Raw genomic sequence first — 69,063 nt, forward strand, 5'->3', positions numbered from 1 at the left:
GAAAAATTAGTATTGCACAACCTGTTGTGTGTGGTTGCTGGCAGTCACTGTGAAACTGACTGCTAAGCCTCAGTCACTCACTAAGTCATAGCTTTCACTTTGAAGGACAACAGTCGGTGAGTCATTATCAAGTGTTTGCAGACAAATCAGCATCTTTCTTGAAAACTATGGCAGCTGTCATAATCTATGAACAAAGTAATCACATGATGGTTTTTGGCATAGCACTACATTTGAGAAAACCAGCAACCACTTTCAGCTGGTTAGGAAATACACAGATTTCCCTAGCAACTGGAAGTTGCTATGGCGTCGCCAAAGCCTCTCTCTTTCCAAAAGAATGTGCCTCTGTACACACATGTGGACAGACCACTAAAAGACAATCAGCTATAAATTAATTAACCATTAACTGCTAATCAATTCCATGTCACATTAAATGAAAAGAAATTTGCTTTTCTTTCACAAACAAGGACAGCTCCAAGTCGCTGCAAACGTTTGAGCACTACCTGATGTTCCTGCTGCTTGCTAAACAAGAATAAACATGATACTTCTGGGTTGAGCTAAAATGTAGTATTTCTGCTTTTTATTGCACTTTAAGTTCAAGCAATGCTAAATTTGTTGCTCTTCGCATCAGCCTGTTGACCTAGACTTTGTGCCAGTTTAAGTCTTCCTGTTATTCACCATTTACTCAGCTAAAAGCTTAATGGAATTAGTGGAAAGGTGAATACAATCACTCAACACTGATTAAATTCAAACTCAACTGAATTAAAACCCAAAATCCAACGTAATATATCATTTACAGGTTCTCTACCTGAAAAAAAGGCATGTGTAACAAGGATTCGCACCCCAGAAAACATGATTATGAATCACAAGGAGCAGCAAACGCTTGAATACACACAGTGATCTTATCCGTCCGTAGAGGTCAAAGGTAAAAAGCCACAATATGGTTCTCATTGCTTTCTCCAACACCTGGCACACACACTTCGCTACTATTGTTTAGAGCCCTATGTAGACAGAAGTGCAGCCTCTTTAAAACCCAAGTCACAGCCATGGGCCTCTAAGCTCGTCTGTAAACTTGTTTCAGTGCAAGATATAGCTAAATGTAACAACAAGCGCGCACGCACACACACACGCATATACACAAACACAGACTCACACGCACAAAAAACCAACAACAACAACAAAAAAAAAAAAAACCCACAGCAGATTATAAACATGCTGCTAAAAGCACTGGGGGGAACCCGAGCTGAGGTTTAGATAGGCTTGTAAAGCAGAGAAGTGACATATTTCTTCTTGTATCTGTGAGTCGCACTCAGCACCATTACTCCATCCTAACCAGGAGAGGAAAAAACAAACAAACAAACAAACAAAAACAGGCTGTCATTAAGTTGGATCCAAAGCATCAGAACAATGCAATATGCTCCAATTTGTGAAAGTACCAACTACGTACATATTGGATTACTGTTGAATACGCGATTTACCACAAACCTCACCACAGGTTTGGCTCACATTGAACCACCTAACTGATCAATTAGCTAATAACATAATAAAAATAATGCAAGAGAACTGTAGAAGTAAGTTCTGAATGTGGTCAGTGGTGTGAAACGATTCACACCACTGACCACTAGAGGTGGGAATCACCATACATCCCACGATACAATATTATCACAATACTTAACTCACGATACGATATTATTGCAATTTTTAAAAATATTTTGCAATATTCAGATTCTGTACATAAAGGTAAACTTTATCAATATTCATTTTATCTAATATCAAAGTCTCACACTCAGTCTTTCTCTCAGTTCAGTTTTATTGTTGACAAACTGAACGGTTTGTATTACAGTCTAGTCCAAGTTAACTGAAACCATCTGGTACAATTACAGCTATTCTGAACTATGCAATATGAAAACTATGCAGCCCATTCAGCAACTGAAGAATTTGAAAGTAAATTAAAACAAAATATAATTTTACATTAAATAAAAAAGTTTTAAACTTAATTAAAACAAAACATGTCTTAAATTAAAATAAGTAAACTGTCATGTTTATTGCTGCAATAAAAAAAGTTAAACACATTTGGACAGTGTCAGGATTCTTGCTCAGAAAAAGGATCAACATGCTCTGAAGTCAGAGCACAAAAACTTTTTTTGTAACAAAATATCGATTTCTGCTGTCCCTGTATCGATACATTATTAGCAAACAAAATATCACGATACTACACAGTATCGATTTTTCCCCCACCCCTACTGACCACCCCTACCAGCTTCCCCCTTTAAAGCAGAACATCTTCCCTTTGTCTGCACAAGGACTGAAAGAACTGATATAAAACTGATATGATTAAAAATCATGTTCATGTAAATGTGCTGGAACATTTAACAAAAAGAAAAAAAAGAGGGTGGGGGAGCAACTACTAACTTCCGTGAAAATGTGAGTCATGAGTCATTCTGCTGCAAGTAAACCTACCTTTATTGAAAGTGCATATAGGTGATTTAGCATGACATGGTTGGGTTCAGGCAGCAGGGCAGGGTCACACTAACAACAGACAGTAGGAGGAAAAGTCACAAAGAAAACAGTAACACGAAAAGATGAGTCACATCAGGGTCTAAAAAATTCTATCTGATTTGTAAACTGAGAGAAAGGTGCGAAAGGTGTAGATACTCACAGATATATTGGTGTCCTTGTTGAGAATGACTTGAAGGAGGTGAGGCGGGAGGATGGGCGGGGCTTTGAAGTGCTCCTCAGGTCTGAAGACATACTGCTCCTGTCCATATGGACCAGGAGGAGAGCTGGACAGGTCTAAAGATACAGCAATCACATTTATATGACATTTCACATACACACTTTACTCTACAGCTACTGACCAATTAAACACTAACAACAACAATAAAAAAGCTGTATTCTTTATTGTTGTATTTATTTTGGCATTTATTATTCAACTCCTTTCCTGGGAGCTGTATTAAGACTTAAATTGCTGGGACTGTAAGTGCCAGGTCAGGAAAGGCATGCTGCAATATGACAAGGCACTTTCCAGTTACTATTTACACATGCTGATTACCTTTAGTTGACTAAATAATTCAATAACGGAGCAGGCTGCTGACCTGACGTGTCGGAGCACTCCAAAGAGTCGACCTGAAGGGCGTCAAACACCTCAAAGTCAGACTTTTTCACATGGATCAAGTTGTTGATAGTTCCCATCTGGCTGGTTACCACCGGCTGCCGAAAAAGAGAGAGAAATCATCACAGAGGAAATGAGGAAGCATGTGTAAAATTAGCAGTTTCCTGCACAGTTTTCCCTAAGGCAAAAGAGCTATTTAGCAGCTTTCACCGAATAGAAGGGCTTTTCAAAGCTTTTCAGTCCCTCTGAGGTCTCAAAGTCCACATTTTGTGAGGATAACACAATACAAGATGGATGAAACTTAAATGCTAAATTTCCACAAAGGAATGTGTCCCTTCCTTTTTGAACTGTCAGAGGTCTCTGCACCATGCCAAAATGCAGTGTGCATGAATAAGTTAATGGGGGGGGGAAAAATGAAGCTACTGTACCTCTGATGGATCATGCACCCACTGTCCATCTACAAAAAACTTGTACTGGTGCTCTCCTTCGGGCAGGTCCAGAATTGCCACAAAATCATTATGGCTTAGGAGAAAGTAAGAGAATGTATTAGTGCAATATCCGAAACGTTTATCTACAAACTCTCAAGCTACAGCTTTACTTATAAAAGATAATGAATGTGATAACGTACCGTTATCCACTTCCTGTTTACCTTTTATTTAGCGGTATCTTTGTGTTCCAGTTATTAAAAGAACCAGCAATGTAGACCTCCTTCCCACCTCCGGCCCAGCGGATCACAGTGGGGCGAGCCTGAGGACCAGTTTTAACCAGATCATCTAAATCTGGGGTGAATTCTTTCTCTCCTGATGCCTGAAAGTAGTAAACATATAAATCTCAAATATAAGCTGTTTTGAGAAAATAAAGCTTTCAAATCTGAGGAAGTGGTGTGGAAGACAAATGTGTTTCAATATTATAATCTGCATACCTTCGATTCGGGTCCATGTGTGTTGAAGGTGTTGGGGTCATCTGTGCTGTCCACCATCTTGCTGCTGGGTTCTTGGTCTTTGGAACTGCTGCCACTGTCTGAGCGATGGGCCTTGGCACCATGCCGATCTCCGGCCACTCTGTCACTTGTGTTGCCCATGGTGCTTCACGTTTTTTTTGCAGTGCCACTGGAAATAAAGAACAATCCATTATGTGTTTAAGCATAAAGCAAGATCTTTCAGAAACAAGAAAAAGACTTGAAGAGACAAACAGACTGTAGGCAGAGATCAGCACTAGAAATCTTAATAGCTCATGGTAATCTCCTGTTTTTTTCCCCATTATAAATTTTATACATCTGATACGGATGAAACACAGTTTGTCTATGAAGCAGGAAGACCCCCCAGGTTTTCTGGTTCTTCAGTCAATAGAAGAACCAGAAAATGTTTTGTTTAATTTTTAAAATCCAGCCTTTAATGTCTTATAAACTTTTCATTTTTTGTGGTTTTCAGTGTGGAACTATCTGTTTTTTTATATATCTCCAATTTAACAGATCTACATCAGTACAAAACTTTTGATGCTGCTGACAACAAATTGAAAACAAAATATGAATATGAAGATCTCTTGAATAGACACCATAGTCGATCTCCAGTTATCCAAAAGACAATACATCACAGAAAGAAGCTGAGGCTGACCACAGGCTATTGTGACACATGTTTAAATACAAACTGAACCTGTTACATGAAACTATTTGTTCAGCATGACAAACACCATCTTAACACGATGAGCAGCAGCCTGACTCAGGCAAAAAAGCTAAACGCCTTTGCAGTGGGGCTAACCGGCTTACCGGTCGGTAGACGGATAAAAACATAAAGGTGAAACAGGGACTGTCTTCTGGCCGTGTGTTTGGACTTGAATCATAAACCGCCTAACGTAAATACAATCATGCTTTCAGACATAACGTAGTAAGAAAGCCTCCATTAGTTAACGCCCACTAGCTAAGCTACCGCCAAATCAACAAGTTTTCACCACAGAACTTAAAATAATACATACGCAATTTTGCCATTAGTAAATAATCATGAGTACTCGTACAGCTTGCCGACTGAAACCTACCGTAGTTTCCCCACCAGCTGTTCTGCTGTGTCCACCTCAGGTCACTTCGCAGGAGAATATTTTTAGCCCCTGTTGGGAGTTAGCTAACTGCTAGCTGTCACTGTCTACAAGCAAACGACCAAGCTGTTTGCTCTGTTTATCTGCGCCGCAACAAACACTTTCACCATTAAGTTGTGGCAGACGGGGAAAAAAAAAATCACCGACACTCTCCACCTATCTGCACATTGACTTTAGTTTGTGTTTTAGTGGAGGGCGGGCCCACCTCTCTACAACAACTGCAGAGAGCCCAGTGCTGCCCCGACTACGGAGAGCGGTTAGGACAAAAACTGTTCAAACAACCGAAAAAAAGGGCTGAAGGTCGCCAGGAAGGCAACATCTGTCACAAAAACGCCACAAAATGAAGAAGGTTAAGAGACACCCACAAGGAACTTAAGTAAAATAAATCGCATTTTACGACTGACTGCATAGTTAAACAAAAAAAATGTTTATTAATAAGCAAGTAATGTGATCCCAGTGAATATACAGCATTGTGCAAATCACCTCTCACCTATTTATATTTCCCTTCTAAGGAGCCAGACTTTACTGTAATGTTTTTAAGTGTTCTTCAGCAGCAGTTCTCCAGGATTTCTGAAGATCTGTCAGTTTTATGTTTTTGACATTGACTGCTTTTTCACTTATTTTCAGTCCAATCTTTTCAAAGGAATTTTTTTAAATTGTTTTATTATTATTATTACTTTTATTATTATTATTTATGATGCCTACTATCAAACGTTTAATTAAAAATGTGGTTTGTATAGTATGTCTATACCCCCTGAGGCCCCAGCTTCCAAAAATCCTGGGGTATTTAACTTGTCTATGTGGGCAGTTTCATTTGAGCTTGAAGATACGGATTATGGAGCAGGGGCTTCTCTCAGTCCTTGGTGATGTAAACTCACTTCAGTGTGGACATGACTGTGTTCTGACTGTGTTCCAGGAGTTTTAAGTTCGTGGCAGGATTGAGCCTTGATGGTTCCTGAACATCCTAACCATTTTCCTCTCATCTGACAGTGACAATTTGGGTCTTCTTCTAAACTTTGGCAAATGGATGACACATCCAAACAAGTTGTTCAAGGAACAAGATATCTGGACCTGCAATTGTTTAGAAAGAATTGTTTAGCTGTTTAGCAAGAATCCAAAATTCAACTGTACATGTTTTCCCTTCCCTCCTAATTTTGGAGGATTTAATTTGTTATGGAAAAAAATGCACCCAGAAATTTCAATCAAAAATACAAAGCTGATGCAAAAATATTCTCAGTTTTTGTATTTCTGTTTCATCTCCTTCATCATAGATGCTAACCGGATGGAAGTTCCTTACTGACACCAACACAAAGTTTATGTTCTGTGTGGAAACAAATCCACAGTTTTTGTCTTTATTGACCACTTGGCAAAGATTTCAACACATCAGACCGAGTTTCCAATCAGTGATCCTTACATTACTGAGGAGGCAATATCAGCATTCAAGCCTCCCTGGAAAGACCAAGTTTCAACAGCTAATAAATCAAGACTAGTTTCAAGCTCAGAAAATGTCACATAAACTAAACACAGAAGATTGTTATCATGCATGCTACATCTAAACTCCATCCACTTGGCTGTGTGAAAGAGTATGAAACAAATGAATGAATGTTAACTGTAGCAGGAATGTGTTGTGCGTATGTACTAGGTTGAAATGAGGATTGAAACATGACAAACATATGCTTCTTGCAAGTATTTTTCATCGTTAAATCCCATAAATAAGCATAACTGGAAACATATATACAGTAATTTGTATAGTTATAAAACACATCTTCTGATGTTATCATCAGACTTACACACACATAAGGCACATTTAAATCGTTATCAAACAGAGAGATCGGTGGTTTTCACATTGCACAAGATGTGTGTCTTCATTCACACACTGTTCCAGTGTTAACAAGTATTCGTTTGTCCAAGCCAGCTATTTTTGGTGGACAGCTGCTGATTGGAGAACAGTTTGTTTGGAACCGCTGTCACTTAGGGCAGGTGTTTACAAAATCATGTATACAGTGCATAGACATGTGAAAGGTTCAGCTGACATAGCGCCATTTTTCAAACAAAGGAAACGCACAACGCTATGTCGCGTATTTGTTTCATCACAGTTTAAAGGAATATCCGTGGCATAAATGAAATGAGCCATTATACTTAACACGTTTTAGTGTTTTTCCAGAACTGTCTTTTTGTGTGTAAATAACGCAAGTAAATGCAGGAAGAATGGTATGTTTTACAGTAAGAAAAAAAACATTTGAGCATGCATACCACAAATTATTAATGCTTTAACTACTGGCAGACGGCTCTTAAAACATGCACTGTATGCTTGATTGCCGTCTGTCTTTTTGGAGTTATTTCAGGCATTTTCAAGTCTGACATATTAAGTAAACCTTTTTTTGCAGTATCATTTGGAGATCCCTAAGCCACTCTTCATATACTCATAAACCACGTAGCTAATGCTGACTGCAGGAATGACTTTCATGAAGTTCGGCAGGATGCCCCGGTAGAGTCCAAAAACACCATCTTTGGCTACAATCTTCTTCATCAGAGAACTCATAGAGGGCTGGTTTGATGGTTCCAGAGATGCTGCAAAGAAATATTAGCTATGTTAGAGAACCAATTAAAAAGCAAAAAAATAAACTCACTGGCCACTTTGTTAGGTACATCTGCCCAACTGACTTAATGCAAATATGTAATTAGCCAGTCACATAACAGGCAGTCAACATATTTAGACATGTAGTCATGGTCAGGACGACCTGCTAAAGTTCAAACTGAGAATCGTTTAAGTGACTTTGATTGTGGATGGTTGTTTTTGTCAGACAGGCTGGTCTGACCATTTCAGAAACTATTGATCAGCTGGGATTTTCCCACACAGTCGTCTCTAGGGTTTATAGAGAATAGTTAGAAAGAGAAAACATCCAACGAGTGCCAGTTCTCTTGGTGAAAATGCCTTGTTGATGTTAGATAACATGTAAGCATGGATCCATCCTGTCTTGTATCAAACAGTTCAGGCTGCTGGCAGTGTAATGGTGGAAGAGATACTTTTTTTTTTTAGCACATGTGGGGTCCCTTATTACTAGGGATGGGTACCGATATCCGGTGCCATTATGGCACCGGTTCTGACATAAACGGTAGTAACCAGACCGAAAAGCAGCGCACATTTCGGTGCTTTTTTTTCTTCCTGAGATGTCATACACTTTGGATTCCAGCCAATCATTTTACCTTTCCAAGGATAGTAGGCGGGCCCAGGTACGTACGTTCTTTTAGAGCAGAGCTACAGATTAAAAATGTCCAAGGCGAAGCGGTCAAAAGTCTGACTGTACTTCACAGCAAAAGATGCAAACTCAGCAGCCTGCAACAAGTGCTTTAAGCTGATACTGTGATACTGTCAAAGGAGGTAACTCCTCGAATCTGATGAAACACCTGGTGACGCATAGTGTTTTTTTTAAAAGCCGAGAAATGCACCGTATTTGATAGCTTGCTGCGAGACCTTACACTGAGCACATCTACTGCGGATGTGGTAAATCTCCATTAGCGAGTTAGTGCAGATCGCCCCGTGCATGGGGCTGGACGGTGCTTATCATTTTGCAGAAGAAAAGAGACTGCTGAAAATAAAAACGTAAGAGGTTTTTGGACAAAGTTTGTGTTCTCCATTCTTAAGCACCGGTTCGAGCACCGGCACCGTTTCAAAAGTACCAATTTGGCACCTTACTTAGTACCAACTGAGCATTGTCCAAGCACAGCAGCCTACCTTAGTATTGTTGCTAATCACGCCCATCCCTCTATGACCACAGTGTACCATCTTCTGATGGTTAATTCCAACAGGATAAAACCTCATATCACAAAACTCAAACCATCTCAAACTGAGATTTTGAACATGACAATGAGTTCACTGTTCCTCAGATGGCCTCCACAATCACCAGATTTCAATCTAAGAGGAGAGTCACATTGTGGATGCCAGTATGAACCAAGGATTGTCTCTGGGGAATGTTTCCAGCACCTTGCTGAATCTATGCCAAGAAGAATCCAACCTGATAACAGCAACATGTAACTAATAAAATGGCCAATAACAGCCAACATTTTTGTCTATTCGTTTCTTTACTCATATACCACTGATTTGTCAGTTTGTGAGACCATGACCCTGTCTAAATGTTACACTCAAAAAACAACTTTCATCTCAAAGTGAACAACATTAAAGAGGAATGCCCTTTTTCAGATGGAGCCCCCTTTACATTACGTGGGCTGTAACACAAGTATATATTTACAGAAAACATGGATCAGAACCTTTACACCATCAAATGCAACCCGCCCACCTTGAAAAATATTGTGCTATTATTATGTTACGAAGGGGCTACCTAGTTATGTCATTACTATTTTCAAATATCAGGCTGTGTTTACCTTGTGCTTGCATCCGAGTGCGCACAAGTGCGAGTGGATAGCTTGCCAGCTGGCCACAGGTACTAGAGATGGTCCCACAGCCCAGCAACACCAGCACTCCAGGGTTGGCTGACTCAGTGGCGTAATGTGCCAACCAAGTGTTCTTTAGAGTCTAGAGAGTTATGATAAGAGAAAGGAAAATTCAGCTAATGTGCAAAATCAGCATAACACATAAATTTCTCTCATTTAATTTAATGCAACTCTGCACGATGGATTGGTTTAGTGTGCATATAAATGATCTAATTAACTAAAGTGCAATCCATTGTGAAATATGTCTGTGAAGGTTCTCAATCCATTGTGAAATATCCATGCATCACAAAGCCAGCATACCTCATAAACAGCCAGGTCTATCCCAGCGTAGGGAAGGATGCCCAGTGAGTTTGGTACGTAGCCCTTGTAGAAAGCTTTGACGCCCTCCTTCCTCAGGATCTTCTTGGCACAATCAAACATTCCTGCATACTGGCCAGTTTTCCTAAGCGTCAACCGCGTCTTTAATACCTAAGAGAGAAGCAATGCATAAAAAATACAAAGGAGGTCAGATTCGGTTGGTTTGCGTGGAGAGGAGGTGTTACCACGTCCAGTGAGGCAGCATCACAGATCTTGTTACCTCCATTGGGTAGATTGTTGTCTGTGCTGTGGCCCCAGCCAGAGAGCCAGCCAGAAACCTCTGGTGGGTCTCAATCTTCGCTCCTTCTGATGATAACAACCTCTTATACTGTAGCAGAAAACGTAAAATGCCACAATATTTGTTACTACATTTAATAGCTGCAAACAGAAGTATTTAAAAAAAAAAAATTCACATTTCAGCGGTATGGTTCCTTACTTGTTCATAAGCCATGAACTTAATCGCCGTCTCGGGTGCAATCTTTAAAACATTTATTCCATTTCCCCTCCACAGCGAAGTCACACCTCCTTCTGCAATCATTTGCTTAAAGCCCCCTAGCAGACTTATCCGGTTGGCCTTTGAAGAATGAACCTGCAGTGCAAATATATGCTTTAAGTAAAACACGGTCACAGACATCTATTTATCCATCTATTTGTTCCACTTCTGTCATATTTGTCACCTGCATGAAGACTTTCACTCGGTCCAGTGGGGCAGTACCGGTACGAGAAACAGCCCCTGCCACAGCACCTGCAACAAGCTGCTTCCACCAGCCACCTGTGCTCTTCTCTTCCTCTGTGAATTCATCTGGGATTGCAAGACTGTCACCTATGTCCAGAACCTAGTGATTACATAAGCAGATTTACTCAGCGAGACCAAATCCATGAACCCTGGCACATCTGATTTACAGTCATGGGAAAAAGAAAGCTCTCACAGGACTCTAAGCAGTCCAGAACCATCTTTAGCAACAATAACGTTAAGTATGATCATTTTTATCAGTCTTTTGCGTCAATGTGGATGAATTCTTATTTAAAACATTGCTTCACTTCATTGAGGTTTGCAGGCACAGCTCTTTTAAGGTCCCACCCCAGGATTTCAGGTTGAAACCTTGATTCTTTTCTTTTTCAGCCATTCTGTTCATTCTGCAAGACAGATGGCCTCATATTTGACTCTAGAATACTTAATTATACAGAGGGGTTCGTACTCAGTGGCTGCATGGTACTTCCTCCTCTGTGCTGGCAGCTGTTATGAGGCGTTTGTGCTGATATGCTGAGTTTGGTTTTCACAGCTTTAAATATATTGATGTGCATTATGGCCAAACATCTCCAGCTTGGTCTCATCTGTCCAAATGACGTTGTTTTCACAAGACTGCATAGAGTCCTGTGAAACCCTTATTTTTCTTCTGACTGCATGTCTGTGAGCAGACGGGATAATACTGTAGGTACAAACACAGACTCTTATTAGTATTTCTCTTTCTGTATAATACACATTATAAAATGCCTTATAGGTGAATTTCTTTGCCTTTGATAATGACTCTTTCACTGAAGGGTTGTGCCACTTAAGGGTTTCTTTGTGTGGTTTCAAATGTACAAGGTCAACAACAACAACTTCCCCTTTTTGAGGTCAGTGATGCAGAAGCAGTTATATTGTAACTAGAAGGCAACATCTACAAAATCTTCAACACGAGCTGTCAGCCAAAAGATAAAAACATTATAAAAACAACAACAACCACCACTATTTTAGATGTGTAAATCATTTAAAAGGGTTGTAAAAAAGGATATGCAGTGAGGAAAAGCTGAAACCATTTGAGCCAAAGAATGATTTGAGCTTCTTGTCCTTTCACTAGAATAACTACTGAGCTGAATAAACCCTTATCTAGTATATGCAGCGTTTTCCCCAAAGCATAAAGCACTACTGTGAGCTCTATTTGAAGCTGAAAGTCAAACTTAGAGTGCCCAGTGGGAATTTTCAACTGTAACGCCGCCTCAAGTTGGACTTACAACTCAAGATGTCAGTGCAGCCCCACCAAACCTGAATTAACAATCCAACATGGCAGCAGTATACGAAAACACAGTAAAGCTGTACAACTTGTAACCTGTACTATCAATGTTGTATAGCTCCCTAAATGAGCCACTCACAGAGCACTGACCAGACTCCATCCATGAATGTCCTGCAGCACGGTTTATAAGTATTGCCAGTGATGGATACATGGCTCTACCTTGCTAAGAAGCACAACAAATCCTGTTTTCCCTCTTTTCCTACTTTAATACTGGAGCACGCTCAGTTCGGTAGAGACACCCAGCTCTGATATCTGACTTCTGAGATAAATGGAACACATCATTAGTTAAAAACACACTCTACTGGCAGGGGAAAGGCAAAGGTTCTTGGACTTGCTGCGGTCATCTGTAGGGCACGTTTCCTGTATGACAATGCAGTTCTGCCTGAAAAAGACTTCTGAAAATTCAGATACAAGCTCTGTGAAGGACAGGCACTGTTTGGCTTGTGGCTAAAATCTTGCGCTGAACAAGTAATAGAGCAATCAAAGATGTCTTTCTTAGCACTAGCAAGAGGTGGAGGAGTGAGCTGGGGGGGGGGGGCAGAGTGTGCTGCTATGACCTAATTATCTTGCCCAGGTCACCACTTCCAAAGCTGCTGCCTTGTGTGAACTGCAGAGGAAATCTATAAAGCTAGCACGAGAGGACTACACAGCATGTGATTCACTTCACAGCAGCTGCCTCTGTGTGTGTACGTCCACTAAAAGCACTTGTCTGTGATACAGACAGTATATGTGAGTGATTTTATATGATACATACTGAGGAGTGTTTCCAGTAGCGTATAATCTCTTCCAGGTTGTGAGCAGGGCATAACAGGAAGTGTTCCCTCCACTCGTTCCAGTCAACCATCATGGTTCCATCTATATCCATACTGAGGAAACACAAGTTTTTATCCTATGAAATGTATGATTATTGTATGGAAGTACACTATCCGATCACATATACTTCACATAATCTTAAATTTTATTCTTCAGACACATTGTAACCAGACACATGTCACAGTGCGTAAAAAGTGGAGGTCAAACCTCTGTAAGATTTTTAGGGCATCCTCTCCGCTGACACCTATGCCCAGCTCTGCAAGAGACTGCTGGATCTCTGAGGAATCGATGCGCCCTGACACATAAACACTCCAGTGAAACAAGCTGCAGTATGTGACTGTGTAAACATTCACTGGAAAGCCATGTGACTAAAGCAGAGCATTCATTTATTTCTTGCAACCTCCCTCCTCTCCCTACCATCATCATTTTTGTCCAGGCTCTTAAACGTCAGCCACAGCTTCTTCTCGTGCTCCTTCAGATACTTGGTAAACTCGTTGAAGTCCAGGCACCCGTCTTTATTTTGGTCACCAGATGACACTATTTTCTGTAAGGTAGAGATATAGTGTAAGTGTCTCTTCATTTATATTCACAGTGCAAGAGACTGCACTCTCTGTTTCTAAAACACACACACACACACACACACACACAAATGCTGTTAAGTGTCACATTACTATGGAAATGCATGCAAAACGAGCAGGCCAGGACTTGAAACTCATATCTCTGTGTGAGTCCTCTCCCTCAGCAGACTGATATTTACCTGTGCAGCACCCTGGCGGAATATGCCCATTGCCTTGAGGCCCTCTCGTAATTCAGCAACATCCACCTTCCCATCTTTGTTGGTATCGAGCCTTTCAAACAGGTCCTGGTACGACCTCTGACTGTCGGTATCCCAGCACCGGGCATTTGACAGTAACGTCCGTAACGTCTGATACATTGTAGAGCTAATGTGCAAACTGGGTCCAGACCTGAGCCGTCCTGCAGTCGGAGTCAAATTAGCAAGCCATACTGAAAATCACCCATAAATCCAATGCAAAATCCACATGCGAACTCGTCGTCGGCAGTGACAAATCGGGCTTTTACTCGGGTTATTCTGCAGCCTGCCCTATGCAAAGGTGCGCTCCGGAGCGTTTCGGGGGAACTGCAGTGATCTGTGGGCGGAGCAGTGTAGGCTACGTAACTACACAGAGTTTTTTACGGAAAAGCGGGAAACATGGCAGCATATGAAAGCGGTGGAGAAAAAAATATATAAAACTCACGGAGGGACCATATGCATAATCCGGCTTATGATTTTAAAACCGAAGTTAATCATCGTTTGCCCATGTGACATGTGAGAGTGCATAACAGAGGACATTTAATCTTTTCATGTAACAGGACGTGTGAGTACAGCGCAGCACCGCTCCTCTCCAGCAGAGGGCGACGTTTCACTGCACAGAAACAGCAACGGGGTAATACTAAACTGTATGCATAACACACTGAGGTTATTATAGGTAACTAAACCAGATTTCAGTCAACTTGAATTACCCCCCACAAACAACAACACAAAAAACAACAAAAAAACAAAACAAAACAAAAACAAAAGAAACCCCCAACTTTATAAAAAAAAGCAAAAACGAACTGAACAATCAAGCAGTCCCTGACACGACAGCCTTTGTGTTGTAATATTTGTTCTACACCTTTATATTCGTACCCTTGATAAATGTTTCTGTACTATAGCAAACAAAAAGACAGGCAAACTAAGCTTAAATATGAACAATCAAATCCACTTTGGAAAATAACTGAAAGTAAATTGGACTGAAAACCAAAGCATTTTAAAAAGTAAATAAAAAGGCAAAACTATAATGTCTCTGAAAGGTGCACATTCTCAGAAAAATGATAGTTTTTAAATGTTCTTCAAAGAACCATTTTAAAAAAGGTTCTTTGAGAAACCATTTAAACCATTTCTTAATGGTTCTTTGGGGCACCTTTAAAGGTTCTTCAGTGAACTACTGAAAGAAATGGTTCTTCAAAGAACTATTGCTTGAAAGGTTCTTTGTGGTATTAAAAAGGTTCTTCTATGGTATCAGTCTAAAGAACCACTTTTGGTTCCAGTTGACACCTTTATTTTTCTGAGTGTAGAGTAGCCTATACTATATGTGCTGATAACTGCTGTTTCAGCCTGTTGACTGGTTATGCATCAGCTCAGGATTGCTTAAATTTGAGCGACTTCTGGTTTATTTTGTGAACGGTATAAAAGTCACGTCTAACCACAAGTTGGATACTTCCTGCCATTCCCATGGATGACACCCAAAAGTGTCCGCACGTCTACATTACTGACAAATGAGGCTATGTTTTAGATAAAGAAAAACAACTTTTATCCATCAGTCTTTTAGTAGATTCAAACATCTCCACCATAAGCTAGAAGATTAAAGCTGCTCACAGCCATAATGTGCTATCTGGTACTTTTCCCATGTGTTGTTTTTATATATTTTTATTTTTCAGTAAAGCAACTGAACGCATTCAATTTAAATTTTATTAAGATAATTCTTTCATCTCTCATATCACATCCTGTTTGCACGTTGTTCTATTTTATCTTGTTGAGGTACTCTACTTTATTTAGCTGATTTTATTATAGAATGTAAAGTCATGTGAAAAACAAAGATTTCACCGGACTGCATGTAGTCATGCGAAAAACAAAGTAAATCCTTCCTTATTTCAGGGTAATTAAGGGATTAAGTAACAACCAGGTTTATTAATTGATCAGGAAGTATGAGCACCTCTTTAAAAGCAGGGACTTTGGCAGTTTGCTGATTTGAAGCGTTCAGTCTTCCCAGGAGTGGATGCCCAAGCAAATTCAGCCCAAAGCCACAACATGTGATGCTTAAAGAAATAAGAAGAACATCACACCACAGTTTAGGTTTGCAAAACTGCCTCAGAGCAAACCACGCGATATCTGGACTAATATCCTTTGGACAGATGAGAACAAATTGGGGATGTATAGCCATAATGAACAGCACCACATCTGTAAAAACTTTTTCGCATAACTTTATTCAGGTTTTCCAAACCTTTTTTGTGAAAGTAAATGTTATCATTTTTTATTATTATTTTTGTCCTCAGCTAGCAATTACGTCTGTAATGATCACTTTGTTCACTACTGATAGAAAGATAAGATAAGATAAAGGTCAGGTCAGGTCAGGTTAAACCGTATACAGTCTGAGATCACATTGTTCCATGCATTTATTAACAACGTTTACATTTTAATAGTGCTAACTGCGGACAACTCAACTTTAAACCATCTTGTTTTGCATTTCCTCCTTTTGTCACATGCCACCTTCTGTTTTGTCTTTTATGGTCAGTGCTGACCCCCCACAAGAGGTGTTGCTGGTGTTGCCCCAGTGAGTTTCAGCCACACTGTAACAACTGTACCAATACCCACCTACACACGTTAAATTCGGGCTGTCGGCATTTCTTTTTTTTCCCTTTAACCTAGCTGTCCAATCACACCGCGGAATTTCCCTGGCGTCATTAATATTGTGTTTCAGTGGGTGGGAAGGAAGAGATTTGAACTTTGAGTCGTGTCTGCAGAGCAGCGACAGCTGAGTGAGCAGCAGAGACAGCTCGGAGAAAGTGTTCGGCTGTCTACCACCTCCACAGTTTCACCCGGATACTTGCGCTGCACAGTCTCACATCATGTCGTTTATTCTTATGAAGAAAAAGAGATTTAAATTTAAGGTGGACTTCGACTTGGAGGAATTGTCGTCGGTTCCCATTGTCAACGGAGTTTTATTTTGTAAAGTCAGACTACTGGATGGAGGTTTTGCTGAAGAGTCCTCCCGGTAAGATTTTTCTTATAATTTAATTTAGCTATTTATAGCAACAGGTCACTAGTTGTTTGGGAAAACTTTCATCAGTCAGGCCCAAATTCAGCTTATTTTTGACACCTGTTTGCATTTATTGCGTCGTGGTTGCTTCTTCGGTGCCTACAGCATTCCGCTGTATTCGTAGCTGACGTTTAGCTAACTCAACACCAGCTGTTCGCTAACTTAAACAACTTAAACTTACCTCAACGACAGTTGAAGACCTGTATGTAAGGAGGCAACAGAAAAGACCAGCAGAGTGATTTAACGCATTAAAACGAACACAGAGACTCTCGTTCGTCGTTTCAAGAGACAGATACTTTTTTTAAAATCTAACCCATATTTGTAAAGTTTATCTAAGCAGTTGCTAAGCAACAACTGCTGTTAATTGAGTAGTGGAACAGTGAGACCACCGGTTGGGATATTAACAATAATGGTTAACATTGGGATGTTTGTTTGATTGTTTAATATAACACTGACTCTGGTTGAAACAATTAATTAAAGTTATACTTTCATTCATTGTTTTTCTAATGATTAAAAGAACAAAAACAAATCTACAGTAATCACGTGTCCCTAATTTATGGCAGTGAGAAGCCCCAGAACAGATTGTTGTTTTTTCAATTCAAAGGCGCATGCTAGGTCATAGTCTCCTGGGACGCTGTTTTTTACTGTACGTTACTTTAATGAGTCACTCTGGAAAAACGGAGTCGGAAGCGCTGGCCCTCATTACTTTGCTATGGTAACTCTCCCTAAACTATTGTGTAAACACGGTATTCTTAAGTTTATCCTGCCTCAACCACTGCTTTTTATTTCCTGCTTCCTTTGCAAATAACCTGCAAACACTCTATCTATCTATCTATCTATCTATCTATCTATCTATCTATCTATCTATCTATCTATCTATCTATCTATCTATCTATCTATCTATCTATCTATCTATCTATCTATCTATCTATCTATCTATCTATCTATCTATCTATCTATCTATCTATCTATCTATCTATCTATCTATCTATCTATCTATCTCACCTTAAAAAAAACAACAACAATAAAACAACTTTGTTCCCAAAGTCAGGAAAGTTTGTAAAAGTTTTAGCTATCATTCATTTATTTGGCTGATTTTTCAGGTTTTGACTGGTGATCCTGTGCATGGAGCTTTTGTGTCTCAGTGATTGTAGATGGAATTGCTCGATAATAACTTGTCCAAACCATAACTTTCCTTTTTGGAAGATAGATAGATAGATAGATAGATAGATAGATAGATAGATAGATAGATAGTCTGCAATGATAGGATTGCATTCAGTTTCATTGCACATGTGGAACAACAATAAAGATGTGTTCTGTTTTATTCTACTGCTCAAAAAACTGCCTGGCTACTTTTGTGGTTTTGAGAGCTGCTTTTAGAAGGACAGTATAAAAACTATTTAGAAGCATCTCATTATACTTCTTGAAAACCTGCATACAAAAATAAAACTGTGACATTTCCTAACATAAAAGAATGTGCTAAATTGATACGCATGTTTGTTACTCAATATCAGACTATTGCAGTTAAATATTTGCTGAGGATGAGTTATCTCAAGACATCATCTGATAGACAACGAGGGACAAGGGTTGGAAATTAGCAATAGCTATAAACTTTATATGTAGCACACCAGTTTGAGAATTGCTGAAGCATAAAAGGAGCTTGTTTACTGCTTGAATAAATGCTAATCCTTTCTTCTCCACACATTTGGAAGCTATTAAGATACTGTGATATATCTGTATGTCCACTAGTGATTAAATCCACTTGTCTTACAGGGAGCCCGTCCAAGCCAACTGTGTGTGCTGGAAGAAGAAATTCTCTTTCATGTGTAAGATGAGTGCCAACGCTGGGACGGGTGTGCTAGACCCCTGTGTGTGCCGTGTGTCGGTGCGCAAGGTACAAAACCCTTTGTTTCTGTTTTGCTGACACAATTTAGAATGCACAGTGTGAGTTATTCCATAGCCATAGTTCATGCAGTGAACAGAGACTTGAGTGTCTATTTACATAAGGTTAGAAGAACTGTTGTAACTTCAACACAGCAGTTCATTGTTGTTCACGGACTTTAGTTGTCCTGCAAAAACTTATAGAGGCAAGGAATAGTAAATAAACAGGCAAATGATGTGATATCACTTTTTTGTCATTTCAGGAATTGAAGGGTGGAAAAACATACGCAAAGGTAACACTTTTCTTCTAAAGTGTGTAGAATTGTTGTGGTGGAAAAAAATCTGCTTAATAACAAGTCTTATCAAACCTTTCTAAGATAACGATGATAACGAGGCGTCCTTCAGATGCCCTGAGAATTTTTTATTTTTTTTTAATAGCTTGCAGTTTCCGGCTTTGGTCACTGATTGGGGGAAAAAAAGACTGACATGTTAACCAATAACTCCAATGAGGAGTTAAAGAATTAAGCAATCTTATTTCTCAAGTTTCCAAGATCCCAACTCATGCATGTTACATTGTTTCCCATAACTAGACCTGCATTGAATTTCTGTGTTTGTAGGACTTAAATCTCATGATCCTTTGTAAAAAAATAAATAAATAAAATAAAAATCTATATTTAAGGTATGTCAGCTGACTTCTAATCAGTTCAAACTTGTTGAGTTGTCACTTTTCACTCTGCACAGCTGGGCTTTGCTGACTTGAACCTGTCTGAGTTTGCTGGGTCTGGCAGCACAGTACGACGCTGTCTCCTTGAGGGATATGACACAAAGAACACCAGACAAGATAACTCAATTCTCAAGGTATGACAATGATGCAAGACACACAGCTTTAAAACAACAATAAATAAGATGGAAAGGGACCTTAAGAGTATCTATCACACTGGTCATGTGTTGTCACAGCTCAGTAGTTCACTCTTGTTTGTCTGTTCACATTAAGAAAACTAAGTGAATTTCTCAATAGACAAGAACACATATATATGTGAGGAAGCTGAATGTGTGACATACATTGGGAAAAAGTGAGCGCCCTGAAAGCTGAGACAAGACATGTTTGAGCTTGTGACTTATAAACTACCTGCACTGTGGGAATGAGGTTAAAATATATGTGTTCCTCCAGGGCAAAAAGAAAGACATGCAATCAACTTTCTCAGAAAATCTTATTATATTAACCACACTTAAAAGATACCGTGTGAAACCAAACTAGAAAGCAGAAAGCTGTATGCCTTTGTATTCCTTTCTAAAGCTGCCAATCCTCTTGCTCTTGTCTCTGTCACAGGTTGTCATCACCACACAGCTTATGTCTGGAGATCCCTGTTTTAAAACGTAAGAGTGCTTCTTCAACCTAACATCTCACACGTGCAACTAAGAAATTCTTAAATTATCTTTTTTATATATATATAAAATTAAATATATATATATATATATATATATATATATATATTATATATATATATATATATATATATATATATTATAAATATATAATATATATATATATTATATATATATTAGAGAGAGAGATATAATTTTGATAAATACTCAATTTGGTTTGCATGCCTAACTACAAAGCTTTACATTTGTGGTTGAAACGAAAGTCTGCTCCTGAGGTATAAACGTCTGCTTCTAACCTCAGAGGAAGTGCTTTCTTGACTTCCTGTCTGTCCTAAAGTGACACCCTTACACATGTTATCAGTAATGAGATCCAGAGAAGTAATGGCAAAGTACTTTGTAGGTAAGGCCTTATTGTTGTCTTATCTGAGAGCTAATGATGCCTCACCCAAAACATTGAGCTGCCCAACCTTAAGAGTGACCAATGGCTGATATGTGATCAGAAGCTTTACGTAGAACAGGTTTGTCGCAAATGATGTGATGTAACGTCGCACTCCTGGCAAAGACTGTACCATGTGCAAACAGTAAGCTGCCTTTCTTGATATTTCTTTCCTGTTTCAGCTCATGCTTAGTGTAATAACACACAAGCTGTTGCCCTGGAGATGTCTAGAGCTTAGTCACCCACCCACAGAGTGTTACTCATTGTGTGTGTGTGTGTGTGTGTGTGTGTGTGTGGGATTTACAAAGCGGAGGAGAAAGGATGCTCTTTTTTCACACTTTGTAGAACTCACGTTACTGTGCCTTTTGTTGTTTGTCAAACTAGAGGTTGCTCATAACTTGCTTATAACTAATACTAACCAGTGTGATCAAACAGCCAGTTGTTAATGAGTAAATGTGTTTGAATATTATCGTCAAAGCTACACAGAAAGTGTGTTTACATGGATGGTTGATATTTTGACTTGGCAGTAAAAGCACCAGCTGATTCCAGTAGGGACACACCAGCTGTGAAGCCAACATGCTTTCTGGCTGCATGTGTTTTTGAATTTGCCCTTCATTTTAATGTCATCTACATACGTAAAACATGCACTTTATACAGTTGTGGCAGAATATCTGCCCACCTCAGACACACTTGCATAGAAACGCTTACCCAAAAGTATTCAGAAACCACTTATGTGTTATTTCCAGCTATAGTAGGTGTCTATGATAGCACAAACATAGATGAAGTCTTACTCACAACACCAGCGACAGCTGTTCCAGCTGTAGCAAAAGGTGTCACAGTTGAATTAGTGAGCAACCCGGCAAGCTCACCTAGTCGTGAATTATCAATTCAGTAACCAGCTGTGCCACAATAAGCCAAAAGGTCTGATGTAGGGAAGCTTTGTTTACATAAGTTTTAATGAAGTTAACCAAAACCTGTGTTCCCTTTAGTCCCCCATCTACAGCCATGACTCTGGGGATCCCACAGGCAAATGCAGAGGGTCTACTTGAGGGGAGGAAAGGAGGAGACATGCACATATCACACTCAGTCTCTGGTACGTATATGTAGCTTATGGCAAATACCCTTTAATATTACTGGTCAGTTTCTTACAGAAACACAGATATTTTTTGGGAGACTGTAATGGGGTCGACTATGAAATCAATATTCCTTAATCATGACACTGGATAGCAGTAGCTGCATTTACGTTTTATCATGTTTTGTTATGTTTTGTCAATTATGATAGCAAAGCTATAAAAAAATGTCTGATTTCTATTTAATTTACTGCAATTTATTATAATTTACTGAATACATCACTTTTTTTTAACAGGGACTCCAGGAAAGTCTGTATCAGTGCCAGAGGAGCTGGTAACGTTTGGTCACTCTCGAACACCCAGCTATGCAAGTCAGCTGTCAAAAATTTCAGGTAGAAATACTGTCACACACATTTATTCACTTTAATCATTGGAAATGTTCTCATATTTATTTACTATATGGGTTTCCCCCCCTCACATGCTGTAGGTTACAGCTCAAACAACTCCAGTTTAACAGATCTGAGCCATCGGCGGAGCGGGTCAGGAGGTTCTGCCTCTACGGGCATCGGCAGCATCCTTGAACACAGTGATCAGCAGGTGGAGAGAGGAGAGAAGGAGAATAAGACTACTCCCCCAGTCCCAGCAACTTATCATTATACGTTTGACAGCCCTGCAATACATTTAAAGGCTCAAAGGTGATACAGACAGTTACTCTGACCTTGGAATAGTATGCTATTGATAAGATGGTGGTCTTTTGACCACTATTACATTATTTCCATGCTCTATTTAACCTGATGACAATGTATAGTATTTCCTAATTTATAAATGACATTTTTTTTCTTGGTGTTTGAACCCTGTATTTGCAATACTGACCCATGTTTCTCTTCCCTTGTTAGACACCCAGTCAAGCAGAACTCTGTGGAGAATCAGCTGAAAAGAGTTGATGCGACCAGAGTGGATGCAGATGATATAATTGAGAAAATCCTCCAGAGCCAGGATTTCAGCCACGGATTCTTGGACTCCAGTGCAGAGGGTGTGTACTCCTGATCTTGGTGTGGAACATTTCCCACCATGTTGCAGATGGGATCAAGTTACTTTGAGGTGTCGCAACAGTGTAATGTCTCTAGGGGTTAATCAAAGTCCTTAAACCAATCTTGCCAAAGATGATTCATCTTTCATGAAGAATTGCATAACTTATCACAGTAATTCCATGAGGTGTGGTTTAAACTCACATCTGGATAGCTACCCTATTACAAAGTCTTAGAGAGAGAAGAGTTGTTTGTTGTGTTGAGATTAAGAAAGGATGAGTCTCCCTGTTTATTGAGACAAATGTTGCACACATTTTTGTGTGGAAATGCATCCTCAAGTATAAACTACCTACCTCTGTTCCTGAAAAGATCTTGCTTGCCTAAAACTCATTTATTGGTTGATTTAACCTTAAAATAAGTGGGGCATTTTTTTAAGCCCCGACTGTAGGAGCTGATTTTCGTTTTTCTTATTTCTAATGTGTATTTGTGTTTGTGTTGCTGCAGAGGAGGGGCTCAGCTTGTTTGTTGGTCCTGGAGGAAGTACAGCTTTGGGAAGCCAACACATGAGGTGGGTTTGATTATGTAACCATGGGTTGGGGGTGCAAGACACCAGACACCAAACATTTACTATAAATATGGGCAATTAGAAGAAGGCTAAATAAGGGTTCTGATAAGGACTCTATGTATCTGCTTTATACTCTGTGTAACTGGTCTTCATGTTCTATACTTAAGGGGCATATTTTCATGATAAAAATCAGATCTGCCAGATCAGATGGCGATCCTTATATTGTGTGTGTTTTCCTGTCCTGTAACAAACTGCGGCATTCTCTTTCAGGGTCGCAATTGGAGCCTTTGAGCAGGTGGTCATCAAGCGCTAGGCTTTGGAAAGCACGTGTCCCCACAAAGGGTGCTGTATTATTCTGATGCAGAGGCCAAAGGACTGAACAGTGGCTTTACCATCAGAACTTGCACCATCTCATTCCAAGGGAGATCTAATTTCTCTTATGCAATCACTCTCCAGCTGATGTGCAGCTTAGCCAGGACAGCCCCCTAGTGTTCAGGAAGTGGAGCTGAAGGCCACGTTGTTGAAACGTTTTGCGGACTGAGATAATTGGTGCACTGATCTTCTTGTCCTCTTTGGAAAAAGTAAGACATACTATAAGTCTTCTGCTTACCCCACTTAGTGGCATTTTCATGCTGGGGTTTTCATTTAAAAAAATGCTTAAAATAATTCCACATGTCCGTTAGATGTCTTTGGTACAGCTGTGATTTTTTTTTTTTTTTTTTTTTTGTAAATTCACTTGAAGTGACAAGCCAAAATGTCTGTCAGTGGGTTTGTTTTGGTTTTGGTATTTAAGCTGCAAAAACAAAAGAGGGTTGTGGAAGAAATATGGCATATGACTGTGGGTTAAAGAGGGTTTTTTTCCTCTCTCTCATTTTTTTTAACAGGTGTTTTCTGCAAGAAAGGTAAACTTTTGACATCTGTGAAAAGGATTTTATCTAAATGTAGATTCCAGGCAATTGCACACCTCTACCTATGTAAAAGCTAAGTATTATAAAACTGACAATGGTTATAGTTGGTTGGTTGGTTATTTATTGTGGTTATAGTAAGATTTTATTTTAATAATTCATGCTCAATACAAATGAACACCTTTCTTCATCTGGTTGTGATGAAGGGTTACAGCATTGAAAATATTGACATTAATACAGTTAATTGTGTGTGGATGTTAAGTTAATCAGAATCATAATAATAACAACAATAATAATGCTAGTAATATATTTTTTTTTTAGTCACAAATTTGTTTTACCAAATTAAAGATGTACAATGCTTAATGTATATTTTGCTGCCAAATATACATCTTTTTACAGCATCTGTATCAGTATGTCTTTCTGACAACCCGCTGGTTATCATCACATGCACATATCAGTTTATAGAGATTAACTGTATATACACTCAGTCAGTTTGTTGACATTTTCCTGCATTTATTGCATTTTTTAAATAAAAATTTTAATTCTGGAAAGTTTCTATCTAGTATTTGTGCTTCATTTCTAAATCCTAGTGCAGAAGAGTGTGAAAGACAGCCACATTTCAACAAAATAATTAAAAAGGAAAGTAAACACTGAAAGAGAAACCTCGATGTTTGGAATAACTGGGTTTTGTGTCTAAATTCTTGAAATGTGCACGCCAAAACCATAGATGTTTTAAAAAAGAAAAATATAAAAAAAAAATTGACGATGCTACTTCCGGTTTGGGGAAAGCCTTTTCAAAATAAGAATTCGCTAACGACATTCACACGAATACCAACAGAAAGCTTACGTGTTTTGAATTAGTTATACCTGGATATAATTGTAAAACCACATCTTTTAAAACCGCATTTGTTTGACCTGTCAAATATAACTTAAACCATTCCTGCGAGCTTGCATGCTTTTATTTTAAAAGTTAAACGCGCTGACGTATCAACGTCGCAGGACAGCAGCAGTGCGCCACAAACGTCACACTTCCGGTTCCACCTCGCAGTACTTTAGCTACACCGACGGCGGGAAGTTATTATCATCAATTTAACTACATTTCACCGAGGATTAAACAGGCAAATTTATTAACGGTCGATAGTTCACTACCTAATGTTGATGGATCTGTAGCCGGATATACGCAAAAATTAAAGAAAGCATAGCGGTGGTGGATTCAGCTAACATGGCTACCGTCGGAAACCAGCTACCAACGCAGGCCGTTAGCAAGCCTACATCTGGAAAACATGGAAACGTACTGCCCCTGTGGGGCAACGAAAAGACTATGAACCTTAACCCAATGATTCTTACCAACGTGCTGTCTTCGCCGTATTTCAAAGTACAGCTTTATGAGCTAAAGACCTACCATGAAGTTGTGGACGAAATCTATTTCAAGGTAACTATAACAATAACATCTGCTGATGCTAACCCGCATGCTAGGTTAGGTAACCACGTCCAGTTTAGCTAGCGGGGTTGTAGCAGTGTACAACTGTCGTAAAGTAATAAGCGCAGCGGGGAGGGCAGGGTTTATATAATAATTCCCAATGCAGGCGAGGGAAGCTGGTGTTGTCGTGTTGTACAGCACAGTATGCGTATAACTTTGAATTACTGTTAGTTAAAGAGATTATTAACATTATTATATCAATTAAAGTGACCTTAATTGCCTTCCGTCGTTAACGTTAGAACCACTCCACTTGAGTTTCAGACCCGTTGATTGGGCATATGTTAAAGAAATATTAGGAAAGTAAATCTCTGTCGTTGTTTTGATAATCCCTTGAAGTCATAGAGTTGATTGGTGTGTGTGGGGTTTTTTTTTTTTCAAGCGGTTTGTGTTTGTCTGTGTACCTGCAGGTGACTCACATTGAGCCCTGGGAAAAAGGAAGCAGAAAGACTGCAGGCCAGACTGGAATGTGCGGAGGGGTAAGTGAGAAGTACGTGCTTTTTGTACTCCCCACCTTTCCCTTTTTTCTGTGCCAGGATGAAGGATGGCAGCTTGATAAAGTCACTTAATCTGATCTGTAAACTGGTGAAATCAGTTGTACACCATTACATAAGCTATAATTCACTGCACTTCCACTGGTGAGTTTAATAGTTTTGTGGCAAGGTTGCAAATTAAAGTTTTCATTTAAACTTGTCTTCTTTCGCTAGGTACGCGGAGTAGGCACGGGTGGGATTGTTTCTACTGCTTTCTGTCTTCTATACAAACTGTTTACTCTCAAGCTGACTCGCAAACAGCTCATGGGCCTGATTACACACACAGACTCTCCGTACATCCGAGCCCTTGGTTTCATGTATATAAGGTATGTGTTATAACTCACTACAATTTTTTTTCTTATTTCAGAGGACAGATGAGTATGACTGAGATTTCGGACGACATAAAAAATCGAGCTCATTGTGAGATTAAAGTCGAAATGTAGACATTACAGTTGTGGTTTCAAGCCAAACAACTGCCCCAGCTCCCATGCCTTTTGTTTGGATGAGTTAGTGAGACAACTTGATCAGCTGTCTTATTGTGTCTTGTGATATAACATAACCATGGATATCCTTGCATCTTTGCACAAATCTGACCAACTTTTCCAAGTTTGTGTGTGTTGTTGCCTGCACCTTCTCCTCAGCATTCTTAAACTTATCAACACACTGTTTATGTGCCAAAAGATAATATTTTTCCTTGTAACTAAAACCATTTCACTAACTCATCAACATTAGACTTTAATCTCAAAAATAGTATTTCGGCTTTAATCTCAAAACTTTTTTTCCTTAACATGGCCCTAATGATCCGTAGATACATCATTGCAATTTAAATCATCATATTGTTTAGAAAAGTTTTCTTTGACCATCTCCAGTTTGCCTAAAAATAGTATAATCCAAAATATGGAAATATATAATTAAATGAAAATTATATTATACACATTTAAGTTATAATTAGAATAACAATATTCCAGTAATTTTTTGGTACAACTTGTAATAACAAGAGTCCTAAAAAGGAAAGTATATTTTAAGAATTTGATGTTATAAAGTATTCTGCAAGTTTCTTTTGCATTATTGTGAACTACAAGTGTATATAATACTCAAAAATTGTATTTTGCAGTGTGAATTTATTTATTAGTGTTTGCTGAAATATGGACAATCCTTTTTGAATTTTTCTCATAGGTAAACTGGACATTATTCAGATATGTTTCCATGTAGTTACAATTTATTTGTAAAAATATAATGCTTTTAACTGTAACAGTTTTTGAGGTTTACATGTTCACAAGTACACAAAACATGTTGGAAGTGGGATTATAGACTATTAATAAAAATAAAGATGTGCTTGTTTACACGAATAAAGCTAACAAAGGTTACTTTATATGCAAATCGGAGATGGTCGAGCAGAATGGCTGTGATGGTTTGAGATGGAGTGATGTAAAGTTTTTGTTTTGTTTTGTTTTTGTTTTAGACCATCATGAGCATCATGAGTAATTAAAATCTTAATTAAATTTTAAAATAAGTTAGTGAAGCAATATGACTAGGCAATGTTTTGTTTAAATAATTACCTCAAATGTGTAAAACATGTTGCTCCTGTAAAAGATTAGCTCAAAACGATAAACTTCTGTGCTTGTGCTCCCTTTCCTGTCTCAGATACACTCAGCCCCCAACAGATTTGTTTGAATGGTATGACGGCTTCCTGGATGATGAGGAGGTATGTCACCTCGGGTAATAATTTCATGTTTCTTTCTCCTTCTCCTTGAAATGCACAGTTGAACGTCACTCATAAAAAGCTGTACTCCCCCACCCACCCCCTTGTGATGCTCATAGCTGATTTTTCACCTTTGCCTTCATTTGGCTTAATTGTCCCCAGTTTTTGTCCTCTAAACCTGAGTAGCTAGGTTACTTTTGCTCACTGCTCTGCTGCTGATTTTTATCGGGGTAAGTACCACACGTGATGCCGAGTAAATCTTTTAGTCACTGTAATTTTAAGGCATGCCCTCTGTTTTCTGACAAGCTTTTGTAAGGACTTGTTGCACAAAACTACATTTGGGATAAACCGCAATTGGAACACTGGCAAGAAATAAACACTGTGTTATTTAATGCATGTAAAATATTTGCTTATGTTAATTATTTTCATATTTAGGTGAAATCTAATTTTATCCCAGGCTGTGCAACCAGGCCTCCTCTGATGTTCTTTTGCATTATATTTGAATTGAATAATTCTGAAATTCTACCCAACTGGTTAATTCCCCTGTTTTTTTCTTTAGATGCCCATTGTGCAGCAGGTGAATTGGATATTGTATCTCAGCACTGTTGGTTTGCGTGAGTGCAAAGTGGCTGTTCTCTACCATATAAAATTGATAACTATTCAAATGGTGTGCACTTACCTACCTGCTCCAATCTGTGCTTACACTGTGGGCAATTTTTATTCTCTTTGAGCGTTCATTATGCTTTTGGGAGATTGAAGAAGGAAGCTAAAGCTTCTTTCTCTTTTTCCCTTTAGCACAATGACAGTGTGCCCCAATGTTTCACTCTTTCTTTCCTTCATATTTAAGTTAAAGTTATAGTTTATAGTTAAACATTAGCACTTTTTTGAAGATGCTGTCAAGGATATGAAGGATGGGCATTGCGTCGTATAAATGTAGTGACTTTTGCTGCATAATTAAAGCTCACTCTGTAAATACAGACACTAGGAAATAACAGACAGGTTAGGTGAGACCAGACTTTTAAGATATTCAGAGCTGTGTTTCCACTATTAATAAGTAAGGCCAGGCACATTTGATTGGTTTTTGGTCTTTGATGAGAGATTAAGCTAGATGAACAGAGGTGAAGGTTCAGTGCTTGGTCATCACAAATTGCTTTTCGATGTGAGGCAAGATTGGAAAAAATATATATATTTGTCAATGTGCTAAATTTGTGTGCTAACTGAGTTTTTTTTTTTCTTTTTCTTGCTTTATTTCCCCCCACCATTTGGTTTTAGGAGCTCGACGTAAAAGCAGGAGGTGGTTGTGTGATGACCATTGGAGAGATGCTGCGCTCCTTCCTGACCAAACTGGAGTGGTTTTCCACACTGTTCCCCCGTATCCCAGTGCCTGTGCAAAAAGTTATTGACCAGCAAATAAAGGCAAGGCCACGGAAGGTACCTCAGAAGGAGACGCAAGAGGACGAGGACGGGTTTGCAGAGTCGGGAAGGCAAGGAGAACGCCGGCGCTCCAGGTAACGGCAGTGATTCAAACTGAGTGTTTCTACTGAGCTGTAGACTTCTCGACAGGTTATAGCTTTCATGGAGCAATAAACGGGACAGATTTGAGTCCTGCAGTGTGTGAGCTGTTGACTTGTTTTCATGTTAACTTATTTTTCTGCCCCTTAGGTTGTTTTTTTTTTTTTATAACTAAAGAAAAAGAAAAGGTCTTTCTTATTATTTCTCTCTTTAATGCCAATTACTAATAAAAGCATTTTAACAGTATAAATTGTCAAAATTAACTACATATAAAAATTGTAATGTTCACAAAGGAGGTTTTTGCTTTCCACAAGGACTTTGATCATGAAATGTTATATAAGCTCAAAATACACGAGACACGTTTGTTAATTAAATGGCTAAAAGTAACAGAAAACGTGCAAACCTCTGTTAAACAGGTAGAACAGTCTCTTACCTTTAACTTTGTATAGACCAGTCATGCAATGTGCATAATCAACAATAAAGGGACATTATTGGGTTATGAAAAAACCAAGGGATAGGTATTAAAGATGTTCATGGTATATTTGTAGTCTGAATGGACACATCAGATATAAATAAATTGCGGATTTAGAAGAAAGAGGGATTGCATAACTGAACTGCCACAGGACTGAAGGAGCTCCTTTGATATTTAGTGGAGCATTTAGATTTCATTAGTCTCTCCTTGTGTGTGTCTGACTTGCCAGAACAGTGTGTGTTGTGTGTTTTAAAGAATCCATGTTGCCAAAAAAAAAATCCGATATGCACAATAAAGTTAGAATAGGTCATATTATTTAAATCTTAAGAATATGTATACGGTATGTGGAGGGTATTTTGCTGGGGTCCAAGCAAAATATGTGTACTGGGAAATGGGGAGGTCTCCTTTGACACCCCATAATGATCTCACCATCTCAGATAACTTTGTTTACCACTACTGTCGGTGACATCAGCCTTTGCTAATACTGACATGCCCATGGAAACAGACACTGCACTATAAATAAGGCTACATGTTCTGCATATAAAACATCCTCATCTGTATATCTGTGCCGCAGTTTCAAATATCTGAACTCTGCCATGACTAAAAATACCACAGTCTTTTAAAAAAAAAAGTTGTGTGTCAGTTAAATGTTAAAACGTAAGAGTTTGGAATTGTGCTCGTGTGGTTTTGTTTTTGAAGTAAATTGTTCTAAGATGATTCTGTCGCTGTTTCCAGGACACCCAGGCGGACACCGAGCCCCCGTAGGTCGCCCAAACGGTCCAGGAGCAGGAGCCACCATCGCGAGAGAGAGCGCCACGGGCCCAGCTTTGATCGAGAGCTGGAGAGAGAGCGTGACCGGCAGAGGAAGGAGAGGGAAGGCAGGGACCGAGACAGGGAGAGGGGGGACAGAGGGGACAGGGAAAGGCGACGCTCCCGTAGCGCGGACAGAAACAGAGAGCGCAAGAGAAGCCGCAGCGGTAGCCGGGACCGTAGGAGCGAGCGCAAGGAGAAGGAAAGGGACGGCGGGGATGACAGGAGCAGGAGGAAGGACAGGGATCACCATAAAGACAGAGGCACTGAGAGGGAGAGGTCCAGGGATAAGAAGAGCAGGGGAGAGACTGACGACCGCAGGCACAAGGACGATAGGGAAAGGCACAGGGACGAGAGGAAGGCCAAAAGGTCCAGCCGGAGTCGAAGCAGAGAGAGGAGACACAAAAGTGGGGCAGAGGAGAAGAGCAGGAAACGGGAGCGCAGCCACAGCAGGGAGAGGGACAGGGAGAGAGATGGAGAACAGCGCTCTCACAAACGCAGTCGCAGCAAAGAGAGGAGCCACCATCAGCGAGAGTCCAGCAATGACCATAGTAGACATAGAAGCAGTCCGAGCATCGAGTAAATGCTGCCTTGCAGCAATATTACTTGTGTTTTTCCTCCTCTTTTTCTATATTCGGCTGTCTGCTCTGTCACTTGTGCTAAAAAGAAGGAACAGTTGCACATCGGACATTTGGATTTGTTGTCTATGGCTGATGTTGCTTTATGTTTTTCCGCTATTTCACTCCCCATTAGACCATCGTTAGTCTTCACTTGAATTCTGGAAAGTGGAAAAAAAAGGCATTTTAATTTTCTATTTTTTGTTTTGTTGTCCCAGAAAGATGGGGGTTTGTACATAATTTCTAAGGCTGTCTACACGCTGCACACGGGCAGAGTTGGACTTCCTGCTGGGCCGGATGCCTTCAGTGCTATACTATCGCCATGTAGATTACACGATTCATGAAAAATGACTGTAATTACTTTCAGCCTGTGCAAAAGACCACATGTGGTTACTCTTAAAATTTGTCTGATATGCCTCTGTACACAAATGGTTGAAGTTCAACACTTAACGTGAAGGCCATGTGGCTCAGCTAAAGCAGAACAGTTCTGTCCGTGATCACGTGTAGACGTCCTGAGAGCGTTTTAATCCTCTCAAATGCGGTCCGCAAAGGGTAATTTTTACAAAACACACTTGAGCCCTGCTTGTGTTGTTTCGGTTATTGCTCTGTTGCATTTTGTTTTCTAATAAAACACTTAAAAAAAAAAAAAAGCAACGGGTCATTTGTACAACTCACACGTACACATAAAGAAGCTGAAAGAAAATATTTTCATTATTTTATTAGAATGTAGTCTGAAAATTATTTGCATGTTAAATACACATTTAGCAATGATGATAATTTACAAAATGAGAATTAAAAAAGCAGGAGGAACATGCAACTTCAACCAGCAGTAGACATAAACCCATCTTTATAAAGAGTTTTTAATATAAGCATGAACTGGAGGACAGAGCCTTTTATTCTAAAGACAACTACTTTATTATCAGTGGTGAGGCTAATGCTGAATGCATCTCATGGTACACGAGCAGAGCAACCCACATTAATTCCCACAATCTAATGTGCTTGTGTATTGTGTGTTAAGGATTTGGCATCTAAAAGTGGAACCATTTTTAAAAGGAGAGGTGTGGAGGCCTCAGAAGTGCCTTTTCCGTTTACTGTGGAAGCCCGCTCTCTGTCCGCACACATACGGGCTCAGACTCTGGCCCACTAGCGTCTGCGTAAATGGCCAGCACAGAGATGCAGTAGGTGGCGTTTGGTCTCATATCAGTGAGCATGATGCTCTCCCCGTACACCGTCAGCTGCTGGTGCTCGTGGGACCTGCTTTGCTTTATAACCAGCAGGCTGTAATAAGAAGCACCCTCCACCTTAGACCATGTGATGGAAATGACTGTTGATGTTATGTGCGTGACGTCCAACACAGGAGCTGAGATGCTTCCTGATGGAGAGAGGGAAAAAAAGTTCTGAACAGAGTCCCGGAGGACTTAGAACTTCAGAGTGTGATGAAGCTGGTAGACGTGGAAGTTAATTCTTATAAAGCTCTAAAATCAAAACTAAATAGAATAAAATCCAATGAATGTAAACTCACCATTCAGTGACATCTGTTCTTGGAGATCTCTTCTCCTGCGTGCGTGCGTCACCACTAAATACAGAAGATCAGTTTAGATCTTAATTATTCGTTTTTAAACTTGTCTTAATTGTCACCACAAAGCTACTGAACCGTACTTTTTGTGACATTTATTGCTTCACTTTCTCCAGCGGCATTGCTGGCGGTGATCGCGAGATCGCTGGAAGCGATGTTGGACAGAGAGCAGGACAGCTGTGCAGTGCTGCACAGCTGGACCTTTGGCGTTATGCTGTTGTCATACACCGTGTAGTTGACGGCAAACACTGAGGCGTTCCACGAAACTGTGGCAAAGGAGCTGTTTCCAGTGTACACCACACCCGATGGTGGACAAGGAGCTGAGAGAGAGAAATGGGATTTAAAGAAGTTCATTCATTTTTTATTTAAAAAGAAAGAAAGAAAGAAATACAAATAGCTCATATGATTACTAGTTACACCAGATTTTGTGAGGACACATGAAGCACCTGTGTAACTGCAGTGAACAACAGCTCAAATCTGGGGTGTAATCTACCTGTTGTTCCATAAACAGGCATGGATGTGTCGCTCATCCCTGCAGCATTCCTGCTCTTCATTGTGGCGCTGTAATTCGAACTGCAGACGAGAGGAAACTCAAAGTATGTCACATTTGTCCAATAGGAAGAAAGCTCGAACAGGGCCTGGCTGTCTCCCAGCAGACTTCCTGTCAAAGTGAGCATGTAACCGGTGTCGCCACAGGTAATCTGTTTCCAGCTGAAACGCATCACCTGGATCTCGTCCTGCATTGGGAAAAGCTGCACCTCAGCAATAGCTGGTGGACAGGGAACTAAGAGAGGAGGAGTCAGTAACAGTAATGTGAAAAGTTACTCAGGGTTTGACGAATATGAAGCTCCTTTTTTACCTGCTTCAATCTGCGCAGGATCACTGAAGGAGCTGTTGCATGTCCCGTCTGAGGCCTGGACAGAGAAATTGTAAACAGTTCCGCAGTCGAGGCCATTGATAACACAGCTGGGGTTTGTGCTGTGACAGTAAAGCATGTCTTCATTTCCAGCCTGAGCACAGCCGTAGTAGTCTTTAGCTGGTCCACTGGGAGTCCACGTCAGCGTCGCGGACTGATTGCTACACTGGTACGTAACTGAGAGTCCACTTGGCTGGCAAGGGCCTGGGTAAAAGGAGCAATTAAGATGGTGTAAGTCTTAGAGTGCTAATATTAGTTATATTCTTCAGTCATTTTTGGTACTAACATCAAGTCCGAAAACAAATACCTGTGTTCAGTGTTACATTCTGACTGGCTTTGCTGGAGCAGTTCTCATGGCCAGCTGTCACAAACACAGTGTACTGCTCATCACAGTGGAGCTCTGATAAGCTGCAGTTTGTGGAGCTTGTGTTGCAGGTGTGCGTGTGTCCATCTGCAGCCTCAGCGACAACGTGGTAGGTTTCAGCACCCGGAGATGGAGTCCAGGACACCACCGCCCTGTGATGCTCACAGGCAGCGTTCACCCTCACGTCTGTGGGTGGACAGGGCTCTGTGGAAAAAGACGAGTCAACATAAATGCACAAAGGCCAGGTGATGGGTTTTTAGTTACTTAGATTTAGTAGCTTTTAATTATCTGTATCTGCTGTATTTAAGCTGTGATTTTGGCTGTATTACTAAACCACTTTGTTGGGGTTTTTTTCTTGCTAATTTATTTAAAAAAATACTTGTCTACTTCCAGTCTTTAAGCTGAGGTAAGCTGCATATCTGTTAACTTAGAACTTCCAAACTTGATGCACTTTTTGACAGAAAATAAACATGAAGACGTACCCATGCTAACTTTGGAGGGAGGACTTCTCATACTGCTGCAGGCGTCCGATGAAGCAGCTACGCTGATGGTGTACTGAAGGCCACACTGTGCTTCCTGGAGGGAGCAGCTGGTGCCGGTGTTATTGCAGGTCAACAACGTGTAATCACTGGCTTCTGCTGCAGCAGTGTACACAGTGTTTCTCTCACTACCCTCCATGAGATCCCACATAACAAGGATGGAGGAGTTGTGACACTGGGGGACAGCAGTGATAGCAGAGAGGGAGCAGGGGGCTGAGAATGAAGCAGATGTTGATAAGTTCAGACTGTGGCACGAGTAATTAACTGAAATGAGAAAACACAGCTCTTACTGAAGTACCTGTTTCCAAACTGATGGGGGCACTGGGCTGACTCTCACACTCGCTGTTTTTGGCCAATACGCTGAAGTTGTAAAGCACACCACAGGCCAGGTCTTTCATCTCACACGTCATGTTGGTAAAGGTGGTGCAGTTGGCTCTGTAGTCATTTCTACCTACAGCTACACCGGACACAGTGTAGCTGTCTGCCCCGGGAGCATCAAGCCATGATATCCAGGCAGAGTTGGTCACACAGTCAACGCTGCCCATGATCCCCTGGGGCTGGCAGGGAGCTAAAACACATAAAGTTGATTTGGTGATTGGTTGGAAGGATCCATGCAAGCCAGGGTAGTTTGTCAAGTGTTTTTTTTTTTCTTTGAAGCTTGAATTTAAAATCCTTCTCCTCTTATACAAGATCTTGAATAATTAGGCTCCATCTTATTTTGAAGACCTTATAGTTCCACAGAGCACTTCGCTCTCAGACTGCAGGTTCCTAGAGTATTTAGAAGTAAAATGAGAGGCAGAGCCTGGATTTAGGAGACAGACACCCTGTCTGTTTAATATTAGGCTTAAAACTTTCCTTTCTGGTAAAGCATATAGTTAGGGCTGGATCAGGTGGCCCTGAATCCTCCCTTAGTTATTAGACCTAAGCTGCTGGGGGGCCACTATATATATAAAGTGCCTCGAGGTGACTATTGTCATTTGGCGCTTTAGAAATATTGAATTGAACTGAAGTTGTCTAACCTGACTGGATGCTCTGGGTCTGACTGTGCACGCTGCGGCAGTGTTCTCTGACAGAGGTCACCTGGACTGTGAAGGTTTTTCCACATGTGGCATTGCTGCTGAAACATACAGTGTTTGTGGTGTTGCATAACTCGCTTTCGCCATTCTCAGCAGCTAGTGAAACCAAGAAGTGGTCAGCATCTCCGATGGCTTCCCAAGAAACTGTCAGATCATTTGACGAACAGTCGACCTGGGTGCTCACGTTCTGAGGCGGGCAGGGGACTGAAAACATGACAACAGTTTGAATACACAGCTGAATGCTTTAAATTGCAAACATTTGATCGCCTAAAAGTGCTTTAGGCTCTGGTCACTGGTGTTGTTTCTCTTACTTGAGTTAAATTTCAGAGGCCAGCTGGGGACGCTAGAGCAGCTGTCACCCATAGCTACAACGTGAACGGTGTAGAGGCTGCCACAGGTGAGGTTGTTGAGGCTACAGCTAAGGCCAGCGGTCTGACAGCTGTCATTATTAACATGGCCACTGTGGGCCATGACTGAGTACTTTACAGCACCCTGACTGGAAGCCCAGGACACAACAGCAGTGTTGTTAGCACAATCCATCGCCACTGAGACGTCAGTGGGAACACAAGGTACTGAAGATAAAGCAGACACAACAAACAGGATCAGTCACTCAGTGTGGAGAGCATCATGAGCAAAAACCTCAGTATACAGCAAAATGATTACTACTGCTACACAACACCTTAACTATGCTGACTTTACATATTTAAAAGCACAGACTGTAGAAATAATAAAGCTTGTGTCCATCCCCTCACATCATAACTAGACATTGTCACACTTTTTCCTTGTTCAGGCTTCCTATGATTGGACAGCCTCCCAACACTGACTAGATGCTTGGAGACCAGCAGAGGAAAAGTGGGAGTCTCAGAAAGGTTTGTTTGCCCAGTGACCACAAAAACATGTCACTTTCCTCACCTTTAAATTCTAACAGAGAAAAAAAAATCCTTTCAAATATGAAAACAGAATTAAGAAATGAAGTTTAAATATAGCAATGAAAGCCTGCGTTTCCTGCTCTAGTAGCCATGCAATCCTCACCTGATTGCAGACTTGTGGCTGGACCGGCGGTGACGTCACACTGCTGGTTGGAAGCTGTGACGGAGACAGAGAAGTTCTGTCCACACATCAGGTCAAGGAAGCTGCACTGATTAGTGTCTGACATGCACATTTTTGACACGCCGGTGTCAGTCTGCATGGTGGCTGTGTAGACATCTGACCCATTACTAGGCTGCCAGGTTACCACAGCAATACTAGTAAGACAGTCCTGGCTGGCAGAGACTCCGATGGGTTTGCATGGCCCTAGTATAAAAACATATAAACTCAGATTAGAGCTCACTTCTCCATTATGTGTGGTTGGTCAAAACTGTGTATCTGACCAGTACGCACAGGTCTGCACAGAGACTGAAGCGCTCGAGTTTCCAGGACAGTACCAACTGTGAGGTGTGATTTTGATGCTGTATTTTTGTCCGCAGGTAAATCCAGTGAAGCTGGCTGTGGTCATGTTAGTGTTGAGACTGACTGACTTGTTTCCCGCCTCAGCGTAAACCGTGTACATCTTTGCCCCACTGCTGGCATCCCAGCTCAGAGACACCACTTTCATATCACAGTTCACAGTGGCAGACAAATTCTGGGGAGCACAGGGGTCTGGAAAGAAACAATGATCTGATAATGTTTCTTTTACTTGTGCAAATTTCTAAGAAAAACTGTAGAAACTGCTGAACAATTACAGACATGAGATGATGTATTCTGACTTCATTTCACTTTGTTTTCATTCGTCAATATCATACCCATGTGGATGATTGAGCTGTTGCTCGGCAGACTGGTGCAGTTGTTGCTCTTTGCTCTCACTACAACACTGTACTCCTCCCCACAGTGCAGATCGCTCCAGGTGCAGGAGGCGGTATTGCTTATGCAGCGGTGAGTGTGGCCGTCGAGGCCAGTGGCTACAGCAATGTATGTTTCAGCTCCATCAGTTGGCTGCCAGCTGACGGAGCCCACGTCAAACCCACACTCTGCGTCAGTTGCCAAACCCCTTGGTATACATGGAGCTGTGTCCCAAAAAGGAAAACAAAACAAAACAGTCAAAACATAAACGTTAAAATAATTTGCATATGATGTAGAAAAAGTCCCACCAGTTTTGAAGAAGGTGGGACTGCTGGGGATGCCATTACACATGCTGCCCTGTCCTCGAACAGTGACATTAAAGTCCTGTCCACAAGGCAAAGAGGCTCTTAGAAGCGCTTGGTTTGTGCTGTAAGTCTTCACGAATCCGTCGCTGCCGCTCACTGTAACCAAGAAACTCTCAGCACCACTCGCCTCTTGCCAGGAGATCTTCACCTCATCGGACTCACAGAGCACCTCAGCAGAAACATTTGTAGGTGGACATGGCTCTGTAAAAAGAGAGAAAAGAGTTCAGATCTTCATCTTTTACATCATAGTTGATGAAAACTAGATTTAGTTAATTAAAACAAAATAAAAGCTAGACTTTAGAAAGAAAAACATTAAAAATATAGAGGAAATTCTTAGCTTTAGGCTTTGTTAATTTAGTAAAAGCTGTTATGGCAACTTGCCCAATGAGGCTTTGGTGGACATGTTTACTGGCACTTTGGTTGACTCCCAAGACTGTGAGTCAACTGCCTTTAAAACATTCTGTGTTTTTATTGTAATACATGTGCCAAATCTTGCCTCTCACATATGTCCTCCATCTAAATGTTTAAAAAGATCAACACAGATATAAATACGCAAACAAGCAAACCCACTCTGGAAAATAACTGAAACTCATCTGAAGGTCAAAATGAAATTAAAATAAAAACTAATTAGACAAAAAACGAATGCAAAAGTAATAACTCTGCCAGTAAAGATGTCCGATTAATCTATAAATATTTCTTACTTTAAACTTCAGCGTCTGATTTAAAGGGACTGTGTATCCCTGCATCCTGTTTTTACATGTAAGCCTCTAAACTTTTTGTAAAGAGGGTTGTACGATATAAAAATACAGTTTTTATTCCCGAACTTATTTTTACGTGATTAGAGTAATAAATATCTTCAACTCTAAAATGAACTTTAAGTATCAAAATCGACCCTTTAGAGTCTTATTACGTAAAAATGTTCTATGACTGTTTTACTGCTGTTGATGCCTTAAGATTGACATGTTTGGAGGAAATCCCATTTCTTCTTTCCTACTTTATATATTGCTAGATTATTGAGTCTGCTATGCATGCGGTTTTATAAGATCATTACTTGTTTTATATTTAAAATATATATTCAAATGTAAAATAAAATATATCATATATTTACAATGGGAACAGTTTCAGTGAGAATCTCCACTGTTGTGCAGCTGAAACAAGGGATTTTCTGTACTTTACAGTTTGGTCTCAGGAGTACCTGTGTGGATGAACACAGCACTGCTGGGTTGGCTACAGCAGCCTCTGTTGTGGCCTGTAACAGTAAAGTTATACATCTCTCCACAGTCCAGACCCGAGAACTGACAGCTGGAGGTCACTGAGGCACACGTTTTCTCTTCCCCTCCTGACGCCTTGATGGCGCTCGCTGTGTACAGTTCAACATTAGACCTCTCTTCCCAGGATAGGACAGCAGTACGGGAGCTGCACTGCAGATTGACAGCTACTCTCTGAGGAGGACAAGGACCTGAGGAAGATGTTTATGTTTGTTTTATTGTGAGCAAATGAAATCAGCAGCAGCCATGCATGCACATTACCTGTAAAAGCTCACTCACGTGTGGTAAAGTTAGACAGTGTCTGTGTGCTGAGGCTGCACTGGTCGTTGCTGGCGTTGATGCTGAGACTGTAGGTTTCCCCACAGCTTAAACTTGTCATGTTACAGCTTTCCTGCTGAGTTGTGCACAGAGTTTGAAGACTTCCACCAACGACAGCCATCAGGGAAATGTTAGTTGTGCCATAAGTGCCGTTCCAGGACACCAGGATTGCATTGTCAGAGGTGCAGTTGACTTCCACTGTCATGTCTCTGGGCAGGCATGGGGCTGAGGAAATATAAATATATATAAATATATATATATATAAAAATATAAATAAATCAAGGTTCCCAAATGAAAAAAAAAACATCAGATATATATGCTGAGTGTTTCTTTACCTGATGTAAGCGAGACCACTGAGCTGTCAGAGCTGTTGTACTGCTGTCCTAACGCCTTGACCCAGACACTGTACACTGTACCACACATCAGCCCTGAGACCACACAGGAGGTGTTTGTGCTCATACAGGAGGTGTAGTGGCCATTTTGGTTGTCAAAGTAGGCAACATAACCCAAAGCGAGGTCACTCTGCTGCCAGGACGCAGTTGAAGTAAGCTGTCTGCATGACATGCTGGCTTGAACATTAGTAGGTGGACACGGCTCTGAATGAAGAGAAAAGGGTCACATTTAAACGCTCACTCTGGAAACACAACCTGTGCATCACTTCTGATGGATTGACAAACCTGTCACGAGGCGGTAGGGTGCAGAGCTCACAGTGTTGTTGCATGCCAGGCTTTGTGTCATCACAGTGATGCTGTAGGTGTGGCTGCACTGCAGAGCAGTCAGGGAGCAGTGTGTGTTGCTGGTGTTACAGGCGACTGTCAAGTTACGGTCACTCACAGCCTGAACAGAGTACGACGCAGCACCTCTCGCTGTGTTCCACATCACCCGGGCAGTACTCAAGTTGTAGTGGATGGACACATTTGTAGGAACGCAGGGCTCTGGAGGGAGAACAAGTTAAACGGTCTGAACTGTGATGTAAATGAGACAAAAGGTTTGGCTGAAACGAGCACCTGTGGTGAGGTATCCTGTCATCTGAGAACTGCTGTTACAAGTCTCTCCAACAGCCTTCACAGTGACGTTGTATTCCTCTCCGCATCGCAGAGGCCTCGGCTGACAGCTGGTTTGGTTGGTGGTGCAGCTGGCTGTGTGTCCTGAAGAAGCTGTGAGTACAGTAATGTAGAGCACAGCTCCATCGCTGGGCTGCCACCATATGTTGGCAGAGCTGCCCCCACAGTCGTAAATCACTTCAATATTGCTTGGCTCACAAGGTCCTGTGGGATCAAGAATAATATCAAGTATGGTAACTCTTTACAACAAGGGACACAAAAACTTAGTTACTAAAGAACAAGTGATGAGTCATGAACGAGCTGGTAGTTAATGAGATTTTCATCAGCAGTTTCTTAATAGCTTCCCTAATAATTTATACAAGATAATTATTCACTAAAGACATAAAGAATCTATCTGTTTATATAGCTGTTATTGATTTTTGGCTCTCTTCCCGGCATGTCTTTGTTCTGTCTTCCTCCCCACACCTACCAAAGTTGTGGCAGATGGCCCCCGATGATGAGCCTGGTTCTGCTGGAGGTTTCTTCCTACTAAAAGGGATTTTTCCTTCCCACTGTCACCAAAGTGCTAACTTATAGGGTTTTATTTGCTTGTTGTTATTTGCTCTGTATTATTGTGGGGTCTTTACATCACAGTATAAAGCATGTAACTTAAGGCTGCTGTTGTGATTTGAGGCTATATTAATAATATTGAAATTAAAATAATCCATAGGTAATGAGGAACTTCACTATTAAGAGACCACTTAGTAAGATGCTTCACTACTTGTGACAACACAGAAAGAGTAGCTAATATTGAATTGATCAGTAACGAGTAGTTTGATGCCACGTTGTGTGGGGTTTTCATTACCTGATGTTAGAGGGACCACTATGCTGTCAGAGCTGTTGTACTGATGTCCCAGGGCTTTGACCCAGACGTTGTACACCGTGCCACACATCAGCCCTGAGACGACACAACTTGTATCCGTGTCTGTGCCAACACAGAAAGTGTCGTGTCCACGCTGGCTGTCGAAGTAGGCAACATAACCTGCAGCAAGGCCACTCTGCTGCCAGGACACCGTTGCAGTGGGTTGCCCACAAGACACATTGGCTTGAATGTTTGTGGGTGGGCAGGGTTCTGAATTAAGGGGAAAAAAACACATTTAGTTATTAAAATGCACACATGTACATACGTGTACACATGTTCCTTCCTGATTTGACTACTAACCTGTCATGAGGAGGGAGGCGTCAGAGATCTGACTGTCACAGCCCTGGTTTTTAGCCGTCACAGTGATGCTGTAGGTCTGACTGCATTGTAAACCAGTCAGAACACAGTCAGTGTTTATGGTGTTACAGGTTAAACTCAGGCCTTGCTTTGTCACAGCTCGGACAGAGTATGAGCTTGCACCGCTCCCTGCACTCCACTGCACCTGGGCAGCACTCACGTTATAGTGAAAGTTGACATTCATAGGAACACAGGGCTCTGGAGGGAGGAAACATTATAAAAGTTAGAATTTTTGAAAGTAAAAAACTCCCCCTGTGTTAAAAGCTACTGTACACTCACCTGTTGTGATGGTGGTGGGGACACTGGAAGGACCAGTACATCCGGGGTCCACTGCTTCCACAACAACAGAGTATTCCTGTCCACAAACCAGGCTGTTAAGATGACACGATGTGCCCAAGTCACTGCAGTTGGAGCTGTGTCCGTTAGCAGACGTGGCCTGGACCATGTATCCCGTGTTTGCTGCAGTATTACTCCAAGTGACCAGAGCTTTAAAGGTAGTACAATTTAGCTCAGCTGACACTTTGGTAGGAGGGCATGGGCCTAGAAATAGAGAGAAGCACAACTTGGAGGCAGATATAGAAAATGAGGAAATGAATGGTAAAATTTAAGTGATAGTTTGAGATTAAACCACAGGTTTATATGCTATTTAATCCATATACAATCTGCAGGGCTTTAATGTAACATCATGGGTTTATAGACTGTCTCTTGCAGTAACACCTGCACTATGTGCCAGTCTATGATGTTAGTAACAAGCTAAATGAATGTGCTGTTAGCATTTAGCTTCAAATTAATAAAATAAACACAAATATCTTCTTATTGTAGTGTAATTAAGAAGAGACCAAGTATATTTCCCTAAATGTAACTGATTTTTGAAAGATGTACATAGCGTGTGTACCTGTGAGCTTCTCTATAGGAGTGCTCCACTCGCTTATACAAACATTTGTGTGTCCCATCACTGTGAAAGTGTAGAGTTGACCACAGCTCAGGTCCAGGAAGGAACAGCTGCTCTGGGTGGAGTCACAGGCGGCGTTCACACCTGAGGCAGACGTAGCCTTAACAGTGTAATTCTGTTTTATGTCACCTTGGTTCCACTTTACTGTAATGACGCTCGAGCTGCAGTTTTGGTCAATAGTCGTGTTCTCAGGTTTACATGGAGCTAAAAGTGGTTTGGGGGGGAGAAGAAGCAGGTTTACTCAACATATAACAAATTATGTTTTGCTAAACGTCTTGGATTTAAAAGACCTGCACCCACCTGACTGAACCTTGTAGTCAGAGCCAGCAATGACGTTGCAGTGAACAGAAGAGGAGGTGACAACCACCTGGTAGACTTTTCCACACTGCAGGTCACGGATGGAGCAGGAGTCGGATGTCGAGTTACAGGAAGCTCTGTGATCATCTGTGCTGCTGATGGCCCAGGCGGTGTAGTTATCTGAGCCCGGAGTCTGAGACCAGCTCACAGTCATCATGTTGGTGTTACAGTCCAACTCTGCCACAACATCTTTTGGTAGGCAGGGAGCTACAGGGGAGCGTCAAAAACATAATGATACTATACTCTACATACAACAGACAAGCTGCCAAGGTGATTTGATAGGCTGGGAAAGAAATAAAATTAAATGTTAATCCTTGAAAGGACCTCAAAAATCCATATTTTCGTGGTTCTCGGGACCAAAAACGGTCCCAAGTCCTTTCAAGGTTTTATAAACGGAATTTTTTGTATCACCAACTTAATTTGTTCTCATAAACTTCTGTAAAAAAAAAAGAAGAAGAAGAAGAATTACACTGTCACGTTTAAAGTCCAACTGGGATGCTTATCAACTGATATTTTCAGAATTTATAATGATCAATACATGAAAATTAAAGTAAAAGAAGAGATCAGAGAAACATTCTTCAAACACGTTGCGTTTACAGTGGATATTTTGTCCACCAGGGGGCGCTCCATAGTATCCATGTTGGCAATAAGTGTTTTAAATGCCACAAACACAACCAGCTGATCCGAGCAGCGCATAAATGAGTAAATAAATACTTATACTTAATTATACTTATGCCTGACAGCTCCATACCTAACATCCTCGGTCAAATATATCCACCACCGCTCCTCTGCACATGTCCAACCATGTCAACATTGCCTCTCCAACTTTATGTCTCAAAAACTGAAGCTGAGCTGCTCCTCTTCTATTATATTTCCAATCCTGTCCTCCAACATCCCACTTCTAATGAAAATCTCATTGAAACCTCTTCTCTCCAGGCACCGCCCCCTGATCCATACTCTCACTACAGATCACAGTTAGGCTTCAAATATCATTGTCTATGCAGACCCTGCCTGACTTTCACCACTTCCACTTTCATCATTGCAAACAACAGGCTCAGAGCTGATCCCTGATGTAATCTCACCCCACCGGTGTCTTACTGTCATTCATTTCCTGCGCCACTCTCACATACTCCAATGCCACTCCTGTCTTCCTCACAGAGGACCACAGTTCCTCCCTTTGCACCAGATCACATGCTTTTTCCAGATCTAAGCAGGTCTAAGACTTGCTCTTGTAGTATAAATGTTTTGTCTTACCCGAGTCAAAATAAATATCAGTGTGTTTGCTGCTGTTGCAGCTTTCTGTGGAGGCCACCAGTGTCGCAGAGTACGAACGGCCACAGTGAAGTTTCACAGCGCAGGAGGTGTCATTAGAGGAGCAGGATGCTACGTGGCCGTGCTCCCCTGTCACCTGCACAGTGTAGAAACCTGCACTGCTGCTTTCATCCCAGGAAAAATTCCCATTGTTTGTCCCACAGTCCACTTGGACCGTTAAGTTTGTGGGCTGACAGGGGGCTGAAAGAAAAGGAGAGCTGATGGGTTATGCATGCCCCACAACAACTTTTGCTGCCGTTGCTATGGAAACACTCATTACCTGTACTTATTTCTATGGGTGGACTGTAACTGCTGCGGCAGTTTCCATCCTGGGCTGCAATGCGGAAAGCGTACCTTTGCCCACACAGCAGATTAGCCAGAGTGTGGGAAGAGTTAGAGGTGACGTTGGCTGAATGAGGGAGAGCGCTGCCTATCTGCTCATACTGTAAGACATAGATAGCTCCAGTCACCGGATCCCAAGTGAGGGTCAGTGCGTTGGCATCACAGCTGACATGACCCGTCAAGTTAGTGGGTGGACACAAAGCTAGGAAGATACAGGAGGTGAGCAAATCAAAAAGGATTAATGTTTCAGTATTGTTGTTGTTACTTTTTAGTAAATCAGCCTACAGACTCCAAAACACAGAGATGCTCCTTCCAGCTTTCTCTCACCTGTCCTGAGCTGCACTGCTGAGCTTGGTTCACTCCAGCAGCCCCTGTCTACACTGACAACAGTGACAGCGTAGGTTTCCCCACAGTGGAGGTCAGTGAAATTGCATGAGTCTAAATAGTTTGAGCTGCAAGTATGAGTGTGTCCATCATCTGCCATTGCTGTTGCTATGTACATATCAGCTCCCATTACAGGAGACCAGGAGACTGTGCTGTTGCCCTCACAAGCTGGAGACACGGCGATGTTACCAGGAGCACAACGGCCTGCAGAGAACATAAGAAAAATGGTTTCCTGTTGTCTTTCTGAAAAGTAGGGAGAGCTCTCCTCATGGACATTATATGACTTCAAGTACCTGCTGGAAAGCTGTAGGCTGCACTTGGATTTCCTGTGCATGTCTGAGAGTAAGGTGTAACGGTAATGCTATAGGTTTCACCACAGTGGATGTCATGGACTTGACAGCTGGTAGAATTGGTGTGGCAGTGGTGTGCGTGTCCATCCTGTGCTGTTGCTGTCACATTGTATCCTGTAGCACTGGGGCTTCCCACCCACGTCACCAGGGCTGAATGATTCAAACACAGCAGGGCGGCGCTCACGTTCTGTGGGGCACACGCGACTTTGGAGAGAAAAGAGAAAAACATTCAACGACCAATCAGGTTACAAACACACGAAGTTTAAACTGACATGTTATGAGGTTGACATTTAGAGGAAATACACATGAGGAAATTGATGACGTCATATTTTCCCTTAATGTTTATAACGATTTGAAAGATGTAGAAACAGATGGAATATAAGCCACATTCACTAGAAAATAGAAACTAATAATAGATTGGGGGGAAGTTAGTGAGGGTTGGCTGTCTGGCTATTTCCCCTTATTTTTATTAATTGTGCTAAGCTGATTTAGCAGGCTGGACAGTGCTATATCTGTCCTGTCTCCGTACGCTCTTGTTCTTTCCCCTTTTTTCTTTCCTCACTCCCCAACCAGTTGCAGTAGATATCTGCCTCTTCCTGAGCCTGGTTCTGCTGGAAGTTTCTTCCTGTTAAAAAGGAGTTTTTCCTTTCCACTGTTACAAAGTACTTGTTCATAGCGGGTTGCTTGATAGAGTTTTCTCTTGAACACTGAAGAATACCTTCAGTATTCAAGTCCCAATAATCTTGAAGCAACTGTTACTGTGATTTGGTGCTATATAATTGAACTTGAAATTGAAAAATCAATACTATACGGGGCAGATATGAGGTCCAGTGGTGATTTCTTTTCATCTTACTCTATGACAGGAAAAATGTCTGTTATTTACCTGTTTCTAATGATTCGTTGACACTTGGGCTGCTGTTGCACTGCGCCCCCTGAGCCTGGAGTGTTACATTCAAATCCAAGCCACAGGGGAGATATTCAAACACGCAGCTGGTATTTGTCGTGTGGCAGTAGTCCTGATGCCCTTTTCCTTCTACCTGAGCGAGGAAACTGAGGCTTCCCGCAGGGTCAGTCCACCTGAACACTGCTGTGTTGGTGCCACAGGTATACTGCTTAGAAATGATAACTGGAGAACAGGGAGCTGGAGAAAGAGCAGTACATTGGTTTAGCAGGGGGATGAAGCAAGATCACATGTATGTGCCATTTGAAGCATGCTCACCTGTGGTAATGCTGGTGCTGGTTCCAGGCGCACTGTCGCACTCGTTGCCGTGTGCAGTCACTGTAGCTGTGTAGGTCTCACTACACTGAAGATCAGTCAGTGTGCATGAAGCTGTGGCTGAGCTACACGACAATTTGTGGCCGTTTGAAGCTGTGGAGTTAACTGTGTAACCTGTAGCATCAGCCACCGGGGTCCATGACAGAAAAGAGGAACTGGTGCCACAGATCAGAGTGTTATTCATGAAAGTGGGAGGACATGGAGCTGCGAAGGAGACAAAAAGAAACACGTTTAATAAATGTGTTCGTTGATTCTAAAGATTGTAAAACATCTTTGTTTTTGCTGTGTGTGGTTTCCCTACCTGTCATTATAACATGGCTTGCTCCAGTGCTGTTACAGGTGGCGTCCTCAGACATGACTGTGAGGTTGTAAACTTTCCCACACTGCAGCTGCTTCAGCTGACAGGAAGTCGTGTTAGTCCTGCAGGAAATATAATCATGAGATGTGCCATCCTGAGCGAGCACAGTGTGGGTCAGAGCTCCGGGAGATGCAATCCAGGACACCGTGGCCACGTCTGAGCCACAGTGCAGGACACTGGTCACGTTAACTGAGTCACATGGTCCTGGAGGAACATACATTACATGATACATGATGTGTCCCAAAAGTCCAAATATGATTTGGAAACTCATGAAATGCACAAATATATGTAAATGACACCTGTTGTGATAGTAGTTTGAATGGGAGCACTGGTGCAGCGGTTGTTCTTGGATGCTACTGTGATGCTGTACTGAGTGGCGCACTGCAGGTTGAAAAAAGAGCAACTAAGATCTGATGAGGAGCACGTCTCAGAGAAGCCATGTGGGCCCATAACTTTAGCTGTGTAGCTGGAAGCACCGAAAGAGGAATTCCAGGAGACCAGCAGTGAGTTTGATCCACAGTCTGTCACTGCTGCCAAGCTCTGAGGGGAGCAGGGTGCTGGAAATAGATATGACACACTGTAAATCCAACTGCTCAAGTAGTATCTATATAAAAAACTTATCTTAAATGATTTTGTGTTTTAAATGTAAGCCTTTTAAGAATACAATTTCAGAGTTCATATCGCTTTTGTCAGGTTTAATACAGGCTGCACTTGTTCATTAATTAACATGGCAGTTTCCAGAGTTGGCATGTCAAAGGTTTAAAGTAACAAATTACTGGTGCAAGCTAACATATCATGCATGCTTGCTTTATCAAAGCCTTTCTGTTTTTCTTCCAGTATGTTGCTCAGGTTTTGTTTTATTGAGCTCCAGCATTAAGCAAAGCAGCGAATCATGATTCCCTGACTTTTAAACAAGACAAGAATAATGTGTTATCATTTTGTTTTAATATGAGCATTAATGAGTGTGAGTATTAGGATAGGAGAAGTGCAGCACTGAGGGAATCACGTGACAGCCTATCCCAGCTGACCCAAAGTAAATCCTCATCTATTGGAGATAATTTATATGAATTTCAGGAGTGGGACCACACCTCCATCAGCATGTGAGGGCATGAAATTTAAAATGCTGTACTAATTAACATTTACAGGACAGTTATGTTGATTGTTTTGTCACATAGTTGGTATAGAATGATCTCTTTCCTTTCTTGTTAAATATTACGATTCTAAAACAATTGATTTTGGACTTTATCTACTTAAAAGAAACATTAAGGAAGCATTAGCAGATAGATGAAATTATAGATTTACAATAACCGTCATTGTTACCTGTCTGAACGGTCTGTGGAGGGCTGTGCGGTCCTTTGCAGCTGCCAGAGGACGCTTCCACTGAGACATTAAACGTCTGTCCACACTGAAGGCCGCTCAGAACACAGCTGGCACCATCAGTGTGGCAGATGACCGAAGTTACATTTCCAGCTAATGGCACAGCAGTGACACTGTATTGGAGGGATGCAGAAGAAGAGATCCAGCTGACCGTTAAGTCATTGGTGCTGCAGGACAAGTTTGTACTGATGTTCCCTGGAGCGCATGGCACTGAGAGAAACAGAACACAGTGGGAGTTAATCACAAAGACTTTTCTCAGCTGAACTGTGTACTGACTGAGTTCGATGAAGAAAGCCATGACCAGTATAGTATATTAAAACCAAGAAAAATAACTGATCTGGGATTGAGTAGAGTTTAAAAAAAACTAATTGCTTATCAGTTTGATTGAAAAGAATGTAAAAGAAGGACAACTATGATGCCTTGTTTAGTTTGAGTTTTCTATCTTCACTGCTAAAGTGTTTAAACCAGTAATGTGTGATGAGGCTGGAAAGAGGCAGGTCTTGTTAGGTCAAGTCTCTTTTGCAAGAGATCAGTGAAAAACATAAATTTACATATTAAATCTCAAGTCCAGTGGGGGCATATTTAAGAAATTACTGGTGACAATATTATAGGATATAATATTATAGGAATCACTGCTGTAAAAAAACAAAAACGGTCCAAGTAGAAGAAGATTAATCTCAATATACTGAGACTGAGAGGCTTCTCCTCACCGGAGTAATTGCCAGTCAAAGTCAGTACCTTGGTCTTGCCTGAAGGGGGCACTGTAGTTGCTGACACATGTGCCATCCGTGGCAGTCACAACAATTTCATATGCTTGGCCACAGAGCAGGTTACTCAGTGCGCAGATGGGGCTGGAGCTGTTGCAGGTGAGGGTCTGCCCATCACTTATGGCTTCCACTGCATAGCTCAGTGCATTCGGACTGGGGTCCCAGGACACGTGAGCGGCTCTAGCACTACAGATCAGCTGGCTCGACACATTAAAGGGAGCACATGGTCCTGGAGTTGGAATGAAATAAAATATCAGTAACGCTTCCAGATTCCCCAAATAAGACCCACATTACTGACATCGGTGGTTTAGGTCAAGGTCGTGTTACCTGTGTTCACAGAGACAGTGTTGCTCTGTTGAATTTCACACTTGTCATCAACTCCTGAAACACCTATTGTGTAAACCTCCCCACAGTGGAGCCCAGTGAGGCTACAGGAGGTTTTATTGGTTGTGCACGAGGACCTGTGACCTTCACTGCTCAAAGCAACAGCAGTGTAGTATTTGGCACCATCACTGGCGAGCCATGACACAGGAACAGGGTGTGGAGCACATGTGCGTGTCACTGTGACGTTGGTGGGAGGACACGGCACTGAAAGGAAACGAATAAGAAACGCAATTTGGAGGATTTATCTAACAAAGTCTTGTGGCTCTATCTGCATATATGATCATGAAAAATCTGCAGGTCTCACATGTGTCCACTGTGACCTCTGTGCTTGGCAGGCTCTTGCACGTCCCAGTGATAGAAAAGACCGTCACTGAGTAGGAGCTTCCACACTCCAGTCCTCCTGTACTGCACTGTGTCTCTGTGGAGTTACAGTACAGAGGCTGGCCCGATCCTCTGGATATCACAGTGGTGTAGCTCTCAGCAGTAGTGGAGATGTTCCAGAAGACTGTCAGCTCACCAGTTGTGCAGTTCACATGGGCTCCGACTCCTTCAGGACCACATGGCACTGAAAAAAGACACACAACATCATCTGCCATTTAAAATCAATAGAAATGGCATACCATTTCTATACCAGAAATGGCGCTCCACTCACTTCCTTAGGTTAAAAGTAGATATCAGATATCAGATTTTAGATATTATTTATTATTTTTAAATTCAAGTTTCAACACATTTTATTCAACTCATCTGGTTTATTTAGGATATTTCCATTTTTTTGTAATCATTTCTTCTGCAGGATCAAATATGGTGCTTTGATGAACAGATTTAATTTAAAGCAGTAGTACCTGAGTCCATGCTGACCACACTCGAGGCTGACGGACAGTTTCCATCATTGTAAGTGACCGAGACATTGTATTTCTTTCCACAAGGCAGAGAAGTTATTGTACAGTTGTTCCCTGTGTTACTGGTGCAGTTTAGCTGATCAGCACTCTGATCTGCTATAGTGGCGGTGTAGAGGCCTGTGGACTGATGGTTCTGCCAGACTATCACAGCACGATTGGCATCACAGTCTCTAAACGCTTCGATGTTTGTCGGAGGACACGGTGCTGGAGAGGAGAAAGATGATTCAGTTCACAGTAACTTAACAGGTGTTAAGTGTCTTCATCATAAATCTGCACATGAAACTGAACATAACAAATGAGGGTGGATCTCACAGAAACATTGTTGGAGACTAACTATTACATCCTTTTTAAGACTAATTCTGATTTTTGGTGATTAAAATTTTTTTTAAGTAATTGCTGGTTTAATTTTTTTTAGGTATAATATATATAGTGTATAGTCTATACATAGGTGACACAACACAACAGTGTTATCAATCTTCTGACCTACCTGTCATAAAAGAAACCTCCTGACTGGTGGTGCTGTTGCAAATGAAATCCGTGCCAAAAACACTGGCAGTGTAGTTCTGTCCACATCTCAGGCCATCAATCATACGGGTGCTGTCCATTGACATGTACCTGTATGAATTGCCGTGTGCATCTTGGGCGACAATGACGTACAATATAACGCCACTGCTTTCCATCCAATCAAGTGTTGCAGAGTTTTGGCTGCAGTCCACTGATACTGTGACATTGTTTGGGGTGCAGGGAACTGAAAAGAGAGGATGTTAGTGTCTACCAGTCTCTGCCACCTGGTTTATCAGTATGACATCTCGGGAACTATGAAAATTTCAAACAGTGACTCAATACATACCAGTCTGTGCAACCTCCCCCAAAACTTGGGGAGAGGAGCACTTGCTATTGGAGGCAACAATCCACACGCTGAGGTGTTCACCACATGGCACATTGGTAATTTCACAGCTGCTGGAGGAAGTTGTGCAGTTGTAGCTTTCTTTAGTGTTTCCCTTTGCTTCTACAAAATAGGAAAGAGCTCCAGCAGCAGAGTCCCAGTTTATGACCAGCCTGTTAGGGTCACACTCAGCTTTCCTTCTCAAGTTAGTTGGAAGACAAGGAGCTAAAGAAAGAAAATGGAGAAGAATGTGTATTTTGTTCCTTTCCTTTAATTCAAAGTGTTTAAAAAATAACTAAACTTTACCAGTTGTTAGCGCAACCAACCACAAAAAGCTTCTGTAATCACATTTTAGAAAAGTCACAACAAAGACTGTAAGAAATACTCACAGGTTTGAACAATCACAGGTTCGGTGATGTCGGTGTTACACTGTAAGGTGACAGCATACACACGGTACGTGTAGTTCTGAGCGCACTCCGCATCAGTGAAGTAACACATGATGTCTGTTGTTCGACACTCCGTTGACATGCCATTGCTATCCACAGACGTCGCCACATAATAGAGGGCGTTGTTGGTGGGCTGCCAGCTGAAGACGACTACATTGCTGTTGCAAGTGTATGAAGCCTGAGGATTTGCTGGGGCGCAGGGGACTGGGGGAAAAGAACGAATTAAGGATGGGAGGATAAGATAAGTGCACCTCTACATCCCTTCCATCCTGGCATCAAATTCTAGAAATGACACAATGAGTCATTTTGCACATTTACATAATGCATTTTCCCCCTTTCACTGTAATTTCATGACATAAATGACACCCTCATCGTGACCCTAACTCGTCCATATATCGTTTAGTAATCGAAAATGACACAGAAAAAAGCTTACATTTTGTAGACATGTTAAAAGAAATATGGCTAATGAACAGTTACTTCTATGTATTTGCAAGGGAATGCATACATAGCTGAGGTCACTGATGGCCAAGGGTGTTGGTGGCCAACAAAGCCAGTAGTGACGGCCCTTGAAGAGCTAGGTTCATGCTTGTAGAACCATTAACATTAATTTATTTATTTTCTATGCACCATTCTTTACGCACTAGAGCAACCACTAACAAAAGCGTATTGAATGTAAGTCCACATCGTGCACTTCTTCATAAGCGACCAAAATGTTGCCTACTTTCTCTGATCACCTCAACTCTGGCCACTGTTCGTCTGCAGTGAGTGTACTCAGAGTGGAACATGACTCTCGACTCTGTGAAAACTTTTTTAAAACCAATGATAGCTATACCGAAGTGAGTTGTCGAGGATATCTTAAAGTTTTCTGATGTTGTTGCTGCTGTTAGCCTCTGTTAGCTGCTGTTAGTTGGCATTAGTGATACATTTGTTGAAATGCATGTAACATTGTTGACGTCTTAGTGCATAAACTTTAATACAATGTGAGAATGTAATCAAACTGTTTATCAATGGGGAAAGTGTGATTTTTAGGACACTTGAGCAGCTTCCAGAAACTGGTGCCTGCTCTTATGTATTTTTAATGGATTCATTCAAAGTTTATGAGAATGTATCAGTTTGTCGAGAGATGTAATTACACATTAATTATGCATATACATCATTTTTTGGTTTAAACAACCTAGAAAAACTATCGATTTCATCTTTAACATCACGCAGGCTACCAAATTCTGTTTTTCATTTACATTAAATTAATCACATCATCAAAACAGCTTGAAGACTTGGTGTACAGTACACGATTGTGTATCTCCTTCACCTGTTCATGTTTCAGACCCATCCTATATATAACTTTTGAAAACTCCCTAACTTCAATAGGCTGTAAAGAGCTTTTGAAGGCTTTTTTAGCTGGTGTTAGATGGCAGGTCTTATTAGATAACATGAACTTGTGACTTGCTGCTCAAGGAACAAAGAACAAAGGGCACCATGGAAAGAACCTAAAAAGTCTGACCTAAGGGTACAGTTTGTTCTGAATAGATTGCACTGTGCAATGTAAGGAAAAAAGAGGAGGTGGAAGTATGATTGAAAACATGCAGTATAAAGGCGACAGGGGATGAGCCTCAGAGAGGTCATATTTGTTTTCACAGCCGCTGCCCTCACCTGTCTCAAACATTGAAGATATGTTGGAGGTGCTGCTGCAGTCGCCAGAGAGGGTTGTAACACGGACCTCATACTTCTCACCACATTTTAACATGGAGATCTGGCAGCTAGTCGAAGCTGATGTGCAGTTACTAGAAGCGCCGGTTCCATCTACAGCTGTGGCTCTGTACAAGCTGGCCCCAAAGACCACATCCCAAGTTGCTGTCACACTGCCACTGGAGCAGCTGTAGTCCACTGAGACTGTCGTCACCGAATTAATAGCTGAATAAAGTAAAGAAAAAAATGTACAAATTGTAAACAGATGGCATAATTATGTTTCAGAAGTCAGCAAAAATGGTAAATGTAGGTACATGAACATATTCTCGGTTATCCCTAACAGGTCAAACAAAACACTCTGACGGAGCTCATTCACAAATATCATCACGATGCAGGTAATAGTTGTCCTCATCTATAAAAACAGGGAATCAGGCCTATGCTTCAGTGGTTCTGGTAGTAAATACTTTTCTACGCTTTATCTGATGTTGATTTTATATTTTTAAACAAGAGAAGAGAAGGGAAATAGACAAATAATTGATGTTGCACAGATACTCACTAGAGGTAGTGTGTGTAACATTAGCAGCCTCCCCAGGCACCAAGAAGAAGTTGAATGATGATACTCCCACTGTGTAGGTGGAGCAGGGCTCCAGATTACTTATATCAAAGGTTGTGCTGGTGGTGTTTCTAATGACTGGCATGTTGCTGGGGTTTTTATTGTCACTCACAGCCACTCGGTACAGCAGGACTTTATCCACTGAGTTCCAAGTCACTCGGGCTGTACTTCTTCCTGTTGCTACTACTTTCACATTAGTGGGTGGCTGCACCACTTCCAACACAAAATACAGGCGTTAATCAGTGATTTAGAAGTAATTATGTATATTTTATGTGTACGTGCATCATCTGAAAAACCATCAAAACCAGCTGTTTGTATGCACTTACACGTTGTTATTATCTTTGTGCTACTTAGGGCACTTCTTCCAGCACTGTTGGAGGCGTAAACTTTGCAGCTGTATGTTGTAAAGTTATTCAAATCATCAATTTGTCCCCTTGAAACTGTGAAGGTCTTAGTGAAGCTCTGTGCTGGAGATTTAATGAACTCTTGCACAATTATAGTATAGTTAACTGCCCCCATCACACTGGTCCATTCAAACCTTATGGAAGTACTTGACACAGCTTCAGAAAGTGTGATCTGAGGTGTAGCCGGCACTGGGGGGATGTAGAAGATGTTCAGCATTACTTTATTTACTTTACTCTTCAAATAAAATTGCTTTGTTTATTCAGATGGTTTAAAACGTGTCCCTACCTGTCATGGCTGTTTTAGTGTCTGTACACACAAGATCCCAAAACACAAGGACCTTCAGGGTGATGTCATAGACATATCCAGATCTTACCCCCTGTACCACCATCTCTGTGCTGGTTGGTGGTATCATCACCATCAGCGGGGAAATAGTGGTGGAGTTCACAGCTCTCAAGTCCAACACATAAACTGAAGCATTGCTGTAGGTGCTCCATACCACATTAAGGGATGATGCTGAAGGAGATGTAACTGACAGGATATTACATCCTGAGAAAAGTAAGAACATTTATTTATTAAGTTTCTTTGTGGAGCAGAATAAAACAGATGGAAAGTCCTTAAAAGAATACTTAATTAGTTCTTTTTGTTACTCAGTTTGAACACTTCGACAGCTTTCTTCAAGCCTCACGTTTTTCCTATGTCTAAGCACTTTTAATATGACATTCACAAGGTCAAACTCCTAATGGAGGTAACTCAGGGTTCAGCATCTTGCCCAAGGATTCTTTGACATATAGGTTGGAAAACCAGGAAGTGAATAACCAACCTTCCAAATAGTAGACCATCTCCAGTATCATTTTTGGGGTCACCCCCAACAAAGAAAGTAATAATAGACTATTAACAATCATTCGCAAATCACCAAAACAACAATAAAACATTCCATAAGAAGTCATTCTGTTCCGCTGGCATATTCAGTGTGATGTTGAAGGGATATTCTCAAGGAAAAATTCCATATATGTTATACGAAAAAAAGAAGTGGGAAAAACAACAAATATAAACATCCATATTAATATCAATATTAACCACTTGACAAAGGAAAAAGGACAGAAGACCTACCTGCAGCCTTAACATGGGGTATCTTAAAAAAAAGAAAAAACTGTTAAGAAGCTAACTCAAAATTCTGTAATTACCTGAAAACCTAATTGACAATAGAAAATTCAAACTGCATAATTACCTGCATGAGGGACAATATGGCAACAGAAAAATAAAGGAGCCTCATCTTATTCATAGTAAAGGTCAGGATCACGGTATGTTACATCTGAGAAGTGCACAAAGATCCTCCAAACATCCTCTGAGATCTTTACAGGCTGCACACTGTAGATTAACCCCATGGGAACCAATCAGGAGATCCTAAACGAGGACAAGTGAAGCCCCTAGGCTACCTGTCATCATGATACAAAGTACAGTAGCCAGTGCTGCTGGTTAATCAGGGAAACTTCCCTCCGTGTGGCAGAGAAAATCAACCTTTTTTATATGAAAAAGAAACTTTGAAATCAAAATGATCTCAAACTGCTGGTGAGGAAAGTGGTAAACAGATAAGGAGGTCATTATAAAGATAATTGGAAGTACATCCCTGTGTAGCATCATTAAAATGTAAAGAGATTCAAAATGGTGTAAATATACGTCACATGTAAATTGATGATTTAAAGTAATATTTTAGCTCATTTGTAAAATGAAACACTAAATGTTTAGACTGCAAATACTTTTTAAAAAATACAGCAGGCGCTACAGTAGGAACTCCATGTGACAAACAAATAAACAGATTGTATATACATTGTATAACCAGTTCATTTCTTTTTGTTGTTGTTTTAGTGGGTTCAGTCCTCCTCAACAAGGAGGCAAATATTTCACAAAACGTCTGGAGAGATGTTGTATCAATCTTCGGATGCTTTTTGCCAGAGGAGGTTGTGTTTCACCTTCTCTCTTGTGGCAAAGGTGTTCTGTTCCATTCAAGTAATAGTCTCTATGTCATCTAAAAGTACAAGCCTGCTTTTTCTTTGGAAACCTTTGTGTAAGTTTGGTGGCATGTTTTGGGTTTTCATCATGAGACCTGTGGCCACAGGCATTCATGAATGATGGCACCATGAATGGTACCATCTAAAAATGTCATCTCCTCAACAGCCTGTTGTCACACTTCACTTCCATCTCTGTTCTTCTCTCCACATCCACAACAAACAGTTTCATGCCAAAGAGAAAGAAGGCAGTTGTTTATTGTTGGCCATCCATCAGAAACTCAGATTTCTACTGAAAAAAGGTTGAAAGTTGAAAAAACAAATTGAAAATATGCTGGAATTGCCAACAAGGAAGTGTAAAGGCTGAGTGACAGCAGTTTATAGTAGGCCATAATGAGTTTGAATCAAAAACTGTTTTATAAACAAACAATTTCACAGTAGGCGTATCTTTTCTCTTGTCCTTTTTAAAAAAAAAAATATATATATATTTAATTTGAAATCCTGGTGGCCCTCCACATCCATTCTAATTATTATGCTGTTTTTGGTCTATTTAAAAGGAAAGTTCCACATTACAGGAAATATCCAAGTAGTTTTAATGTTCCCACATTAAAACATTAAAACAAAATATTAATGACATTATTACTGTCACAATTATCAGAGGGACCCATAAGATTATATTGTGTAATATCAGCTGTACAGACATTTGAGCATATCCCAACATTTAGAAATTTGTGTGAAAGCCTCACTTTCAAACATGTATCCTACTAGTGATTGCAAACACATGCTTACTGTAATAGAAACAAAGCTAAAGAAATTGAATTGTATCAGCCAATAAAGTTTGAACTTATAAATAAAATTATTTTACAAAGATAACAGTGTAAAGATAACTGCGCCTCATGAGGAAGTCATGACTTGGTTACCATCAGTGCATCCCTACAGGGCTTTTCTGTTCATAATATGGAGGCATAGTTTAGTCTGTTGTGTTATATAAATGCATGTGATAGCCTGTTGTGCGTTTTAGCGTAGGTTGGCATCTCTGTCTCCTTCCTCAGCGCTTGTGTTTTTTTGTGTGTAAAATCCCCGGCTGGATGAATCCTAAACCTCATGCTGAAAAGTATCTGATTTAGAGTCGGGTAGCTTTTGTTTGCCACATACGTGAGACATTCTTCAGCACATGTGTCATTTCAGCCAAGTAACTCTTCTTGAAATTCCACCCCTCTACTTTATGGGCACCATTATTCATTTCATGGGTAATGCGCTGCATCAGGATCGCTACAGAGCATGTTTAGGAAGAAGAAACAGATTTCTTTGAGATAAAATACAACTTTTATTTTAATAATGAACAGTGAAAGGAGTTAGAGAAAATTATTTCCCACTGCTACATATACGACTTGGGTGGTTGCCCACAGCTGAGTGTGTCACGCAGCGTTTAATTGGTCAGGGAACACATCCTCCAAACAAATGATAGTATTAGATATATCTAATACCTGCCGTGGGCTGGTGTGAGCATGGGTACAGCTGCACAAACACATCAAGTGTCATGCTCCTGGGTGAACGACCCAGCATTTTGAGTTTTGGGATGTTTCAAGTTTCAACTCATGAGTTGTTCTTTTGGATTTTGAGATGAGGTTTATGTTCTTGCTCTGTATCCAGTCCTTTCAGTATAATATTGTTTCCTTGTGCTTCTTAGTTTTCCGTTGTTTGCAGTCTGTGTTTGTCATTAGTATATGTAACCTTGAGTTATCCTCTTTTGTGTTCCTTTTCTATCTCCCCAGTCAGTTGTGTATGTTTATCTCCTGTCCTTGTGCAAAATTCCCGTCTTAGTTTGGTCTCAGTGTTTGTTATTTTGATAGTCGCTTGTCCTGTGTGTTGTGTTTAGTTTTGCTTCGTTTGTCTGCTCCCTTTCAGCCTGGCGTGTTTATATCGTCTGCGTCTATGTCCTTTGTTGAATTGTCTGTCAGTCTGTGTGCATTTGTTCTGCATGTTCCTAGTTAGTCCTCACGTTGTCCCCGGTCTTTGTTATATTAACTTCAACAGCAATAAAGCTGTTGTTGAGTTTTAGACCTTGTCTTTCGAGTCCTGCAATTTGGGTCCCATTCTGCCTGAGACACAGCGAGCCTTGACCTCATGTTTCTTCTTTACTGTGCATAGTCTCATATAAATTTGGCGTACATCCATCAAAGTCTTCAAGTTTGACTAAATGACTTATTGATCAAAACCTGAGAAAAAGTCGAAACCATGGCTCTTACAAATGTGTTGTATATTGTCAACATGTAGAAACCACCAAATACAGATTTAAAATATCATGTCACATTTAAACTCCAACTCAAGTAACCTATATTCGACAACAGCATAATAAAACAGGAAATTATATTTTCTGTGTGCCACCCCAATATTCAGGGGCCTCCATATGGCCACCCCTATGTAGAAAATCTGGAGACACCCCTGCTGACTGGTAAAAATAATTATTTAATGTTTTACTACAAATATTAACATCTTTGAGATTAGTTATTTCAGAATGAAATCAGTTTGTAGAACACCAGATGTGCCAGTTGACTACCACTGGACATCTGTTTATATGATTATTGCCAGTTGGTCAGTTCTCCGTTGCTCTAGTTGTGTTTCTCTACTTCTTTTCTTTCCAACACAAAGCTTTAACTGTGTTTTGGCATTCATTGCTTCAATTTAAAAGATGCTGACGTAGAGAAAGGTGGAGAATCAGGAGGATAAGAGGGGATACAGTGGGGCAAAAAAGTATTTAGTCAGCCACCGATTGTGCAAGTTCCCCCACTTAAAATGATGACAGAGGTCAGTAATTTGCACCAGAGGTACACTTCAACTGTGAGAGACAGAATGTGAAAAAAAAATCCATGAATCCACATGGTAGGATTTGTAAAGAATTTATTCGTAAATCAGGGTGGAAAATAAGTATTTGGTCAATAACAAAAATACAACTCAATACTTTGTAACATAACCTTTGTTGGCAATAACAGAGGTCAAACGTTTACTATAGGTCTTTACCAGGTTTGCACACACAGTAGCTGGTATTTTGGCCCATTCCTCCATGCAGATCTTCTCGAGAGCAGTGATGTTTTGGGGCTGTCGCCGAGCAACACGGACTTTCAACTCCCGCCACAGATTTTCTATGGGGTTGAGGTCTGGAGACTGGCTAGGCCACTCCAGGACTTTCAAATGCTTCTTACGGAGCCACTCCTTTGTTGCCCGGGCGGTGTGTTTTGGATCATTGTCATGTTGGAAGACCCAGCCTCGTTTCATCTTCAAAGTTCTCACTGATGGAAGGAGGTTTTGGCTCAAAATCTCACGATACATGGCCCCATTCATTCTGTCCTTAACACGGATCAGTCGTCCTGTCCCCTTGGCAGAAAAACAGCCCCATAGCATGATGTTTCCACCCCCATGCTTCACAGTAGGTATGGTGTTCTTGGGATGCAACTCAGTATTCTTCTTCCTCCAAACACGACGAGTTGAGTTTATACCAAAAAGTTCTACTTTGGTTTCATCTGACCACATGACATTCTCCCAATCCTCTGCTGTATCATCCATGTGCTCTCTGGCAAACTTCAGACGGGCCTGGACATGCACTGGCTTCAGCAGCGGAACACGTCTGGCACTGCGGGATTTGATTCCCTGCCGTTGTAGTGTGTTACTGATGGTGACCTTTGTTACTTTGGTCCCAGCTCTCTGCAGGTCATTCACCAGGTCCCCCCGTGTGGTTCTGGGATCTTTGCTCACCGTTCTCATGATCATTTTGACCCCACGGGATGAGATCTTGCGTGGAGCCCCAGATCGAGGGAGATTATCAGTGGTCTTGTATGTCTTCCATTTTCTGATGATTGCTCCCACAGTTGATTTTTTCACACCAAGCTGCTTGCCTATTGTAGATTCACTCTTCCCAGTCTGGTGCAGGTCTACAATACTTTTCCTGGTGTCCTTCGAAAGCTCTTTGGTCTTGGCCATGGCGGAGTTTGGAGTCTGACTGTTTGAGGCTGTGGACAGGTGTCTTTTATACAGATGATGAGTTCAAACAGGTGCCATTCATACAGGTAACGAGTGGGGGACAGAAAAGCTTCTTACAGAAGACGTTACAGGTCTGTGAGAGCCAGAGATTTTCCTTGTTTGAGGTGACCAAATACTTATTTTCCACCCTGATTTACGAATAAATTCTTTACAAATCCTACCATGTGGATTCATGGATTTTTTTTTCACATTCTGTCTCTCACAGTTGAAGTGTACCTCTGGTGCAAATTACTGACCTCTGTCTTCATTTTAAGTGGGGGAACTTGCACAATTGGTGGCTGACTAAATACTTTTTTGCCCCACTGTATTAGATGTAACAAAAGATGTTCTAATCCAAATTTGTCAGTGTTTGTGTTACAGTGAAAACTTATATTCTTCCTTTGTGTTATTTCATATTGTCCCAGCAGGATCTTTAGTCAGCTAAAATGCAGTCACAATGAGACCACAGACAGACAGATATACAACTTTTAAGTAATATCTTAGTGGAAGATCAATTTCAGGATCTTACCGTGATTATTTTCAGGAAAATCTTGGGTGTAATTTCAATTTAATTTCAGTTTTATCCGTAACAAATCACAACAGCAGTTGCTTCGAGGTGCCTTATATTGTGAGGTAAAGACCCTAGAAAAGCTCCAACAATCAGACAAATCAAACAAATAATTTAAATACTGACAGACTGACTTTACACAGCGTTGTGATGCAGAACAATTTGCTTTATTTTTTTTTCATCTGTCATCTGGGAGAAAACAAATCCAATGAAAGCTGGTGTGACATTCAATATTTCTCTGGCAATATGATCAGATGAGTCATCCACAGACTCCATGAGACGGATCCCTGTTGCCCCACGTTCAAGCTTCACAACTGGGAGACATCAAACTGAAGCCATATGGAGGTCCTCTACTTGGAGAAGTCCTAATATACTGTTTTAAAATTTGAATGATTACTGCTATGACACTTTTAAGTCGGGCCTCAGCATAATGTTTCAAGCTTTGTTTCTTTTCCATATTTAATAGTCATCATTTCTTGTTTTTTTCACAGTGTAACTTCTAACTGAAACAGGACACATGAAACATGAGGAGTCGAGGAGCCAATAGTAAAACACTTCTTCTTTTTTTTTTTAAATGCAGCAAAATTTTAAAATAATATATCTTAATAGCGCTCAGTAAATGCTCACATAATTTTTTTTCCCTGTTTTTCAAGTTCGTTTATCTTTGGATTTAATATTTATTTTTAAGCTTATTAGTTAACAGATATTCATTTTATTGGATATTAATTATTATCAGACTCAGTGTCATCGTGGTATACAGAGTCTTCACAGTTATCACTGGTGTAAACATCGGCCTCTGTCCTTTTTGCTGTGTTGGTGGTCGGGGTGTTCACACTGGGAGAAAAAGGCAGGAGAAGTTCATCTTAGTAAAAACAAGAATCCTTTGTGGAACATTATACTCTAGAAATCACACTACAGCTATAGCGTACGGAGTCTGAGGCTATTTTACAGCCACTCGTAACAGACACAATAACATGGGCGTGTCATCATCTCCAGGTTTCCAAGATGTGATGTGAACAACGTTGAATGAGAAACAACAAACTCACCACAGTTAATTCACACTTCGTCTCGCACGAGAAATTACTGAGGAAAGAAAGAGACAGCATTTTAACAATAGCTCAAAGCCAAAGAGGAAACAGCTAGCAAAATGTAAATAGTTTTTTTATGGTTGTGTTTTTAAACAATGATATTCAGAAGTAACACCTCATGAACAAAATATATTAATATAGAAACAAACTTTTAAATGACATAGTTGGATTCTACCTAAAGATGGAGTCAGTAGATGTTTCTCTCTTTTTTCTGTCTTTATGCTAAACAATGAGACTTCTGGCTTTAGCCAATGAAATTCTTTTTGAGTGGTAGAAACAAACTAAAAGATATAATCAGTGTGTAACTATCATTGTTTTAGGTATAAGATGATACGTACCCATGCCAGCGTTACTTCCAGGGCAGGGAACTAAGGATAAATGAAAAGTGTAAAAGCAGCTGTTAGAATCGACTCATTATACAAATTTAAAAATCAGAGTAAATACGCTCCTTGAATTTTGTTCCCACCTGAGTACGTCCTGGGCTGGCAGAAGGTGACTTTGCTCCCGTACTTTTCCACAGGTGCCGCCACCACTGTGTAGACATCCCCACATGTTTCCTCCTGGATGTCACAGTACATGCTGCCTGCAGCTGCCATACAGGTGTAGTTTGCTCCGGTGCCATACAGCTCCACTGTGTGATTATAGATCTGAGGGCCGAGCGAACGCCAGTATACCCTCAGGGTGTTGTTGGTCCTGCGATAGAGCTTGACGCCCGTTGGACAGCAGGCACCTGTAAAAGAGTGAGTGTAGAGTTGTGCTTTTGTAAAAAAAATCTTTTTTGACAGTGTGAAGATTTTTACTTTTCCCTCCATTAGATGTAAAAATATTACAAATGTGTTTGTATTTATCGATCCTCACTGGAAGAGAATCCACGATATTTGCACTCTGACTTCTGTCCTGTGCTGCTGATTGCTTCCAGGTTGACGCTGTAGTTGGTTCCACAGGTGATGCACCCCATCAGGCAGTGGGTGTCTAGAGTGTGGCATTTGGCATACCCTCGTGGTGATGTCAGGGAGGTAATGAATGAGCGAGCTCCAGTGCTAGGTGACCAGGTCACATTGGTCATAGCCTGGGTGACCTGGGTCACGTTCACAGACATGGGGCAGCAAGGGCCTTAAGGGAAGAATACAGAACAGATTTAAGTATTGGAGGATTTTTAGATTCCTAGATTCAGTACATGTCATGCTTCCTCATGAGAAGCATCCACATTGGTGTTTTGCGTATAAATTTGAGAACTAATTCATTTCATTTAATGAATGACAAAAGCTTTTGGCAGATGTCTAACTGTTGATAACCTTAAAAGCAGAGATCAGCTTTAGCTCGATGCAACTTTAGCATATGGCTCAAATTAAAGTTGCTGTTTGGTGGACCAATTGTACATTTTGTTGTGGGGTTTAACAGCGTAACCAATCAGACTGTCATACCTGTTTCCAAAGTTTTACTGAATCCTGGCAGACTTTTCCCCACAGCTGTTGTGGCCACTGCTGTAACCTCGTAGACCGAGCCGCAGGGCAGTTGCGTGAGCACACAGGAGCTGTTCGTCGACTGGCAGCTTTGTCTGTCATAGCGTCCAGTGGCAGTGATGGTATAATTCGTGTTGGGGGTGTTGGGTGTGGTGAAGAGGATTCTGTATGTGGAACTGTTGGTCTGAGTCATATTCAGGATCTCTGGAGTGCAGGGAGCTGCAGCAAGACACACATAAAAGAGTTGGTCACTTCAAAATTACAGAGATACAAATACAGAGTGAAACATTACTGCAAAAGAAGAAATAGAAAGTTTGGAAAATTTACTGATTCATACTCGTAATTCTGTTCACATTTGTAGATAAAATGTGAAGCAACTGGTATTTTCTAGTAGCTTAGCTAAATAAAAACCAGAACCATAGGAAGAAAACTTGCCCCATATCAAGAGAAGAGAAGAGAAGAGAAGAGAAGAGAAGAGAAGAGAAGAGAAGAGAAGAGAAGAGAAGAGAAGAGAAGAGAAGAGAAGAGAAGAGAAGAGGCTTTCTCCTGGTGACCCTTCTACACAAACAATACTTGTTCAGTCTTTTTCAAATTGTGCTGTGATAAAGTGTAACTTTTAACATGCTTTGGAGTTGTTTAGCTTCACTGAGCGATGCACAGTCTGAGCTTCAGATGAATTTGCACACAATTTGTGTGTGTTTCATAAAACAGTCACTCTTCAGTGTTTAAATTACCTGTCTCATGCGTTTGCGGCTTGCAGGTGCGGTTGCATCCTCGTAAATCGCTGCAAGGTGTCACAGTCACAGAATAAGCTGTGTTGCAACTCAAATCTGAGAGCGCGCACACCGGTGCTGTGTCGTTGCAGTGGATGACGTCTTTAGTCTGTGCTGCTGTCGTCTCATACAGTTCAGCTCCTTTGACTGGTGTCCACATGACTTCCAGGGTCTCCGTAGAAACCAGCTTTATCATAACATCCAGTGGGCAACAAGGGACTGAGGAGGAGGCGGAGAGAAGAAACTAATTAAAAATAATTTAAAAAACAGGCAAATAACCACACACAGCCAACTGTGAGTTTCTCTTAGTTTGGTCATAAAACTGCTGTAGCTTTTGTGTGAAAGTCATACTGGTAGTGTAGTTGCGGACATGTCCATAAGGGCTGGAGCCGGCCTGGTTGTAGGGGAATACGGTAGTGAGGTAGGTGTAGCCACACATGCAGGAAAATGGGCAGGTGGTTAAACTGGTGTTACAGAACGTCTCCATTCCATCATCCCGCTTTATGAACGCCATGTAGTACTCCACCAGTGGCACTCCGTCCCACATCACGGAGCAGTTACCTGCTCTGGGCTCCTCCACCCAGATGTTCTCTGGCGGACATGGGTCTGTCAGAGAGAGACAATGGTCCTCAATGGTCCTTGAGTAATAACAGTAATGGACTTCACATGTCAAAGACTCCATGTGATAATTTGTCAAATATGCTCATTGGTTTTCATTAGGAGAGCTTGATGATCTGGTCACATCTGTAAAAGGCTTGCGGCTAACAGCTAAATGAATTCAAGATTATTCTTTTTTTCACTAAATTCACAAAGATTTAGCACAGGTCAGCTGATCACAGCCTGAACACTAAATCTGGAGCAACAGAAATTATTGTGTTTTCCTTTGTCACAAAAAAGTTCCAGTTGCAATTTTAGTCAGCTTGAAGCTGGTTCAAAAACTGAGCCAATCCCCATGGACTCCCATGATAAAATGTTTAGTTTTACAGCAGAGCACAGGGTGCTTAAAAGAACAACAACAACAACAAATCTAAAAAACAGCTAATTTAGTTCTTCGTGACGTTAATAGATCTTCTTTTAAGGTATAAATTTGCATTCACAGATAGTGTAGTTCATTTGAGAACAATGGGCTTCGCTTGAGCTAATTACAACCAAGAGCAGGATTTCTCAATATTGAAATTCTAGTATTTTATTTCAATGCTACTGAGAGCTAATTTCAAAAGTTTTGAGAGTGCTTTAAATGAATAATAGTATAAGAAAAACAACCATACATTACGAATGATATACCCACATGTTATGTAGTTAGCCGGTTCTGAGGGGCTGCTGGGTCCAGCATCGTTATAGGCTATGACATAGACTGAGTGGTTTTGTCCACAATCTGCAGGATTAATGTAACAGTAACTGTTTTCTGTGGAACAGTTTTGGCCATTAGAGGTCCAGACTAAGTAGAGATTAGCACCCCTCACTTGTGACCAGAATACAGCAATCCCAAGAGCCCGTCCTGGAGTCACCTGAACATGAGTCACATCTGGGCTCTGAGGACCTGGAAATGAAGCCACAATGAAATCAATAACAGCAGTCATGACTGGTCCTCTGGTACGGGTTCAAATGTTTATCAGCCTAATTTTTGAGAAGGTTTCTTACGTGTGATTTGACAGACAGTGACATCATCACCAGTGCGACCCTCAGAGTCCCATGCTGTGCCCTTAATACAGTATGTAGTTCCTGGTTCAAGGTTATCAAACTTCACCGTGGTGTCAGTGGTGTTGAGTTTGAGGCGGGTGTTGGATCCCTCTCTGATGATGACCAGTGTGTAGAGGACGGCGTCCTTCACTGGGTCCCAGGTCACAAGGATGGTGCCATTGGTAGGAGAGGATGTGTTCAAGTTGGGAGCCATTACAACTGCAGATGTGATCAGGGGGAGAATGAAGAGTTAATGGGATTAATGGGGAATAAAAACAAACAAACCTACAAAGAGACCTTACTTCTCCTCTCCTTGTTCCCATTTCTTTATAAGATATGAAATAGAAACTACTTTCCTGTGATCCTGTTACATTCAGTTACCCTTCAGGATGCGAGACAACCTAGTTCTCATGGTTTCTCTTTTCACTTATGAAACCACCATGGAGCAGCGAGTGGATACAGTTTCCACCCTCGTGCTAGTTGCAACGACTTGGGCACCCATGACAATGGGCGGTGAAATGGTAAGCCACTATTGTCAGTGGAGTGAGATAACAAGTTATTGTTCTAAGGAGGAACAGAAACCTGTGTTTCACTCTTTATAGGCTGATTACCATCTTTACGGTAAAGTGGAACTAGAAGATAGTTATAAGTGCACTGTCAGTCACACCCGACTTGGCCCTCTCAGAATCAGCTGATGCTTTTGTACTGACGGCATCCAAATTTTTACTTTCATATTATTAAAATTTCTGAGTTACATGACCTCAAGGTACAACATTTCACTGCTGAAAATTATATTTAACTTATGCTTTTAATTTACATGGAACAGTCTGATTATTTCTTCTAATTTAGCTCGTTTCAGATATTGACGTACCTGTCCTGGCCTCTGTGGGGTAGGATGGCTGGCTTCTCCCGCCTAAGTTGACGGACATGACGCTGAGGACGTAGTCTGTGTATGGCTGGAGCTCCACCATGGTACCTGGAGAGCTGCTCACAGTGCTCTCCTTGAAGAAATCACCTGTCTTTGACTCTGCCCTCAGGATGTAGCTGGTCGCCCCAGATACCTCTTTGAACTCAACAGTGATGCTGTCGCTGTTTTTGGAGTAGGCTTGCCCAATGCTGGGTACATCAGGGGCTAAGGAGCAGATGGTAGATGTCAGTCAGATAGATTCCAAAATAAAAGCTTTTCTATTTATAAGAGAAGTACAATGTATCACTGAAATACAAAACAAACAAACAAACAAACAAAAAACATCTTTTGGGTTATTATCTCAGAATTTCTACATACTAACATATATTTCTTAAAAAATAACTCAAATTTGAGAAACTAACTTCAAATTTCAAGTTCCAAATAAGAATTTTGAGACAATAATCCAAACTATAGATTTATTGATGACGACATGTTTTTCTTTTTCAGAAGCAAAAACAATTTTCCATAACAACTCCTGTAAGAATGCCATCTACAATGTTATAGATGCAGCAGTTGACCACCACTACCAAATTTAAGTGCAGTTCTCAATAAAGTCTCCTTTTTACATTATAGTTTACTACATGTAAAAAAATAAACATTTACATTCTTACATTTATACATATTTATTCACATGTTACTGACAATTTGCACACTAAGATTTTATTTGAAAATTCTGAAATGACTGCATAGGGATACAGTTTATTATTTCCTCACATTTTCAGAAAAGCCTCTTGAGGCCTGAGCGCTTGGTTGGAGTGGGTTTCAAATATCTTTTTGATATTCGAGGTTAGTTGAGTCCAATAAATATAAAACTTATTTCTATACTAAAAGCCAAAATGTAATGTCTTCAAATGAGAATACGGCGTCTCAGGAGGATAACAAAAACGATTGTGTTGTCTATGGAAATCTTGGAAAATGTGCAGCATAATTTGAAACGGCTGAAAGAGTTGTCTGAAATGTTTTTCTGGCTGTTCCATGTAACAAAGAGTGATGATATAAAAAAAAGAGAAAAACAGCAGAAAAAATGTAACAAGAACATTTTCACTTTTAATTAAACCATGTTTGACCAAAGTGTTTTGGGTATTTCATAACTATTAAATAGAGCTATTTAACAACAACACAGCACAAGTAAACTATCTCATTAATATATGCACTAAAATAAATAGATACTTTTGTTAATTTATAATGCAAATTTTTTTAATTACATTTAAATTTTCCACGTATTTTTTTTTTTACACAGATACACTGTAAAACATTACACTGACTGATACATTTCATTCTAGTCAAATGAAATGTACTTTATTGTTGGTGTGTAATCAGTTGATGACAAGAACATTTTCCTTAATTTCTCACTATATGAATAAATAAACCTTTGATTTTCTATATTTTAAGTTTTACGTTACTCAAAATTATTGCTTCGTGTTTATTTATCAATAAAGGTTTGCCCCTTTCTGTTTTTTCTGATGTTACCAACCTGTCGTCTCCTCAGTCTTTGCACTGCTGAGCACCCTGAGATTATTGTCCATAGCTTCTAACTGCATGGTGTACACCGTGTTTGGTGACAGGGAGTTAACTGAGCCCATGACTGTGTTGCCACCGAACTGAGCAAAGACGGGTCTTTCCGGGGAGTTCTTGGGGGTTGCTGTGATCTTGTAGGAGCTGGCACCAGTGTGGCCGCTCCACTGCACTGTCATGCTCTTTGATGTCACCGTGAACACTGACAACCTGATGTCTGAAGAAGATAAAGCAGAAAGTGTGATTAAAGGGGAATGTGATTAATTTACATCTTAAAGTATCTTAACTATTAAGTATCTGAAATATGAAAGAAGCTCTGTTACCATTTTGAGCCATGCATATCTGAAAGTGAGAAAAAAAGTCAGTTTAATGAATGAAACAATGAATGATCTTGTTAATGAAAGTCAGGAAATACAGTCAATTAAAGACAAGGGTATCCTTCCAAAGATAGTAAGCTTCTGCTATTCCACATTATATCCTGAGGCAAATTATGCCCTGTATCACATT

General features: G+C 40.8%; 6 protein-coding genes across 7 annotated transcripts in view; 2 read left to right on the forward strand and 4 right to left on the reverse strand.

The window, feature by feature from the left end:
- Positions 1-1,176: 1,176 nt before the first annotated feature.
- On the reverse strand, positions 1,177-5,461 carry prkab2 (protein kinase, AMP-activated, beta 2 non-catalytic subunit). 2 transcript variants are annotated; one of them, XM_005920468.2, is made up of 8 exons: positions 5,141-5,461; positions 4,032-4,218; positions 3,759-3,916; positions 3,538-3,631; positions 3,093-3,207; positions 2,657-2,790; positions 2,458-2,526; positions 1,177-1,325 (listed from the first exon to the last, which is right to left on the reverse strand). In XM_005920468.2, exons 2-8 carry the CDS (start codon positions 4,188-4,190, stop codon positions 1,248-1,250), a joined length of 807 nt encoding a protein of 268 aa, XP_005920530.1. In that variant the 5' UTR covers positions 4,191-4,218; positions 5,141-5,461; the 3' UTR covers positions 1,177-1,247. The 2 variants fall into 2 exon arrangements, with proteins under 2 accessions (XP_005920530.1, XP_042075964.1); XM_042220030.1 differs by lacking the exon at positions 5,141-5,461 and adding an exon at positions 4,875-5,134.
- A 1,055-nt stretch (positions 5,462-6,516) lies between these two features.
- LOC102292232 (calcium-binding mitochondrial carrier protein SCaMC-1) lies at positions 6,517-17,087 on the reverse strand. Its single transcript, XM_014333053.2, has 11 exons — positions 16,912-17,087; positions 13,631-14,021; positions 13,291-13,417; positions 13,081-13,168; positions 12,815-12,926; positions 10,684-10,842; positions 10,443-10,595; positions 10,227-10,334; positions 9,950-10,117; positions 9,581-9,731; positions 6,517-7,768 (listed from the first exon to the last, which is right to left on the reverse strand). The coding sequence occupies exons 2-11, from the start codon at positions 13,805-13,807 to the stop codon at positions 7,587-7,589; spliced, it is 1,425 nt and encodes a 474-aa protein (XP_014188539.1). The 5' UTR covers positions 13,808-14,021; positions 16,912-17,087; the 3' UTR covers positions 6,517-7,586.
- Positions 16,401-24,111, forward strand: LOC102292547 (protein FAM102B). The gene is made up of 11 exons (XM_014333055.2): positions 16,401-16,685; positions 18,504-18,624; positions 18,875-18,904; positions 19,353-19,469; positions 19,942-19,988; positions 21,423-21,526; positions 21,800-21,895; positions 21,991-22,198; positions 22,400-22,536; positions 23,036-23,099; positions 23,367-24,111. Exons 1-11 carry the CDS (start codon positions 16,540-16,542, stop codon positions 23,407-23,409), a joined length of 1,113 nt encoding a protein of 370 aa, XP_014188541.1. The 5' UTR covers positions 16,401-16,539; the 3' UTR covers positions 23,410-24,111.
- An 884-nt stretch (positions 24,112-24,995) lies between these two features.
- Positions 24,996-31,774, forward strand: prpf38b (pre-mRNA processing factor 38B). The gene is made up of 6 exons (XM_005920465.3): positions 24,996-25,433; positions 25,889-25,957; positions 26,186-26,337; positions 27,656-27,716; positions 28,986-29,221; positions 30,433-31,774. Exons 1-6 carry the CDS (start codon positions 25,224-25,226, stop codon positions 31,088-31,090), a joined length of 1,386 nt encoding a protein of 461 aa, XP_005920527.1. The 5' UTR covers positions 24,996-25,223; the 3' UTR covers positions 31,091-31,774.
- Positions 31,775-31,823: 49 nt separating this feature from the next.
- LOC102297568 lies at positions 31,824-55,809 on the reverse strand. The gene is made up of 46 exons (XM_042220031.1): positions 55,708-55,809; positions 55,590-55,611; positions 54,765-55,025; positions 54,401-54,667; positions 54,018-54,287; positions 53,426-53,686; positions 51,719-51,979; positions 51,294-51,554; positions 50,931-51,191; positions 50,387-50,647; positions 49,849-50,109; positions 49,488-49,748; positions 49,132-49,389; positions 48,337-48,603; positions 47,316-47,573; positions 46,960-47,220; positions 46,602-46,862; positions 46,266-46,523; positions 45,326-45,586; positions 44,976-45,236; positions 44,587-44,850; positions 44,250-44,507; positions 42,939-43,202; positions 42,582-42,842; positions 41,966-42,226; positions 41,630-41,884; positions 41,273-41,539; positions 40,372-40,632; positions 40,042-40,299; positions 39,700-39,960; positions 39,326-39,589; positions 38,974-39,237; positions 37,722-37,979; positions 37,377-37,637; positions 36,976-37,233; positions 36,628-36,888; positions 35,907-36,167; positions 35,539-35,799; positions 34,818-35,087; positions 34,463-34,732; positions 33,924-34,184; positions 33,560-33,820; positions 33,194-33,484; positions 32,784-33,020; positions 32,647-32,700; positions 31,824-32,496 (listed from the first exon to the last, which is right to left on the reverse strand). Exons 1-46 carry the CDS (start codon positions 55,759-55,761, stop codon positions 32,213-32,215), a joined length of 11,412 nt encoding a protein of 3,803 aa, XP_042075965.1. The 5' UTR covers positions 55,762-55,809; the 3' UTR covers positions 31,824-32,212.
- Positions 55,810-61,187: 5,378 nt separating this feature from the next.
- fndc7a (fibronectin type III domain containing 7a) overlaps positions 61,188-69,063 on the reverse strand; it is an 8,477-nt gene continuing 601 nt past the window's right edge. Inside the window, exons 2-14 of the mRNA XM_005920464.3 lie at positions 68,880-68,898; positions 68,516-68,773; positions 66,946-67,206; positions 66,036-66,293; positions 65,683-65,934; positions 64,746-65,000; positions 64,356-64,613; positions 63,583-63,840; positions 63,017-63,271; positions 62,625-62,888; positions 62,497-62,526; positions 62,117-62,153; positions 61,188-61,904 (exon numbers count right to left, since the gene is read on the reverse strand). Of these exons, the coding sequence (XP_005920526.1) occupies positions 62,122-62,153; positions 62,497-62,526; positions 62,625-62,888; positions 63,017-63,271; positions 63,583-63,840; positions 64,356-64,613; positions 64,746-65,000; positions 65,683-65,934; positions 66,036-66,293; positions 66,946-67,206; positions 68,516-68,773; positions 68,880-68,898 (2,400 nt within the window). The 3' untranslated portion in view covers positions 61,188-61,904; positions 62,117-62,121. The remainder of the gene's footprint in view (positions 61,905-62,116; positions 62,154-62,496; positions 62,527-62,624; positions 62,889-63,016; positions 63,272-63,582; positions 63,841-64,355; positions 64,614-64,745; positions 65,001-65,682; positions 65,935-66,035; positions 66,294-66,945; positions 67,207-68,515; positions 68,774-68,879; positions 68,899-69,063) is intronic.

Source organism: Haplochromis burtoni, unplaced genomic scaffold, assembly GCF_018398535.1.
Source record: "Haplochromis burtoni strain Fernald_Lab_line unplaced genomic scaffold, NCSU_Asbu1 Contig_41, whole genome shotgun sequence".
Classification (NCBI taxonomy): Eukaryota; Metazoa; Chordata; class Actinopteri; order Cichliformes; family Cichlidae; genus Haplochromis; species Haplochromis burtoni.

Excerpts from the sequence above, each read along its gene's own strand:
- prkab2 (XM_005920468.2), bottom strand. The coding sequence starts at position 4,190 with ATGGGCAACACAAGTGACAGAGTGGCCGGAGATCGGCATGGTGCCAAG. Across the intron at positions 2,791-3,092 it reads GGAGTGCTCCGACACGTCAG|ACCTGTCCAGCTCTCCTCCT; the intron begins GTCAGCAGCCTG and ends CTGTATCTTTAG. Across the intron at positions 1,326-2,457 it reads TATATGCACTTTCAATAAAG|GATGGAGTAATGGTGCTGAG; the intron begins GTAGGTTTACTT and ends TCTCCTGGTTAG.
- LOC102297568 (XM_042220031.1), bottom strand. The coding sequence starts at position 55,761 with ATGAATAAGATGAGGCTCCTTTATTTTTCTGTTGCCATATTGTCCCTC. Across the intron at positions 53,687-54,017 it reads TGTTACACACACTACCTCTA|CTATTAATTCGGTGACGACA; the intron begins GTGAGTATCTGT and ends TACTTTATTCAG. Across the intron at positions 34,733-34,817 it reads CCCCATCAGTTTGGAAACAG|CCCCCTGCTCCCTCTCTGCT; the intron begins GTACTTCAGTAA and ends CTTCATTCTCAG.
- prpf38b (XM_005920465.3), top strand. The coding sequence starts at position 25,224 with ATGGCTACCGTCGGAAACCAGCTACCAACGCAGGCCGTTAGCAAGCCT. Across the intron at positions 25,434-25,888 it reads TGGACGAAATCTATTTCAAG|GTGACTCACATTGAGCCCTG; the intron begins GTAACTATAACA and ends GTGTACCTGCAG. Across the intron at positions 25,958-26,185 it reads AGACTGGAATGTGCGGAGGG|GTACGCGGAGTAGGCACGGG; the intron begins GTAAGTGAGAAG and ends TTCTTTCGCTAG.
- LOC102292547 (XM_014333055.2), top strand. The coding sequence starts at position 16,540 with ATGTCGTTTATTCTTATGAAGAAAAAGAGATTTAAATTTAAGGTGGAC. Across the intron at positions 19,470-19,941 it reads AAGATAACTCAATTCTCAAG|GTTGTCATCACCACACAGCT; the intron begins GTATGACAATGA and ends TCTCTGTCACAG. Across the intron at positions 19,989-21,422 it reads GGAGATCCCTGTTTTAAAAC|TCCCCCATCTACAGCCATGA; the intron begins GTAAGAGTGCTT and ends TGTTCCCTTTAG.
- LOC102292232 (XM_014333053.2), bottom strand. The coding sequence starts at position 13,807 with ATGTATCAGACGTTACGGACGTTACTGTCAAATGCCCGGTGCTGGGAT. Across the intron at positions 13,418-13,630 it reads TCCGCCAGGGTGCTGCACAG|AAAATAGTGTCATCTGGTGA; the intron begins GTAAATATCAGT and ends TCTACCTTACAG. Across the intron at positions 10,335-10,442 it reads AGTTCATGGCTTATGAACAA|TATAAGAGGTTGTTATCATC; the intron begins GTAAGGAACCAT and ends TTTCTGCTACAG.